At 50.9% G+C, this 62500-nt stretch overlaps 2 protein-coding genes across 2 annotated transcripts; both read right to left on the bottom strand.

Moving 5' to 3' along the window:
• Positions 1-25183: 25183 nt before the first annotated feature.
• On the bottom strand, positions 25184-31475 carry LOC135538754 (mucin-2-like; the record flags this gene model as incomplete). Its single annotated transcript, XM_064964661.1, has 5 exons — positions 25184-25418; positions 25538-25747; positions 27255-28639; positions 28775-29096; positions 31381-31475. Coding segments are annotated over 5 exons (2247 nt in total), but the record flags the coding sequence as incomplete, so codon positions are not given.
• A 32-nt stretch (positions 31476-31507) lies between these two features.
• LOC135538753 (protein FAM83G-like) lies at positions 31508-46565 on the bottom strand. Its single transcript, XM_064964660.1, has 3 exons — positions 45756-46565; positions 43514-43681; positions 31508-31648 (listed from the first exon to the last, which is right to left on the bottom strand). Exons 1-3 carry the CDS (start codon positions 46206-46208, stop codon positions 31508-31510), a joined length of 762 nt encoding a protein of 253 aa, XP_064820732.1. The 5' UTR covers positions 46209-46565.
• Between the last annotated feature and the right edge of the window lie 15935 nt (positions 46566-62500).

The following is a 62500-nucleotide window of genomic DNA, read 5'->3' as shown; positions in this document are numbered from 1 at the left end:
GTTACAATAATAACATAATGTTGCAATAATAACATAATGTAACAATAATAACATAATGTTACAATAATAATGTTACAATAATAACATAATGTTGCACTAATAACATAATGTTACAATAATAATGTTACAATAATAACATAATGTTACAATAATAATGTTACAATAATAACATACTGTTACAATAATAACATAATGTAACAATAATAACATACTGTTACAATAATAACATAATGTAACAATAATAATGTTACAATAATAACATAATGTTACAATAATAATGTTACAATAATAACATAATGTTACAATAATAATGTTACAATAATAACATACTGTTACAATAATAACATAATGTAACAATAATAATGTTACAATAATAACATAATGTAACAATAATAATGTTACAATAATAACATAATGTTACAATAATAATGTTACAATAATAACATAATGTTACTGTAACGACGTTCTTCGTTTGTCGCAAGAAAGTCGGACCGAAATGCAGCGTGTTGGTTACTCATGTTTATTAGTGAAACAAACAACGGAACTATACATGAAATAACTAATAAATACAAAACAACAAACGGAACATGAAACCTATTACAGCCTATCTGGTGAACACTACACAGAGACAGGAACAATCACCCACGAAATACAAAGTGAAACCCTGGCTACCTAAATACGGTTCCCAATCAGAGACAACGAGAATCACCTGACTCTGATTGAGAACCGCCTCAGGCAGCCAAACACACACCCCTAATCAGCTACAACCCCAATAACTAAAAAACCCCACTAAGAATACAACAAACAATAAACCCATGTCACACCATGGCCTGACCAACTAATTAACTAAAACACAAAATACTAAGACCAAGGCATGACAGTTACAATAATAACAATGTTACAATAATAATGTTACAATAATAACATAATGTTACAATAATAATGGTACAATAATAATGTTACAATAATAACATAATGTTACAATAATAACATAATGTTACAATAATAACATAATGTTACAATAATAATGTTACAATAATAATGTAACAATAATAACATAATGTTACAATAATAATGTTACAATAATAATGTTACAATAATAACATAATGTTACAATAATAATGTTACAATAATAATGTTACAATAATAACATAATGTTACAATAATAATATAATGTTACAATAATAACATAATGTTACAATAATAATGGTACAATAATAATGTTACAATAATAACATAATGTTACAATAATAACATAATGTTACAATAATAACATAATGTTACAATAATAATGTTACAATAATAATGTTACAATAATAACATAATGTTACAATAATAATATAATGTTACAATAATAACATAATGTTACAATAATAATGGTACAATAATAATGTTACAATAATAACATAATGTTACAATAATAACATAATGTTACAATAATAACATAATGTTACAATAATAATGTTACAATAATAACATAATGTTACAATAATAATGTTACAAGCTTTTGTATTTATTGTTTTTTCTGCTCTGAATTCAAAATAAAAAGTAACAGAAATGGAAAGTAATCTTGTTGTGATTGGACGAGGAGGAGGAGGAGAGGGAGGGGGAGGAGGAGGAGGAGGAGGAGAGGGAGGGGGAGGAGGAGGAGGAGGAGGAGGAGGAGAGGGAGGGGGAGGAGGAGGAGGAGGAGGAGAGGGAGGGGGAGGAGGAGGAGGAGGAGGAGAGGGAGGGGGAGGAGGAGGAAGACTTTATCAACATGCGAACCTACAGCAACGTCCTGATCTGTCTCTGCTACTCTGACATTGTGTTGTTGTGATTTGAGGAAGAAGAGGAGGGTCGTATGAGAACCTACAGCAACGTCCTGATCTGTCTCTGCTACTCTGACATTGTTTTTACAAAATGTTCACATTGCTGAACAACTTTTAGATGTCTGTACCTTAAATCTATCAGTAGCTGCATTGCTGTGTGGAAGTCTATGTAGTGATGAAGTTTTTAATTTAATTTGATCTTGCAACATTTCGGTTACAAATCCACCGCTCTAACCGCTAGGCTACCTGGCTCTAACCACTAGGCTACGTGGCTCTAACCACTAGGCTACCTGGCTCTAACCACTAGGCTACCTGCTCTAACCACTAGGCTACCTGCTCTAACCACTAGGCTACCTGCTCTAAACACTAGGCTACCTGTCTCCAACCACTAGGCTATCTGCTCTAACCACTAGGCTACCTGGCTCTAAACACTAGGCTACTTGCCTCCCAATGCTTAGCCTTACATGATTAGTGCATGAATATGCATAATAATACCTACCATGTGCATCAACATCATAACATTGTTTCTCTGTTATTCTAGAATATTCACACAGGTTGTCATAACAACCTTATTGGAGTATGAAGTTGTGCACTGTTAGTGGAACCTGACCTGGCCTAGACAGAGACAGACCTGACCTGGCCTAGACAGAGACGAACCTGACCTGGCCTAGACAGAGACAGTCCTGACCTGACCTAGACAAACCTGACCTGGCCTATACAGAGACACACCTGACCTGACCTAGACAGAGACAGGCCCCATCTGCAGCCTTAGTGTACCTGGCCTAGACAGAGACAAACCTGACCTGGCCTAGACAGAGACAGACCTGACCTAGACAGAGACAGAACTGACCTGACCTAGACAGAGACAGACCTGACCTGACCTAGACAGAGACAAACCTGACCTGGCCTAGACAGAGACAGACCTGACCTAGACAGAGACAGAACTGACCTGACCTAGACAGAGACAGACCTGACCTGGCCTAGACAAAGACAGACCTGACCTAGACAGAGACAGACCTGACCTGACCTAGACAGAGACAGACCCCATCTCCAGCCTTAGTGTACCTGGCCTAGACAGAGACAAATCTGACCTGGCCTAGACAAAGACAGACCTGACCTGGCCTAGACAGAGACAGACCCCATCTCCAGCCTTAGTGTACCTGGCCTAGACAGAGACAAACCTGACCTGGCCTAGACAGAGACAGACCTGACCTAGACAGAGACAGAACTGACCTGACCTAGACAGAGACAGACCTGACCTGGCCTAGACAGAGACAGACCTGACCTGGCCTAGACAGAGACAGACCTGACCTGGCCTAGACAGAGACAGACCTGACCTGGCCTAGACAGAGACAGACCTGACCTGACCTAGACAGAGACATACCTGACCTGACCTAGACAGAGACAGACCTGACCTGACCTAGACAGAGACAGACCTGACCTGACCTAGACAGAGACAGACCTGACCTGACCTAGACAGAGACAGACCTGACCTGACCTAGACAGAGACAGACCTGACCTGACCTAGACAGAGACAGACCTGACCTGACCTAGACAGAGACAGACCTGACCTGACCTAGGCAGAGACAAACCTGACCTGGCCTAGACAGAGACAGACCTGACCTGGCCTAGACAGAGACAGACCTGACCTGGCCTAGACAGAGACAGACCTGACCTAGACAGAGACAGACCTGACCTAGACAGAGACAGACCTGACCTAGACAGAGACAGACCTGACCTAGACAGAGACAAACCTGACCTGGCCTAGAGAGAGACAGACCTGACCTGGCCTAGACAGAGACAGACCTGGCCTAGACAGAGACAGACCTGACCTGGCCTAGAGAGAGACAGACCTGACCTAGACAGAGACAGACCTGACCTAGACAGAGACAGACCTGACCTGACCTAGACAGATACAAACCTGACCTGGCCTAGACAGAGACAGACCTGACCTGGCCTAGTGTACCTGGCCTAGGCAGAGACAGCCCTGACCTGGCCTAGACAGAGACAGACCTGACCTGACCTAGACAGATACAAACCTGACCTGGCCTAGACAGAGACAGACCTGACCTGGCCTAGTGTACCTGGCCTAGGCAGAGACAGCCCTGACCTGGCCTAGACAGAGACAGACCTGACCTGGCCTAGACAGAGACAGACCTGACCTGGCCTAGACAGAGACAGACCTGACCTAGACAGAGACAGACCTGACCTAGACAGAGACAGACCTGACCTAGACAGAGACAGACCTGACCTAGACAGAGACAAACCTGACCTGGCCTAGAGAGAGACAGACCTGACCTGGCCTAGACAGAGACAGACCTGGCCTAGACAGAGACAGACCTGACCTGGCCTAGACAGAGACAGACCTGACCTAGACAGAGACAGACCTGACCTAGACAGAGACAGACCTGACCTAGACAGAGACAGACCTGACCTGGCCTAGACAGAGACAGACCTGACCTGGCCTAGACAGAGACAGACCTGACCTGGCCTAGACAGAGACAGACCTGACCTGGCCTAGACAGAGACAGACCTGACCTGGCCTAGACAGAGACAGACCTGACCTGGCCTAGACAGAGACAGTCCTGACCTGACCTAGACAGAGACAGACCTGGCCTAGACAGAGACAGACCTGACCTGGCCTAGACAGAGACAGACCTGACCTGGCCTAGACAGAGACAGACCTGGCCTAGACAGAGACAGACCTGACCTGGCCTAGACAGAGACAGACCTGGCCTAGACAGACACAGACCTGACCTGGCCTAGACAGAGACAGCCCTGACTATGGCCTAGACAGAGACAGACCCCATCTGCAGCCTTAGTGTACCTGGCCTAGACAGAGACAGACCTGGCCTGGCCTCGGCAGAGACAGACCTGACCTGGCCTAGTTTACCTGGCCTAGGCAGAGACAGACCTGACCTGGCCTAGACAGAGACAGCCCTGACCTGACCTAGACAGAGACAGACCTGACCTGGCCTAGACAGAGACAGACCTGACCTGGCCTAGACAGAGACAGACCTGACCTGACCTCGACAGGGACAGACCTGACCTGGCCTAGACAGAGACAGACCTGACCTGGCCTAGACAGACACAGACCTGGCCTGGCCTAGACAGAGACAGCCCTGACCTGGCCTAGACAGAGACAGGCCCCATCTCCAGCCTTATTTTACCTGGCCTAGGCAGAGACAGACCTGACCTGACCTAGACAGACACAGACCTGGCCTGGCCTAGACAGAGACAGCCCTGACCTGGCCTAGACAGAGACAGGCCCCATCTCCAGCCTTAGTGTACCTGGCCTAGACAGGCACAGGCCTGGCCTGGCCTAGACAGAGACAGACCTGACCTGGCCCGAGACAGAGACAGACCCCATCTCCAGCCTTAGTGTACCTGGCCTAGACAGGCACAGGCCTGGCCTGGCCTAGACAGGCACAGGCCTGGCCTGGCCTAGACAGAGACAGACCTGACCTGGCCCGAGACAGAGACAAACCCCATCTCCAGCCTTAGTGTACCTGACCTAGACAGAGACAGACCTGACCTGGCCTAGACAGAGACAGACCTGACCTGGCCTAGACAGAGACAGACCTGACCTGAGCTAGGCAGAGACAGCCCTGACTATGGCCTAGACAGCGACAGACCTGACCTGACCTAGACAGAGACAAACCTGACCTGGCCTAGACAGAGACAGACCTGACCTGGCCTAGTGTACCTGGCCTAGGCAGAGACAGCCCTGACCTGGCCTAGACAGAGACAGACCTGACCCGGCCTAGTGTACCTGGCCTAGGCAGAGACAGCCCTGACCTGGCCTAGACAGAGACAGACCTGACCTGACCTAGACAGAGACAGACCTGACCTGAGCTAGGCAGAGACAGCCCTGACCTGGCCTAGACAGAGACAGACCTGACCTGACCTAGACAGAGACAGACCTGACCTGGCCTAGACAGAGACAGACCCCATCTCCAGCCTTAGTGTACCTGGCCTAGACAGAGACAGATCTGACCTGACCTAGACAGAGACAGACCTGACCTGGCCTAGACAGAGACAAACCTGACCTGGCCTAGACAGAGACAGACCTGACCTAGCCTAGTGTACCTGGCCTAGGCAGAGACAGACCTGACCTGGCCTAGACAGAGGCAGACCTGACCTGGCCTAGTTTACCTGGCCTAGACAGAGACAGACCTGACCTGGCCTAGACAGAGACAGACCTGACCTGACCTAGACAGAGACAGACCTGACCTGGCCTAGACAGAGACAGACCCCATCTCCAGCCTTAGTGTACCTGACCTAGACAGAGACAGACCTGACCTGGCCTAGACAGAGACAGACCTGACCTGACCTAGACAGAGACAGACCTGACCTGGCCTAGACAGAGACAGACCTGACCTGACCTAGACAGAGACAGCCCTGACCTGGCCTAGACAGAGACAGACCTGACCTGGCCTAGACAGAGACAAACCTGACCTGACCTAGACAGAGACAGACCTGACCTGACCTAGACAGAGACAGACCTGACCTGACCTAGACAGAGACAAACCTGACCTGGCCTAGACAGAGACAGACCTGACCTGGCCTAGACAGAGACAAACCTGACCTGGCCTAGACAGAGACAGACCTGACCTGACCTAGACAGAGACATACCTGACCTGGCCTAGACAGGCCCCATCTCCAGTCTTAATTCACCTGGCCAAGACATAGACAGACCTGGCAGGGACAGAGACAGGCCCCATCTCCAGCCTTAGTGTACCTGGCCTAGACAGAGACAGACCTGACCTGGCCTAGACAGAGACAGACCTGACCTAGACAGAGACAGACCCCATCTGCAGCCTTAGTGTACCTGGCCAAGACAGAGACAGACCTGGCCTAGACAGAGACAGACCTGACCTGGCCTAGACAGAGACAGACCTGACCTGGCCTAGACAGAGACAGACCTGACCTGGCCTAGACAGAGACAAACCTGACCTGGCCTAGACAGAGACAGACCTGACCTGGCCTAGACAGAGACAAACCTGACCTGGCCTAGACAGAGACAGACCTGACCTAGACAGAGACAGACCCCATCTCCAGCCTTAGTGTACCTGACCTAGACAGAGACAGACCTGGCCTAGACAGAGACAGACCTGACCTGGCCTAGACAGAGACAGACCCATCTCCAGCCTTAGTGTACCTGACCTAGACAGAGACAAACCTGACCTGGCCTAGACAGAGACAGACCTGACCTGACCTAGACAGAGACATACCTGACCTGGCCTAGACAGAGACAGACCCCCATCTCCTGCCTTAGTGTACCTGACCTAGACAGAGACAAACCTGACCTGGCCTAGACAGAGACAGACCTGACCCGGCCTAGTGTACCTGGCCTAGGCAGAGACAGCCCTGACCTGGCCTAGACAGAGACAGACCTGGCCTGGCCTAGACAGAGACAGACCTGGCCTAGACAGAGACAGGCCCCATCTCCAGCCTTAGTGTACCTGGCCTAGACAGAGACAGACCTGACCTGGCCTAGACAGAGACAGACCTGACCTAGACAGAGACAGACCTGACCTAGACAGAGACAGGCCCCATCTCCAGCCTTAGTGTACCTGGCCTAGACAGAGACAGACCTGGCCTAGACAGAGACAGGCCCCATCTCCAGCCTTAGTGTACCTGGCCTAGACAGAGACAGACCTGACCTGGCCTAGACAGAGACAGACCTGGCCTAGACAGAGACAGGCCCCATCTCCAGCCTTAGTGTACCTGGCCTAGACAGAGACAGACCTGACCTGGCCTAGACAGAGACAGACCTGACCTGGCCTAGTGTACCTGGCCTAGGCAGAGACAAACCTGACCTGGCCTAGACAGAGACAGACCTGACCTGGCCTAGACAGAGACAGACCTGACCTGGCCTAGTGTACCTGGCCTAGGCAGAGACAGACCTGACCTGGCCTAGACAGAGACAGACCTGACCTGGCCTAGACAGAGACAGACCTGACCTGGCCTAGACAGAGACAGACCTGACCTGGCCTAGACAGAGACAGACCTGACCTGACCTAGACAGAGACAGACCTGACCTGGCCTAGACAGAGACAGACCTGACCTGGCCTAGACAGAGACAGACCTGACCTGACCTAGACAGAGACAGACCTGACCTGACCTAGACAGAGACAGACCTGACCTGACCTAGACAGAGACAGACCTGGCCTAGACAGAGACAGACCTGACCTGGCCTAGACAGAGACAGACCTGACCTGGCCTAGACAGAGACAGACCTGGCCTAGACAGAGACAGACCTGACCTGGCCTAGACAGAGACAGACCCCATCTCCAGCCTTAGTGTGCCTGACCTAGACAGAGACAAACCTGACCTGGCCTAGACAGAGACAGACCTGACCTGGCCTAGTGTACCTGGCCTAGGCAGAGACAGACCCCATCTCCAGCCTTAGTGTACCTGACCTAGACAGAGACAAACCTGACCTGGCCTAGACAGAGACAGACCTGACCTGGCCTAGTGTACCTGGCCTAGGCAGAGACAGCCCTGACCTGGCCTAGACAGAGACAGACCCCATCTCCAGCCTTAGTGTACCTGACCTAGACAGAGACAGACCTGACCTGGCCTTGTTTACCTGGCCTAGACAGAGACAGACCTGGCCTGGTCTAGACAGAGACAGACCTGACCTGGCCTAGACAGAGACAGACCCCATCTCAAGCCTTAGTGTACCTGACCTAGACAGAGACAGACCTGACCTGGCCTAGACAGATACAGACCTGACCTAGACAGAGACAGACCTGACCTGGCCTAGACAGAGACAAACCTGACCTGGCCTAGAGAGAGACAGACCTGACCTGGCCTAGACAGAGACAGACCTGACCTGGCCTAGAGAGAGACAGACCTGACCTGGCCTAGACAGAGACAAACCTGACCTGGCCTAGAGAGAGACAGCCCTGACCTGGCCTAGACAGAGACAGACCCCATCTCCAGCCTTAGTGTACCTGGCCTAGGCAGAGACAGACCTGACCTGACCTAGACAGAGACAGACCTGACCTGGCCTAGAGAGAGACAGCCCTGACCTGGCCTAGACAGAGACAGACCTGACCTGACAGAGACAGACCTGACCTGGCCTAGACCGAGGCAGACCCCATCTCCAGCCTTAGTGTACCTGGCCTAGACAGAGACAAACCTGGCCTGGTCTAGACAGAGACAGACCTGACCTGACCTAGTGTACCTGGCCTAGGCAGAGACAGACCTGACCTGGCCTAGACAGAGACATACCTGACCTGGCCTAGACAGATACAGACCCCATCTCAAGCCTTAGTGTACCTGACCTAGACAGAGACAGACCTGACCTGGCCTAGACAGATACAGACCTGACCTAGACAGAGACATACCTGACCTGGCCTAGACAGATACAGACCTGACCTGGCCTAGTGTACCTGGCCTAGGCAGAGACAGCCCTGACCTGGCCTAGACAGAGACAGCCCTGACCTGGCCTAGACAGAGACAGACCTGACCTGACCTAGACAGAGACAGACCTGACCTGGCCTAGACAGAGACAGCCCTGACCTGGCCTAGACAGAGACAGACCTGACCTGACCTAGACAGAGACAGCCCTGACCTGGCCTAGACAGAGACAGCCCTGACCTGGCCTAGACAGAGACAGACCTGACCTGACCTAGACAGAGACAGACCTGACCTGGCCTAGACAGAGACAGACCTGACCTGACCTAGACAGAGGCAGACCTGACCTGGCCTAGACAGAGACAGACCTGATCTGGCCTAGACAGAGACAGACCTGATCTGACCTAGACAGAGACAGATCTGACCTGGCCTAGACAGAGACAGACCCCATCTCCAGCCTTAGTGTACCTGGCCTAGGCAGAGACAGACCTGACCTGGCCTAGACAGAGACAAACCTGACCTGGCCTAGACAGAGACAGACCTGACCTGACCTAGACAGAGACATACCTGACCTGGCCTAGACAGATACAGACCTGACCTGGCCAAGACAGAGACATACCTGACCTGGCCTAGACAGATACAGACCTGACCTGGCCTAGTGTACCTGGCCTAGGCAGAGACAGCCCTGACCTGGCCTAGACAGAGACAGCCCTGACCTGGCCTAGACAGAGACAGACCTGACCTGACCTAGACAGAGACAGACCTGACCTGGCCTAGACAGAGACAGCCCTGACCTGGCCTAGACAGAGACAGACCTGACCTGACCTAGACAGAGACAGACCTGACCTGACCTAGACAGAGACAGACCCCATCTCCAGCCTTAGTGTACCTGACCTAGACAGAGACAGACCTGACCTGGCCTAGACAGAGACAGACCTGACCTGGCCTAGTGTACCTGGCCTAGGCAGAGACAGACCCCATCTCCAGCCTTAGTGTACCTGACCTAGACAGAGACAAACCTGACCTGGCCTAGACAGAGACAGACCTGACCTGGCCTAGACAGAGACAGACCTGACCTGGCCTAGACAGAGACAGGCCCCATCTCCAGCCTTAGTGTACCTGGCCTAGACAGAGACAGGCCCCATCTCCAGCCTTCGTGTTCCTGTCTAAGACAGAGACAGGCCCCATCTCCAGCCTTCGTGTTCCTGTCTAAGACAGAGACAGGCCCCATCTCCAGCCTTCGTGTTCCTGTCTAAGACAGAGACACAGTCAGTACCACTGATATCCAGCAGGTGGCAGCAGATCTCCGGTCAACATAATTCCTAACATAGTAACACAATTTTTGTATTTTTTTCACCTTTATTTAACTAGGCAAGTCAGTTAAGAACATATTCTTATATTCAATGATGGCCTAAGAACAGTGGGTTAATTTCCTTGTTCAGAGGCAGAATGACAGATTTGTACTGTAAAGCCCAGTCAAAACTGTTCGCTGCTCTGGCCCCCAATGGTGGAACAAACTCCCTCACGACGCCAGGACAGCGGAGTCAATCACCACCTTCCGGAGACACCTGAAACCCCACCTCTTCAAGGAATACCTAGGATAGGATAAGTAATCCTTCTCACCCCCCCCCTTAAATGATTTAGATGCACTATTGTAAAGTGGCTGTTCCACTGGATGTCAGTAGGTGAATTCACCAATTTGTAAGTCGCTCTGGATAAGAGCGCCTGCTAAATGACTTGTAAATGAAATGTAAATGTAAATGTCAGCTTGAGGATTTGAACTTGCAATCTTTCGGTTACTAGCCCAACGCTCTAACCACCAGGCTACCCATGATGATGATGGTGATGATGGTGATGGTGATGATGGTGATGATGATGATGGTGATGATGATGTTGATGTTGATGGTGGTGGTGATGATGATGATGATGATGGTGATGGTGATGATGATGATGATGATGATGATGATGATGATGATGGTGATGATGGTGATGGTGATGATGGTGATGATGATGATGGTGATGATGGTGGTGATGATGATGGTGATGATGATGATGATGGTGATGATGATGATGGTGATGATGGTGGTGATGATGATGGTGATGGTGATGATGATGGTGGTGATGATGATGGTGGTGATGATGATGATGGTGATGATGATGGTGGTGATGATGATGGTGATGATGATGATGATGGTGATGATGGTGATGATGATGGTGATGATGGTGATGATGGTGATGGTGATGATGGTGATGATGGTGATGATGATGGTGATGGTGATGATGGTGATGATGATAGTGGTGATGATGATGGTGATGATGATGGTGATGGTGATGATGGTGATGGTGATGATGATGGTGGTGATGATGATGATGATGATGGTGATGATGGTGATGATGGTGATGATGGTGATGATGATGGTGGTGATGATGATGGTGATGATGATAGTGGTGATGATGATGGTGATGATGATGGTGATGGTGATGATGGTGATGGTGATGATGATGGTGGTGATGATGATGATGATGATGGTGATGATGGTGATGATGGTGGTGATGATGATGATGATGATTCACTACATGGCCAGCAGTATGTGGACACGCCTTCAAATGAGTGGATTAAGATATTTCAGCCACTCCCCTTGCTGACGGGTGTCGGACACACAGCCATGCAATCTCCATAGACAAACATTAGCAGTAGAATGGCCTAAACTGAACAGCTTGGTGACTTTCAACATGCCACCTTTCCAACAAAACAGTTCGGAAACATTTCTGCCCTGCTAAAGCTGCCCCCCCAACCCCGGTCAAAATGTGTGCTGTTATTGTGGAAAGTGGAAACGTCTAAGAGAAACAACGGCTCAGCCGTGGAATGGTAGGCCACACAAGCTCACAGAACGGGACCGTGGAATGGTAGGCCACACAAGCTCACAGAACGGGACCGTGGAATGGTAGGCCACACAAGCTCACAGAACGGGACCGTGGAATGGTAGGCCACACAAGCTCACAGAACGGGACCGTGGAATGGTAGGCCGCACAAGCTCACAGAACGGGACCGTGGAATGGTAGGCCACACAAGCTCACAGAACGGGACCGTGGAATGGTAGGCCACACAAGCTCACAGAACGGGACCGTGGAATGGTAGGTCACACAAGCTCACAGAACGGGACCGTGGAATGGTAGGCCACACAAGCTCACAGAACGGGACCGTGGAATGGTAGGCCACACAAGCTCACAGAACGGGACCGTGGAATGGTAGGCCACACAAGCTCACAGAACGGGACCGCCGAGTGTGCTGAAGATCCACTGTCCTCGGGTTGCAACACTCAGTACCGAGTTCCAACCTGGAAACAACGTCAGCACATGAACTTGTTTGTTCAACAGGAGCAAACCAAGCGTGGGCTGGAGTGGTGTAAACCAAGTGTGGGCTGGAGTGGTGTAAACCAAGCGTGGGCTGGAGTGGTGTAAACCAAGCTGGAGTGGTGTAAACCAAGCGTGGGCTGGAGTGGTGTATACCAAGCTGGAGTGGTGTAAACCAAGTGTGGGCTGGAGTGGTGTAAACCAAGCGTGGGCTGGAGTGGCGTAAACCAAGCGTGGGCTGGAGTGGTGTAAACCAAGCGTGGGCTGGAGTGGTGTAAACCAAGCGTGGGCTGGAGTGGTGTAAACCAAGCATGGGCTGGAGTGGTGTAAACCAAGCGTGGGCTGGAGTGGTGTATACTAAGCGTGGGCTGGAGTGGTGTATACTAAGCTGGAGTGGTGTATACCAAGTGTGGGCTGGAGTGGTGTAAACCAAGCATGGGCTGGAGTGGTGTAAACCAAGCTGGAGTGGTGTAAACCAAGCGTGGGCTGGAGTGGTGTAAACCAAGCGTGGGCTGGAGTGGTGTATACCAAGCTGGAGTGGTGTAGACCAAGCTGGAGTGGTGTAGACCAAGCTGGAGTGGTGTATACCAAGCGTGGGCTGGAGTGGTGTAAACCAAGCGTGGGCTGGAGTGGTGTAAACCAAGCGTGGGCTGGAGTGGTGTAAACCAAGTGGTGTTATAGCTTTCCACTAGATGTTATAGTAGCAATGTTCCAACATCTAATGGAAAGCCTTCCCAGAAGAGTGGAGGTTGTTATAGCAGCAATATTCCAACATCTAGTGGAAAGCCTTCCCAGAAGAGTGGAGGTTGTTATAGCAGCAATGTTCCAACATCTAGTGGAAAGCCTTCCCAGAAGAGTGGAGGTTGTTATAGCAGCAATGTTCCAACATCTAGTGGAAAGCCTTCCCAGAAGAGTGGAGGCTGTTATAGCAGCAATGTTCCAAAATCTAGTGGAAAGCCTTCCCAGAAGAGTGGAGGCTGTTATTGCAGCAATATTCCAACATCTAGTGGAAAGCCTTCCCAGAAGAGTGGAGGCTGTTATAGCAGCAATGTTCCAAAATCTAGTGGAAAGCCTTCCCAGAAGAGTGGAGGCTGTTATAGCAGCAATGTTCCAAAATCTAGTGGAAAGCCTTCCCAGAAGAGTGGAAGCTGTAATAGCAGCAAAGGGGGACCGACTCCATATTAAAGCCTTCCCAGAAGAGTCCACATACTGTTGGTCATGTAGTGTATATAGGTTATGTAGTGTATATATGTTATGTAGTGTATATAAGTTGTGTAGTGTATATAGGCTATGTAGTGTATATAGGTTATGTCGTGTATAGAGGTTATGTAGTGTATAGTGGTTATGTAGTTTTTTATTTTTTTTTTATTTTATTTAATAGGCAAGTCAGTTAAGAACACATTCTTATTTTCAATGACGGCCTAGGAACAGTGGGTTAACTGCCTGTTCAGGGGCAGAACGACAGATTTGTACCTTGTCAGCTCGGGGATTCGAACTTGCAACCTTTCGGTTACTAGTCCAACGCTCTAACCACTAGACTACCCTGCCGCCCCAAGTGTATATAGGTTATGTAGTGTATATAGGTTATGTAGTGTATAGAGGTTATGCAGTGTATATAGGTTATGTATTGTATATAGGTTATGTAGTGTATATAGGTTATGTATTGTATATAGGTTATGTAGTCTATATAGGCTATGTAGTGTATATAGGTAATGTCGTGTATATAGGTTATGTAGTGTATATAGGTTATGTAGTGTATATAGGTTATGTAGTGTATAGAGGTTATGTAGTGTATATAAGTTATGTAGTGTATATAGGTTATGTACTGTATATAGGTTATGTAGTGTATATAGGTTATGTAGTGTATAGAGGTTATGTAGTGTATATAGGTTATGTAGTGTACACAGGTTATGTAGTGTATATATGTTATGTAGTGTACACAGGTTATGTAGTGTATATATGTTATGTAGTGTATATAGGTTATGTAGTGTATATAGGTTTTGTAGTGTATATAGGCTATGCAGTGTATATAGGTTATGTAGTGTATATAGGTTATGTGGTGTATATAGGTTATGTAGTGTATATAGGTTATGTAGTGTATATAGGTTATGTAGTGTATATAGGTTATGTAGTGTATATAGGCTATGTAGTGTATATAGGTTATGTAGTGTATAGAGGCTATGTACTGTATATAGGTTATGTACTGTATATAGGTTATGTAGTGTATACAGGCCTACCCATATACCCTTTCAATTACTCTCTCTATCTCTCATCTCTCTCTCTCTCTCTCTCTCATATCTCTCTCTCTCAGGAAAGTATTTGTGAGTACTCTCTCTCTCTCATGAAATGGTTGGTGAATACTCTCTCTCTCATATCTCTCTCAGGAAAGGGTTTGTGAGTACTCTCTCTCATATCTCTCTCGGGAAAGGGTTTGTGAGTACTCTCTCTCTCTCTCTCATATCTCTCCCTCACAGGAAAGGATTTGTGAGTACTCTCTCTTTCTCTCTCAGGAAAGGGTTTGTGAGTACTCTCTCTCTCATATCTCTCTCAGGAAAGGGTTTGTGAGTACTCTCTCTCTCTCATATCTCTCTCAGGAAAGGGTTTGTGAGTATCTCTCTCATCTCTCTCAGGAAAGGGTTTGTGAGTACTCTCTCTCTCTCTCATATCTCTCTCAGGAAAGGGTTTGTGAGTACTCTCTCTCTCTCTCATATCTCTCTCAGGAAAGGGTTTGTGAGTACTCTCTCTCTCTCTCTCTCTCATATCTCTCTCAGGAAAGGGTTTGTGAGTACTCTCTCTCATATCTCTCCCTCACAGGAAAGGATTTGTGAATACTCTCTCTCTCTCTCTCTCACTCTCTCAGGAAAGGATTTGTGAGTACTCTCTCTCTCTCTCTCTCTCAGGAAAGTATTTGTGAGTACTCTCTCTCTCTCTCTCTCATGAAAAGGATTTGGTGAATACTCTCTCTCTCTCTCATCCCTTTCTCTCTCAGGAAAGGGAGTACTCTCTCTCTCTCTCTCATGTGAGTACTCTCTCTCTCATATCTCTCTCAGGAAAGGGTTTGTGAGTACTCTCTCTCTCATATCTCTCTCAGGAAAGGGTTTGTGAGTACTCTCTCTCTCTCTCTCATATCTCTCCCTCACAGGAAAGGATTTGTGAGTACTCTCTCTCTTTCTCTCTCAGGAAAGGGTTTGTCTACTCTCTCTCTCTCTCTCTCTCTCTCAGGAAAGGGTTTGTGAGTACTCTCTGGCTCTCCGTCTCTCTCTCTCTCTCTCTCTCTCTCTCTCTCTCTCTCTCTCTCTCTCTCAGGAAAGGGTTTGTGAGTACTCTCCCTCTCTCTCTATCTCTCTCTCTCTCTCTCTCTCTCTCTCTCTCTCAGGAAAGGGTTTGTGAGTACTCTCACTCTCTCTCTCTCTCTCTCTCTCTCTCTCAGGAAAGTGTTTGTGAGTACTCTCTGGCTCTCCTCTCCTATCTCTCTCTCTCTCTCTCTCTCTCTCTCAGGAAAGGGTTTGTGAGTACTCTCTCTCTCTCTCTCTCTCTCTCTCTCTCAGGAAAGTGTTTGTGAGTACTTTGGAGTATCTCTCTCTCTCTCTCTCTCTCTCTCTCTCTCTCTCTCTTCTCTCTCAGGAAAGGATTTGTGAGTACTCTCTCTCTCTCCCTTTCTCTCTCAGGAAATGGTTTGTGAGTACTCTCTCTCTATCTCTCTCATGAAATGGTTTGTGAATACTCTCTCTCATATCTCTCTCAGGAAAGGGTTTGTGAGTACTCTCTCTCTCATATCTCTCTCGGGGAAAGGGTTTGTGAGTACTCTCTCTCTCTCTCTCATATCTCTCCCTCACAGGAAAGGATTTGTGAGTACTCTCTCTTTCTCTCTCAGGAAAGGGTTTGTGAGTACTCTCTCTCTCTCTCTCTCTCTCAGGAAAGGGTTTGTGAGTACTCTCTCTCTCTCTCTCTCTCTCTCTCTCTCTCTCTCTCTCTCTCTCTCTCAGGAAAGGGTTTGTGAGTACTCTCTCTCTCTCTCTCTCTCTCTCTCTCTCTCTCTCTCTCTCTCTCTCTCTCTCTCTCTCTCTCAGGAAAGGGTTTGTGAGTACTCTCTCTCTCTCTCTCTCTCTCTCTCTCTCTCTCTCTCAGGAAAGTGTTTGTGAGTACTCTCTGGCTCTCCGTCTCTCTCTCTCTCTCTCTCTCTCAGGAAAGGGTTTGTGAGTACTCTCACTCTCTCTCACTCTCTCTCTCTCTCAGGAAAGTGTTTGTGAGTACTCTCTCTCTCTATCTCTCTCTCTCCCCCCGTCTCTCTATCTCTCTCTCTCTCTCTCTCTCTCTCTCTCTCTCTCTCTCTCAGGAAAGGGTTTGAGAGTACTCTCCCTCTCTCTCTCTCTCTCTCTCTCTCTCTCTCTCTCAGGAAAGGGTTTGTGAGTACTCTCTCTCTCTCTCTCTCAGGAAAGTGTTTGTGAGTACTCTCTGGCTCTCCGTCTCTCTCTCTCTCTCTCTCTCTCTCTCTCTCTCTCTCTCTCTCTCTCTCTCTCTCTCTCTCTCAGGAAAGGGTTTGTGAGTACCCTGGCTCTCGTTTCCTGTGATGCAGGTGGCTGTACAGCAGAGGAAATAACACTGTGTGTGTGGGTCATTGTTAAGCTTCCTGTCTTTGTCTACATTATCTATACTATCTTCCTAGCTTCCTGTCTTTGTCAATACATTTCTCTCATCAACATTATGACCAGAACTACATGATCTATACTGAACAACTACATTATCTATACTGAACAGCTACATTATCTATACTGAACAACTACATGATCTATACTGAACAACGACATTGTATATACTGAACAACTACATTATCTATACTGCATAACTACATTATCAATACTGAACAACTACATGATCTATACTGAACAACGACATTGTATATACTGAACAACTACATTATCTATACTGCATAACTACATTATCAATACTGAACAACTACATTATCTATACTGCATAACTACATTATCAATACTGAACAACTACATTATCTATACTGAACAACTACATGATCTATACTGAACAGCTACATGATCTATACTGAACAACGACATTGTATATACTGAACAACTACATTATCTATACTGCATAACTACATTATCAATACTGAACAACTACATTATCTATACTGCATAACTACATTGTCTGTACTGCCAGACTACAGTATCTATACTGAACAGCTACATTATCTATAATGGACAACTACATTATCTATACTGAACAGCTACATTATCTATACTAAACAACTACATTATACAAACGTTTTTCTTTATTTTTACTATTTTCTACATTGTAGAATAATAGTGAAGACATCAAAACAATGAAATAACACAGACTCATTTAGTAAACAAAAAAGTTAAACAAATTAAAATATATTTAATATTTGAGATTCTTCAAATAGCCAACTTTTGCCTTGATGACAGATTTGCACACTCTTGGCATTCCCTCAACCAGCTTCATGAGGTAGTCACCTGGAATGCATTTAATTCAACTGAGTGTGCAACTGGGTATTCAAGACTGGGGGGGATGTCTCTATGGGCTGGTGATGGTGATGGGGTAACTGTAGACTGGGGGGTCTCTATGGGCTGGTGGTGGTGATGGGTAACTGTAGACTGGGGGGTCTCTATGGGCTGGTGGTGGTGATGGGTAACTGGGGGGTCTCTATGGGCTGGTGGTGGTGATGGGTAACTGTAGACTGGGGGGGGTCTCTATGGGCTGGTGGTGGTGATGGGGTAACTGTAGACTGGGGGGTCTCTATGGGCTGGTGGTGGTGATGGGTAACTGGGGGGTCTCTATGGGCTGGTGGTGGTGATGTGTAACTGTAGACTGGGGGGGTCTCTATGGGCTGGTGGTGGTGATGGGGTAACTGTAGACTGGGGGGGTCTCTATGGGCTGGTGGTGGTGATGGGGTAACTGGGGGGTCTCTATGGGCTGGTGGTGGTGATGGGGTAACTGTAGACTGGGGGGTCTCTATGGGCTGGTGGTGGTGATGGGGTAACTGTAGACTGGGGGGAGTCTCTATGGGCTGGTGGTGGTGATGGGGTAACTGGGGGGTCTCTATGGGCTGGTGGTGGTGATGGGGTAACTGTAGACTGGGGGGTCTCTATGGGCTGGTGGTGGTGATGGGTAACTGTAGACTGGGGGGTCTCTATGGGCTGGTGGTGGTGATGGGGTAACTGTAGACTGGGGGGTCTCTATGGGCTGGTGGTGGTGATGGGGTAACTGTAGACTGGGGGGTCTCTATGGGCTGGTGGTGGTGATGGGGTAACTGTAGACTGGGGGGTCTCTATGGGCTGGTGGTGGTGATGGGGTAACTGTAGACTGGGGGGTCTCTATGGGCTGGTGGTGGTGATGGGGTAACTGTAGACTGGGGGGTCTCTATGGGCTGGTGGTGGTGATGGGGTAACTGTAGACTGGGGGGGGTCTCTATGGGCTGGTGGTGGTGATGGGGTAACTGTAGACTGGGGGGTCTCTATGGGCTGGTGGTGGTGATGGGTAACTGTAGACTGGGGGGTCTCTATGGGCTGGTGGTGGTGATGGGGTAACTGTAGACTGGGGGGTCTCTATGGGCTGGTGGTGGTGATGGGTAACTGTAGACTGGGGGTGGTCTCTATGGGCTGGTGGTGGTGATGGGTAACTGGGGGGTCTCTATGGGCTGGTGGTGGTGATGGGGTAACTGTAGACTGGGGGGGTCTCTATGGGCTGGTGGTGGTGATGGGGTAACTGTAGACTGGGGGTCTCTATGGGCTGGTGGTGGTGATGGGTAACTGTAGACTGGGGGGGTCTCTATGGGCTGGTGGTGGTGATGGGTAACTGTAGACTGGGGGGGGTCTCTATGGGCTGGTGGTGGTGATGGGGTAACTGTAGACTGGGGGGTCTCTATGGGCTGGTGGTGGTGATGGGTAACTGTAGACTGGGGGGTCTCTATGGGCTGGTGGTGGTGATGGGTAACTGTAGACTGGGGGGTCTCTATGGGCTGGTGGTGGTGATGGGTAACTGTAGACTGGGGGGTCTCTATGGGCTGGTGGTGGTGATGGGTAACTGTAGACTGGGGGGTCTCTATGGGCTGGTGATGGTGATGGGGTAACTGTAGACTGGGGGGGGTCTCTATGGGCTGGTGGTGGTGATGGGTAACTGTAGACTGGGGGGGTCTCTATGGGCTGGTGGTGGTGATGGGTAACTGTAGACTGGGGGGTCTCTATGGGCTGGTGGTGGTGATGGGTAACTGTAGACTGGGGGGTCTCTATGGGCTGGTGGTGGTGATGGGGTAACTGTAGACTGGGGGGGGTCTCTATGGGCTGGTGGTGGTGATGGGGTAACTGTAGACTGGGGGGTCTCTATGGGCTGGTGGTGGTGATGGGTAACTGTAGACTGGGGGGGGGTCTCTATGGGCTGGTGGTGGTGATGGGGTAACTGTAGACTGGGGGGTCTCTATGGGCTGGTGGTGGTGATGGGTAACTGTAGACTGGGGGGGGTCTCTATGGGCTGGTGGTGGTGATGGGGTAACTGTAGACTGGGGGGTCTCTATGGGCTGGTGGTGGTGATGGGTAACTGTAGACTGGGGGGTCTCTATGGGCTGGTGGTGGTGATGGGTAACTGTAGACTGGGGGGTCACTATGGGCTGGTGGTGGTGATGGGGTAACTGTAGACTGGGGGGTCTCTATGGGCTGGTGGTGGTGATGGGTAACTGTAGACTGGGGGGTCTCTATGGGCTGGTGGTGGTGATGGGTAACTGTAGACTGGGGGGTCTCTATGGGCTGGTGGTGGTGATGGGGTAACTGTAGACTGGGGGGTTCTATGGGCTGGTGGTGGTGATGGGGTAACTGTAGACTGGGGGGTTCTCTATGGGCTGGTGGTGGTGATGGGGTAACTGTAGACTGGGGGGGTCTCTATGGGCTGGTGGTGGTGATGGGGGTCTCTATGGGCTGGTGGTGGTGATGGGGTAACTGTAGACTGGGGGGTCTCTATGGGCTGGTGGTGGTGATGGGGTAACTGTAGACTGGGGGGTCTCTATGGGCTGGTGGTGGTGATGGGTAACTGTAGACTGGGGGGTCTCTATGGGCTGGTGGTGGTGATGGGGTAACTGTAGACTGGGGGGTCTCTATGGGCTGGTGGTGGTGATGGGTAACTGTAGACTGGGGGGTCTCTATGGGCTGGTGGTGGTGATGGGGTAACTGTAGACTGGGGGGTCTCTATGGGCTGGTGGTGGTGATGGGGTAACTGTAGACTGGGGGGGGTCTCTATGGGCTGGTGGTGGTGATGGGGTAACTGTAGACTGGGGGGTTCTATGGGCTGGTGGTGGTGATGGGGTAACTGTAGACTGGGGGGTTCTCTATGGGCTGGTGGTGGTGATGGGGTAACTGTAGACTGGGGGGGTCTCTATGGGCTGGTGGTGGTGATGGGGGGTCTCTATGGGCTGGTGGTGGTGATGGGGTAACTGTAGACTGGGGGGGTCTCTATGGGCTGGTGGTGGTGATGGGGTAACTGTAGACTGGGGGGGGTCTCTATGGGCTGGTGGTGGTGATGGGGTAACTGTAGACTGGGGGGGGTCTCTATGGGCTGGTGGTGGTGATGGGGTAACTGTAGACTGGGGGGTCTCTATGGGCTGGTGGTGGTGATGGGGTAACTGTAGACTGGGGGGTCTCTATGGGCTGGTGGTGGTGATGGGTAACTGTAGACTGGGGGGGGGTCTCTATGGGCTGGTGGTGGTGATGGGGTAACTGTAGACTGGTGGGGGGGGGGTCTCTATGGGCTGGTGGTGGTGATGGGGTAACTGTAGACTGGGGGTCTCTATGGGCTGGTGGTGGTGATGGGGTAACTGTAGACTGGGGGGTCTCTATGGGCTGGTGGTGGTGATGGGGTAACTGTAGACTGGGGGGTCTCTATGGGCTGGTGGTGGTGATGGGGTAACTGTAGACTGGGGGGTTCTATGGGCTGGTGGTGGTGATGGGGTAACTGTAGACTGGGGGGTTCTCTATGGGCTGGTGGTGGTGATGGGGTAACTGTAGACTGGGGGGTCTCTATGGGCTGGTGGTGGTGATGGGTAACTGTAGACTGGGGGGGGGTCTCTATGGGCTGGTGGTGGTGATGGGGTAACTGTAGACTGGGGGGTCTCTATGGGCTGGTGGTGGTGATGGGGTAACTGTAGACTGGGGGGTCTCTATGGGCTGGTGGTGGTGATGGGGTAACTGTAGACTGGGAGGGGTCTCTATGGGCTGGTGGTGGTGATGGGGTAACTGTAGACTGGGGGGGTCTCTATGGGCTGGTGGTGGTGATGGGGTAACTGTAGACTGGGGGGTCTCTATGGGCTGGTGGTGGTGATGGGGTAACTGTAGACTGGGGGGGTCTCTATGGGCTGGTGGTGGTGATGGGGTAACTGTAGACTGGGGGGTCTCTATGGGCTGGTGGTGGTGATGGGTAACTGTAGACTGGGGGGTCTCTATGGGCTGGTGGTGGTGATGGGTAACTGTAGACTGGGGGGTCTCTATGGGCTGGTGGTGGTGATGGGGTAACTGTAGACTGGGGGGTCTCTATGGGCTGGTGGTGGTGATGGGTAACTGTAGACTGGGGGGTCTCTATGGGCTGGTGGTGGTGATGGGTAACTGGGGGGTCTCTATGGGCTGGTGGTGGTGATGGGTAACTGTAGACTGGGGGGGTTCTATGGGCTGGTGGTGGTGATGGGGTAACTGTAGACTGGGGGGGGTCTCTATGGGCTGGTGGTGGTGATGGGTAACTGTAGACTGGGGGGTTCTATGGGCTGGTGGTGGTGATGGGTAACTGTAGACTGGGGGGTCTCTATGGGCTGGTGGTGGTGATGGGGTAACTGTAGACTGGGGGGTCTCTATGGGCTGGTGGTGGTGATGGGGTAACTGTAGACTGGGGGGTCTCTATGGGCTGGTGGTGGTGATGGGTAACCGTAGACTGGGGGGGGTCTCTATGGGCTGGTGGTGGTGATGGGGTAACTGTAGACTGGGGGGGGGGGTCTCTATGGGCTGGTGGTGGTGATGGGGTAACTGTAGACTGGGGGGGGGTCTCTATGGGCTGGTGGTGGTGATGGGGTAACTGTAGACTGGGGGGTCTCTATGGGCTGGTGGTGGTGATGGGGTAACTGTAGACTGGGGGGTCTCTATGGGCTGGTGGTGGTGATGGGGTAACTGTAGACTGGGGGGGTCTCTATGGGCTGGTGGTGGTGATGGGGTAACTGTAGACTGGGGGGGTCTCTATGGGCTGGTGGTGGTGATGGGTAACTGTAGACTGGGGGGTCTCTATGGGCTGGTGGTGGTGATGGGGTAACTGTAGACTGGGGGGTCTCTATGGGCTGGTGGTGGTGATGGGTAACTGTAGACTGGGGGGTCTCTATGGGCTGGTGGTGGTGATGGGTAACTGTAGACTGGGGGGGTCTCTATGGGCTGGTGGTGGTGATGGGTAACTGTAGACTGGGGGGGGTCTCTATGGGCTGGTGGTGGTGATGGGGTAACTGTAGACTGGGGGGTCTCTATGGGCTGGTGGTGGTGATGGGGTAACTGTAGACTGGGGGGGTCTCTATGGGCTGGTGGTGGTGATGGGTAACTGTAGACTGGGGGGGGGTCTCTATGGGCTGGTGGTGGTGATGGGTAACTGTAGACTGGGGGGTCTCTATGGGCTGGTGGTGGTGATGGGTAACTGTAGACTGGGGGGTCTCTATGGGCTGGTGGTGGTGATGGGGTAACTGGGGGGTCTCTATGGGCTGGTGGTGGTGATGGGGTGACTGTAGACTGGGGGGTCTCTATGGGCTGGTGGTGGTGATGGGTAACTGTAGACTGGGGGGTCTCTATGGGCTGGTGGTGGTGATGGGTAACTGTAGACTGGGGGGTCTCTATGGGCTGGTGGTGGTGATGGGTAACTGTAGACTGGGGGGTCTCTATGGGCTGGTGGTGGTGATGGGGTAACTGGGGGGTCTCTATGGGCTGGTGGTGGTGATGGGGTAACTGTAGACTGGGGGGGGTCTCTATGGGCTGGTGGTGGTGATGGGTAACTGTAGACTGGGGGGTCTCTATAGGCTGGTGGTGGTGATGGGGTAACTGGGGGGGGTCTCTATGGGCTGGTGGTGGTGATGGGGTAACTGTAGACTGGGGGGTCTCTATGGGCTGGTGGTGGTGATGGGTAACCGTAGACTGGGGGGGGTCTCTATGGGCTGGTGGTGGTGATGGGGTAACTGTAGACTGGGGGGTCTCTATGGGCTGGTGGTGGTGATGGGGTAACTGTAGACTGGGGGGTCTCTATGGGCTGGTGGTGGTGATGGGTAACCGTAGACTGGGGGGTCTCTATGGGCTGGTGGTGGTGATGGGGTAACTGTAGACTGGGGGGTCTCTATGGGCTGGTGGTGGTGATGGGTAACTGTAGACTGGGGGGGTCTCTATGGGCTGGTGGTGGTGATGGGTAACTGTAGACTGGGGGGGGTCTCTATGGGCTGGTGGTGGTGATGGGTAACTGTAGACTGGGGGGTCTCTATGGGCTGGTGGTGGTGATGGGTAACTGTAGACTGGGGGGTCTCTATGGGCTGGTGGTGGTGATGGGTAACTGTAGACTGGGGGGGGTCTCTATGGGCTGGTGGTGGTGATGGGTAACTGTAGACTGGGGGGTCTCTATGGGCTGGTGTTGGTGATGGGTAACTGTAGACTGGGGGGGGTCTCTATGGGCTGGTGGTGGTGATGGGTAACTGGGGGGTCTCTATGGGCTGGTGATGGTGATGGGTAACTGGGGGGTCTCTATGGGCTGGTGGTGGTGATGGGGTAACTGTAGACTGGGGGGGGTCTCTATGGGCTGGTGATGGTGATGGGGTAACTGTAGACTGGGGGGTCTCTATGGGCTGGTGGTGGTGATGGGTAACTGTAGACTGGGGGGTCTCTATGGGCTGGTGGTGGTGATGGGGTAACTGTAGACTGGGGGGTCTCTATGGGCTGGTGGTGGTGATGGGGTAACTGTAGACTGGGGGGGTCTCTATGGGCTGGTGGTGGTGATGGGTAACTGTAGACTGGGGGGTCTCTATGGGCTGGTGGTGGTGATGGGTAACTGTAGACTGGGGGGTCTCTATGGGCTGGTGGTGGTGATGGGTAACTGTAGACTGGGGGGTCTCTATGGGCTGGTGGTGGTGATGGGTAACTGTAGACTGGGGGGGGGTCTCTATGGGCTGGTGGTGGTGATGGGTAACTGTAGACTGGGGGGTCTCTATGGGCTGGTGTTGGTGATGGGTAACTGTAGACTGGGGGGGGTCTCTATGGGCTGGTGGTGGTGATGGGTAACTGGGGGTCTCTATGGGCTGGTGATGGTGATGGGGTAACTGTAGACTGGGGGGGGGGGGGGGTCTCTATGGGCTGGTGGTGGTGATGGGGTAACTGGGGGGAGCTCCAGTAGAGCTCGTTGGCCAGTAGATCACGTGTGTGTGTACGGAGGTCAGGAGCGTGTGTGAGCAGGTCGCGTGTGTGTGTACGGAGGGCAGGAGCGTGTGTGTGTACGGAGGTCAGGAGCGTGTGTGTGTGTACGGAGGTCAGGCGTGTGTGTGTGTACGGAGGGCAGGAGCGTGTGTGTGTACGGAGGGCAGGAGCGTGTGTGTGCTGACACAGTCCTTTTATGGTTTCGCAGTCACTCTGGGGTCATACTTCGGTCTCGCAGGCACTCTGTGGTCGTAGTGGGGTCTCACAGTCACTCTGTGTTCGCAGTGCGGTCTCACAGTCACTCTGGGGTCGTACTGTGATCTCACAGTCACTCTGTGTTCGCAGTGCGGTCTCACAGTCACTCTGGGATCGTAGTGTTGTCTCACAGTCACTCTGTGGTCGTAGTGAGGTCTCACAGTCACTCTGGGGTCGTAGTGCGGGTCTCACAGCCACTCTGGGGTCGTAGTGAGGTCTCACGGTCACTCTGTGTTCGCACTGCGGTCTCACAGTCACTCTGGGGTCGTAGTGTTGTCTCACAGTCACTCTGGGGTCGTAGTGAGGTCTCACAGTCACTCTGGGGTCGTAGTGCGGGTCTCACAGTCACTCTGGGGTCGTAGTCCAGTTCCATTCAGACAGTCTCTTTGTGGTCCTGTTAGCTCCAGACTGTCTGTCTTCTTGACCCCTCTGACTCCACATGGGTCCTGACCACTCCCGTTCCTCATGACCAACTGCACCGTCCGGGGCTTGGGGACGGGGGTAAAGGTAAGGGAAGGGTATACGGGACTGGGGAGAGTGGAGGAGATGGGGTAGGGAATAGAGTTAGGGGTAGGATTAGGGGTAGAGTTAGGGGTAGAGTTAGTGGTAGAGTTAGGGAAAGGTGTAGAGATAGGGGTAGTGGTAGAGATAGGGGTAGAGATAGTGGTAGTGGTAGAGATAGGGAAAGGAATAGAGATAGGGGTAGTGGTAGAGTTAGGGGTAGAGATAGTGGTAGTGGTAGAGATAGGGAAAGGAATAGAGATAGGGGTAGTGGTAGAGTTAGGGGTAGAGATAGGGGTAGTGATAGGGGTAGAGATAGGGGTAGTGGTAGAGATAGGGGTAGTGGTAGAGATAGGGGTAGAGATAGGGGTAGTGGTAGGGGTAGAGATAGGGGTAGTGGTAGAGATAGGGGTAGTGGTAGAGATAGGGGTAGAGATAGGGGTAGTGGTAGGGGTAGTGGTAGGGGTAGAGATAGTGGTAGAGTTAGGGGTAGAGATAGGGGTAGTGGTAGAGATAGGGGTAGTGGTAGGGGTAGAGATAGGGGTAGGGGTAGAGATAGGGGTAGGGGTAGAGATAGGGGTAGTGGTAGGGGTAGAGATAGGGGTAGTGGTAGAGATAGGGGTAGTGGTAGAGATAGGGGTAGAGATAGGGGTAGTGGTAGGGGTAGTGGTAGGGGTAGAGATAGTGGTAGAGTTAGGGGTAGAGATAGGGGTAGTGGTAGAGATAGGGGTAGTGGTAGGGGTAGAGATAGGGGTAGGGGTAGAGATAGGGGTAGGGGTAGAGATAGGGGTAGTGGTAGGGGTAGAGATAGTGGTAGAATTAGGGGTAGAGATAGGGGTAGTGGTAGAGATAGGGGTAGTGGTAGGGGTAGAGATAGGGGTAGTGGTAGGGGTAGAGATAGGGGTAGGGGTAGAGATAGGGGTAGGGGTAGAGATAGGGGTAGGGGTAGAGATAGGGGTAGTGGTAGGGGCAGAGATAGTGGTAGAACTAGGGGTAGAGATAGGGGGTAGGGGTAGGGGCAGAGATAGGGTAGTGGTAGGGGTAGAGATAGGGGTAGGGGTAGTGGTAGAGATAGGGGTAGTGGTAGGGGTAGGGGTAGGGGTAGAGATAGGGGTAGTGGTAGAGATAGGGGTAGTGGTAAAGATAGGGGTAGAGATAGGGGTAGGGGTAGAGATAGGGGTAGAGATAGGGGTAGTGGTATGGGTAGGGGTAGAGATAGGGGTAGTGGTAGAGATAGGGGTAGTGGTAAAGATAGGGGTAGTGGTAGAGATAGGGGTAGTGGTAGAGATAGGGGTAGTGGTAGAGTTAGGGGTAGAGATCGGGGTAGGGGGTAGAGATAGGGGTAGAGATAGGGGTAGAGATAGGGGTAGTGGTAGAGTTAGGGGTAGAGATAGGGGTAGAGATAGGGGGAGTGGTAGAGTTAGGGGTAGTGGTAGAGATAGGGGTAGAGATGGGGGTAGGGGTAGAGATAGGGGTAGTGGTAGGGGTAGAGATAGGGGTAGGGGTAGTGGTAGAGATAGGGGTAGTGGTAGGGGTAGGGGTAGAGATAGGGGTAGTGGTAGAGATAGGGGTAGTGGTAAAGATAGGGGTAGAGATAGGGGTAGGGGTAGAGATAGGGGTAGAGATAGGGGTAGTGGTATGGGTAGGGGTAGAGATAGGGGTAGTGGTAGAGATAGGGGTAGTGGTAAAGATAGGGGTAGTGGTAGAGATAGGGGTAGTGGTAGAGATAGGGGTAGTGGTAGAGTTAGGGGTAGAGATCGGGGTAGGGGTAGAGATAGGGGTAGAGATAGGGGTAGTGGTAGAGTTAGGGGTAGAGATAGGGGTAGAGATAGGGGGAGTGGTAGAGTTAGGGGTAGTGGTAGAGATAGGGGTAGAGATGGGGGTAGGGATAGAGATAGTGGTAGAGTTAGGGATAGAGATAGGGGTAGGGGTAGAGATAGGGGTAGTGGTAGAGATAGGGTTAGAGATAGGGGTAGTGGTAGAGATAGGGGTAGAGATGGGGGTAGAGATAGAGGTAGAGATAGGGGTAGTGGTAGAGTTAGGGATAGAGATAGGGGTAGAGATAGGGGTAGGGGTAGAGATAGGGGTAGTGGTAGGGGTAGGGGTAGAGATAGCGGTAGACATAGGGGTAGTGGTAGAGTTAGGGATAGAGATAGGGGTAGAGATAGGGGTAGTGGTAGAGGTAGAGATAGGGGTAGTGGAAGAGTTAGGGATAGAGATAGCGGTAGAGATAGGGGTAGAGATAGGGGTAGTGGTAGGGGTAGAGATAGCGGTAGAGATAGGGGTAGTGGTAGAGTTAGGGGTAGAGATCGGGGTAGTGGTAGAGATAGGGGTAGAGATAGGGGTAGTGGTAGAGTTAGGGGTAGAGATAGGGGTAGAGATAGGGGGAGTGGTAGAGTTAGGGGTAGTGGTAGAGATAGGGGTAGAGATGGGGGTAGGGATAGAGATAGGGGTAGAGTTAGGGATAGAGATAGGGGTAGAGATAGGGGTAGGGGTAGGGGTAGAGGTAGAGATAGGGGTAGTGGTAGGGGTAGGGGTAGAGATGGAGGTAGAGATAGGGATAGAGATAGGGGTAGTGGTAGAGGTAGAGATAGGGGTAGTGGTAGAGGTAGAGATAGGGGTAGTGGTAGGGGTAGGGGTAGGGGTAGGGGTTGGTCTAGCCCTGTCAGGAAGTGTCTCCTCATTGGGCAGGGTAAAGGGACTGCTGAACCGAATAGCCTGGCTCGTTTCAAACCTCTCGGAACGTTGCAGGTGCACCTGGGTCGACCGTGACGCGTCCCGCACGTTGATGAACCCGATGACATCTCTGGGGGGGTCGGGTTCGGGCCAGGTGGGCAGGTACGGAATCAGGTACGCTTTCTCCAGACAGGCCAATCCCGGGTGGAGGGGCGGAGCTTCCACTGGCTCCCGGACACGCACCTAGATTGATTGAAACGATTGATCACAATATTGAGGACACTTTTTTTGTTAAAGAATACAAATAAACAAATCTACAGCTGCTTTTAAAAGAGCACGGTACATTAAGGTAAAGTACGGAGCAATGCATTCTGATACCTTTGTTTTCAGGGGGTTCTGGGAGTTGGAGTTCTGGGTTCCGGAGGAGACGGGGCCGGCGCTGCTAGCGTTAGCGTTGCCGATCACCACGGCGTATTTAGGGCTGAACAGCTTCCTGGCGTTAGCTGCGGAGAGAGAAGCGACGGGGGTGGCCCGGGGGAGGGGCTCTGGCTCCGGTTCCGTCTCCGTGGTGAACCTGCGGAGGTCGACCCCGCTGGATGTCAGGTAGAGGTCCCGGAACAGCTGGTCAAAGGAGTCAACCGCCTGGCCCGTTACCAAGGTGACCAGGTGTCTGTCCAAACGAGACGCCGTCCAGGTGAAACTGGAGGGGAGGAGCACACACACAGACACAGACAGGGGTCGGGGGTCAGAGGTCGTCACTACAAAGATCCTTCCATTGAGGACGTTTGAAAAGGTCACGAGGACGTTGATATATGCCTTCCTCTGCGATCACAAAAAAAAATGAAATGGCACAAGTGACATTCGGAGGCGATGGATGCTGCTTCGACCACATGAAGTGATAGCAAGCCGGGAGAATACTTGATGATACTTGTTGTTTTTAATTATTAAGCCTTCCCCAAGCCTTCTAGTCCTCAGAATGAAAACCTAAACTTAACCCTTTGTGTTGTTTCTGTTTAAACCCTGTAACCATGGAGAATTAACCCTGTAACCATAGAGAATTAACCCTGTAACCATGGAGAATTAACCCTGTAACCATGGAGAAATAACCCTGTAACCATGGAGAATTAACCCTGTAACCACGCGGAATTAACCCTGTAACCACGCGAAATTAACCCTGTAACCATGCAGAATTAACCCTGTAACCACGCGGAATTAACCTGTAACCATGCGGAATTAGCCCTGTAACCATGCGGAATTAGCCCTGTAACCATGCAGAATTAACCCTGTAACCACGCGGAATTAACCCTGTAACCACGCGGAATTAACCCTGCAACCATGCAGAATTAACCTTGTAACCATGCGGAATTTACCGTGTAACCATGGAGAATTAACCATGTAACCATGTAGAATTGACTCTATACCCACACGGAATTAACTCTGTAACCATGCGGAATTAACCCTGTAACCATGCAGAATTAACCTGTAACCATGCAGAATTAACCTGTAACCATGCAGAATTAACCATGTAACCATGGAGAATTAACCCCGTAACCACGCGGAATTAACCCTGTAACCATGAAGAATTAAACCTGTAACCACGCAGAAGTAACCCTGTAACCATGTGGAAGTAACCCTGTACCCATGCGGAATTATACCCTGTAACTATGCGGAATTAACCCTGTAACCATGCAGAATTAACTGTAACCATGGAGAATTAACCCTGTAACCACGCAGAAGTAACCCTGTAACCACGTGGAATTAACCCTGTAACCCTGCAGAATTAACCCTGTAACCATGCAGAAGTAACCCTGTAACCATGCAGAATTAACCTGTAACCATGCAGAATTAACCATGTAACCATGGAGAATTAACCCCGTAACCACGCGGAATTAACCCTGTAACCATGAAGAATTAAACCTGTAACCACGCAGAAGTAACCCTGTAACCATGTGGAAGTAACCCTGTACCCATGCGGAATTATACCCTGTAACTATGCGGAATTAACCCTGTAACCATGCAGAATTAACTGTAACCATGGAGAATTAACCCTGTAACCACGCAGAAGTAACCCTGTAACCACGTGGAATTAACCCTGTAACCCTGCAGAATTAACCCTGTAACCATGCAGAAGTAACCCTGTAACCACATGGAATTAACCCTGTAACCATGGAGAATTAACCCTGTAACCATGCGGAATAAACCCTGTAACCACGCGGAATAAACCCTGTAACCACGCGGAATAAACCCTGTAACCACGCGGAATTAACCCTGTAACCATGGAGAATTAACCCTGTAACCATGCGGAATTAATTGGCAACTTTAAAAGGAAAATTATGATATCAGGTCAGAGGTTAGGGGTCAGAGGGTTAGGAGTCATAGGGTTAGGAGTCAGAGGGTTAGGAGTCAGAGGGTTAGGGGTCAGAGGGTTAGGGATCAGAGGTTAGGGGTCAGAGGGTTAGGGGTCAGAGGGTTAGGGATCAGAGGGTTAGGGGTCAGAGGGTTAGGGATCAGAGGTTAGGGGTCAGAGGGTTAGGAGTCATAGGGTTAGGAGTCAGAGGGTTAGGAGTCAGAGGGTTAGGGGTCAGAGGGTTAGGGGTCAGAGGGTTAGGGGTCAGAGGGTTAGGGATCAGAGGTTAGGGGTCAGAGGGTTAGGAGTCATAGGGTTAGGAGTCAGAGGGTTAGGAGTCAGAGGGTTAGGGGTCAGAGGGTTAGGGGTCAGAGGGTTAGGGATCAGAGGTTAGGGGTCATAGGGTTAGGAGTCAGAGGGTTAGGAGTCAGAGGGTTAGGGGTCAGAGGGTTAGGGATCAGAGGTTAGGGGTCAGAGGGTTAGGAGTCATAGGGTTAGGAGTCATAGGGTTAGGGGTCAGAGGTTTAGGGGTCATAGGGTTAGGGGTCAGAAGGTTAGGGATCAGAGGGTAAGGAGTCAGAGGGTTAGGAGTCAGAGGGTTAGGAGTCAGAGGGTTAGGGGTCAGAGGTCAGGTTACCTGTACGATCCAGAAACAGCCTTGTCTCCATCTATCAACAGGAACCTGTGACCCAGAGGGTTAGGGGTCAGAGGGTTAGGGGTCAGAGGGTGAGGGGTCAGAGGGTTAGGGGTCAGACGGTTAGGGGTCAGAGGTCAGGGTACCTGTACGATCCAGAAACAGCCTTGTCTCCATCTATCAACAGGAACCTGTGACCCAGCCGTCCTCTCACCCTGGTACACGACCTGCTGAAGAACTCTGCTCCCCCTGACACACGCACACGCAGGCTCTGCAGGACAGAGTGGTGTTGAGAGGACAGTGGACAGCAGGACATAATGACTGGTGTGTTGAGAGGACAGTGGACAGCAGGACAGAGTGGTGTTGAGAGGACAGTGGACAGCAGGACAGAGTGGTGTTGAGAGGACAGTGGACAGCAGGACATAATGACTGGTGTGTTGAGAGGACAGTGGACAGCAGGACAGAGTGGTGTTGAGAGGACAGTGGACAGCAGGACAGAGTGGTGTTGAGAGGACAGTGGACAGCAGGACAGAGTGGTGTTGAGAGGTCAGTGGACAGCAGGACATAATGACTGGTGTGTTCAGAGGACAGCAGGACATAATGACTGGTGTGTTGAGAGGACAGTGGACAGCAGGACAGAGTGGTGTTGAGAGGACAGTGGACAGCAGGACAGAGTGGTGTTGAGAGGACAGTGGACAGCAGGACAGAGTGGTGTGTTGAGAGGACAGTGGACAGCAGGACAGAGTGGTGTTGAGAGGACAGTGGACAGCAGGACATAATGACTGGTGTGTTCAGAGGACAGCAGGACATAATGACTGGTGTGTTGAGAGGACAGTGGACAGCAGGACAGAGTGGTGTTGAGAGGACAGTGGACAGCAGGACAGAGTGGTGTTGAGAGGACAGTGGACAGCAGGACAGAGTGGTGTTGAGAGGACAGTGGACAGCAGGACATAATGACTGGTGTGTTCAGAGGACAGCAGGACATAATGACTAGTGTGTTGAGAGGACAGTGGACAGCAGGACAGAGTGGTGTTGAGAGGACAGTGGACAGCAGGACATCATGACTTGTGTGTTGAGAGGACAGTAGACAGCAGGACAGAGTGGTGTTGAGAGGACAGTGGACAGCAGGACAGAGTGGTGTGTTGAGAGGACAGTGGACAGCAGGACAGAGTGGTGTTGAGAGGACAGTGGACAGCAGGACAGAGTGGTGTTGAGAGGACAGTGGACAGCAGGACATAATGACTGGTGTGTTGAGAGGGCAGTGGACAGCAGGACAGAGTGGTGTTGAGAAGACAGTGGACAGCGGGACATCATGACTGGTGTGTTGAGAGGACAGTGGACAGCAGGACAGAGTGGTGTTGAGAGGACAGTGGACAGCAGGACAGAGTGGTGTGTTGAGAGGACAGTGGACAGCAGGACATAATGGCTGGTGTGCTGAGAGGACAGTGGACAGCAGGACAGAGTGGTGTTGAGAGGACAGTGGACAGCAGGACATGACTGGTGTTGAGAGGACAGTGGACAGCAGGACAGAGTGGTGTTGAGAGGACAGTGGACAGCAGGACAGAGTGGTGTTGAGAGGACAGTGGACAGCAGGACAGAGTGGTGTTGAGAGGACAGTGGACAGCAGGACAGAGTGGTGTTGAGAGGACACTGGACAGCAGGACTTAATGACTGGTGTGTTGAGAGGACAGTGGACAGCAGGACATAATGACTGGTGTGTTGAGAGGACAATGGACAGCAGGACAGACTGGTGTTGAGAGGACAGTGGACAGCAGGACATAATGACTGGTTTGTTCAGAGGACAGCAGGACATAATGACTGGTGTGTTGAGAGGACAGTGGACAGCAGGACAGAGTGGTGTTGAGAGGACAGTGGACAGCAGGACAGAGTGGTGTGTTGAGAGGACAGTGGACAGCAGGACATAATGACTGGTGTGTTCAGAGGACAGCAGGACATAATGACTGGTGTGTTGAGAGGACAGTGGACAGCAGGACAGAGTGGTGTTGAAAGGACAGTGGACAGCAGGACAGAGTGGTGTTGAGAGGACAGTGGACAGCAGGACAGAGTGGTGTTGAGAGGACAGCAGGACAGAGTGGTGTGTTGAGAGGACAGTGGACAGCAGGACAGAGTGGTGTTGAGAGGACAGTGGAGAGCAGGACATAATGACTAGTGTGTTGAGAGGACAGCAGGACATAATTACTAGTGTGTTGAGAGGACAGTGGACAGCAGGACAGAGTGGTGTTGAGAGGACAGTGGAGAGCAGGACATAATGACTAGTGTGTTGAGAGAACAGTGGACAGCAGGACAGAGTGGTGTGTTGAGAGAACAGTGGACAGCAGGACAGAGTGGTGTTGAGAGGACAGTTGAGAGCAGGACATAATGACTAGTGTGTTGAGAGGACAGTGGACAGCAGGACAGAGTGGTGTTGAGAGGACAGTGGACAGCAGGACAGAGTGGTGTGTTGAGAGGACAGTGGACAGCAGGACAGAGTGGTGTTGAGAGGACAGTGGACAGCAGGACAGAATGACTGGTGTTTACAGTAAGTGGTTCAACAGGTAGACATGTCTGTCTGTCTGTCTGTTCTGTGGGTGTGACCCGGTGTCTGTCTGTTCTGTGGGTGTGGCCCGGTGTCTGTCTGTCTGTTCTGTGGGTGTGACCCAACTGCCAGATAACATATGGAAAGTAGCACACAGCCATAACACTGGGGCTCTATAAAATACTCTCCCTCTGTCTGTCTGTCTGTCTGTCTGTCTGTCTGTCTGTCTGTCTGTCTGTCTGTCTGTCTGTCTGTCTGCCTGCCTGCCTGCCAGCCTGCCAGCCGGTCTGTCTGTCTGTCTGTCAGCCTGCCGGTCAGCCTGTCTGTCTGTCTGCCTGCTGGTCAGCCTGTCTGTCTGTCAGTCTGCCTGTCTGCCTGTCTGTCTGCCTGCCGGTCTGTCTGTCTGTCTGTCTGTCTGTCAGCCTGCCGGTCAGCCTGTCTGTCTGTCTGTCTGGGACACATGAGAGTGGTAACAAATGGGATTTCGGTTGCCATAGTGACAGCTACAGTATTTCCTAGAGTCTTCTGCCCAGTCTGTGACTAAGGTTGGTGCTGCTCAACCAGTCTGTGACCCCGGTCGGTGCTGTTCAACCAGTCTGTGACCCCGGTCGGTGCTGCTCAACCAGTCTGTGACTAAGGTCGGTGCTGCTCAACCAGTCTGTGACCCCGGTCGGTGCTGCTCAACCAGTCTGTGACTAAGGTCGGTGCTGCTCAACCAGTCTGTGACCCCGGTCGGTGCTGCTCAACCAGTCTGTGACTAAGGTCGGTGCTGCTCAACCAGTCTGTGACCCCGGTCGGTGCTGCTCAACCAGTCTGTGACTATGGTCGGTGCTGCTCAACCAGTCTGTGACCCCGGTCGGTGCTGCTCAACCAGTCTGTGACTAAGGTCGGTGCTGCTCAACCAGTCTGTGACCCCGGTCGGTGCTGTTCAACCAGTCTGTGACTAAGGTCAGTGCTGCTCAACCAGTCTGTGACCCGGTCGGTGCTGCTCAACAAGTCTGTGACTAAGGTCGGTGCTGCTCAACCAGTCTGTGACCCCGGTCGGTGCTGTTCAACCAGTCTGTGACTAAGGTCGGTGCTGCTCAACCAGTCTGTGACTAAGGTCGGTGCTGCTCAACCAGTCTGTGACTAAGGTCGGTGCTGTTCAACCAGTCTGTGACTAAGGTCGGTGCTGTTCAACCAGTCTGTGACTAAGGTCGGTGCTGTTCAACCAGTCTGTGACTAAGGTCGGTGCTGCTCAACCAGTCTGTGACTAAGGTCGGTGCTGTTCAACCAGTCTGTGACTAAGGTCGGTGCTGTTCAACCAGTCTGTGACCCCGGTCGGTGCTGCTCAACCAGTCTGTGACTAAGGTCGGTGCTGTTCAACCAGTCTGTGACCCCGGTCGGTGCTGCTCAACCAGTCTGTGACTAAGGTCGGTGCTGCTCAACCAGTCTGTGACTAAGGTCGGTGCTGCTCAACCAGTCTGTGACCCTGGTCGGTGCTGCTCAACCAGTCTGTGACCCCGGTCGGTGCTGCTCAACCAGTCTGTGACTAAGGTCGGTGCTGCTCAACCAGTCTGTGACCCTGGTCGGTGCTGCTCAACCAGTCTGTGACTAAGGTCGGTGCTGCTCAACCAGTCTGTGACCCCGGTCGGTGCTGCTCAACCAGTCTGTGACCCCGGTCGGTGCTGCTCAACCAGTCTGTGACTAAGGTCGGTGCTGCTCAACCAGTCTGTGACTAAGGTCGGTGCTGCTCAACCAGTCTGTGATCCCGGTCGGTGCTGCTCAACCAGTCTGTGACTAAGGTCGGTGCTGCTCAACCAGTCTGTGACTAAGGTCGGTGCTGCTCAACCAGTCTGTGAATAAGGTCGGTGCTGTTCAACCAGTCTGTGACTAAGGTCGGTGCTACTCAACCAGTCTGTGACTAAGGTCGGTGCTGCTCAACCAGTCTGTGACTAAGGTCGGTGCTGTTCAACCAGTCTGTGACTAAGGCCGGTGCTGCTCAACCAGTCTGTGACCCCGGTCGGTGCTGCTCAACCAGTTTGTGACTAAGGTCAGTGCTGCTCAACCAGTCTGTGAATAAGGTCGGTGCTGCTCAACCAGTCTGTGACTAAGGTCGGTGCAGCTCAACCAGTCTGTGACTAAGGTCGGTGCTGCTCAACCAGTCTGTGAATAAGGTCGGTGCTGCTCAACCAGTCTGTGACTAAGGTCGGTGCTGCTCAACCAGTCTGTGACTAAGGTCGGTGCTGTTCAACCAGTCTGTGAATAAGGTCGGTGCTGTTCAACCAGTCTGTGACTAAGGTCGGTGCTGCTCAACCAGTCTGTGACCCCGGTCGGTGCTGCTCAACCAGTCTGTGACTAAGGTCGGTGCTGTTCAACCAGTCTGTGACCCTGGTCGGTGCTACTCAACCAGTCTGTGACTAAGGTCGGTGCTGCTCAACCAGTCTGTGACCCCGGTCGGTGCTGCTCAACCAGTCTGTGACTAAGGTCGGTGCTGTTCAACCAGTCTGTGACTAAGGTCGGTGCTGCTCAACCAGTCTGTGACTAAGGTCGGTGCTTCTCAACCAGTCTGTGACTAAGGTCGGTGCTGCTCAACCAGTCTGTGACTAAGGTCGGTGCTGCTCAACCAGTCTGTGACTAAGGTCGGTGCTGTTCAACCAGTCTGTGACCCTGGTCGGTGCTACTCAACCAGTCTGTGACTAAGGTCGGTGCTGCTCAACCAGTCTGTGACTAAGGTCGGTGCTGCTCAACCAGTCTGTGACTAAGGTCGGTGCTGCTCAACCAGTCTGTGACTAAGGTCGGTGCTGTTCAACCAGTCTGTGACCCTGGTCGGTGCTGCTCAACCAGTCTGTGACTAAGGTCGGTGCTGCTCAACCAGTCTGTGACCCGGTCGGTGCTGTTCAACCAGTCTGTGACTAAGGTCGGTGCTGTTCAACCAGTCTGTGACCCTGGTCGGTGCTGCTCAACCAGTCTGTGACCCCGGTCGGTGCTGCTCAACCAGTCTGTGACTAAGGTCGGTGCTGCTCAACCAGTCTGTGACTAAGGTTGGTGCTGCTCAACCAGTCTGTGACCCCGGTCGGTGCTGCTCAACCAGTCTGTGACTAAGGTCGGTGCAGCTCAACCAGTCTGTGACTAAGGTCGGTGCTGCTCAACCAGTCTGTGAATAAGGTCGGTGCTGCTCAACCAGTCTGTGACTAAGGTCGGTGCTGCTCAACCAGTCTGTGACTAAGGTCGGTGCTGTTCAACCAGTCTGTGAATAAGGTCGGTGCTGTTCAACCAGTCTGTGACTAAGGTCGGTGCTGCTCAACCAGTCTGTGACCCCGGTCGGTGCTGCTCAACCAGTCTGTGACTAAGGTCGGTGCTGTTCAACCAGTCTGTGACCCTGGTCGGTGCTACTCAACCAGTCTGTGACTAAGGTCGGTGCTGCTCAACCAGTCTGTGACCCCGGTCGGTGCTGCTCAACCAGTCTGTGACTAAGGTCGGTGCTGTTCAACCAGTCTGTGACTAAGGTCGGTGCTGCTCAACCAGTCTGTGACTAAGGTCGGTGCTTCTCAACCAGTCTGTGACTAAGGTCGGTGCTGCTCAACCAGTCTGTGACCCCGGTCGGTGCTGCTCAACCAGTCTGTGACTAAGGTCGGTGCTGTTCAACCAGTCTGTGACCCTGGTCGGTGCTACTCAACCAGTCTGTGACTAAGGTCGGTGCTGCTCAACCAGTCTGTGACTAAGGTCGGTGCTGCTCAACCAGTCTGTGACTAAGGTCGGTGCTGCTCAACCAGTCTGTGACTAAGGTCGGTGCTGTTCAACCAGTCTGTGACCCTGGTCGGTGCTGCTCAACCAGTCTGTGACTAAGGTCGGTGCTGCTCAACCAGTCTGTGACCCCGGTCGGTGCTGTTCAACCAGTCTGTGACTAAGGTCGGTGCTGTTCAACCAGTCTGTGACCCTGGTCGGTGCTGCTCAACCAGTCTGTGACCCCGGTCGGTGCTGCTCAACCAGTCTGTGACTAAGGTCGGTGCTGCTCAACCAGTCTGTGACTAAGGTTGGTGCTGCTCAACCAGTCTGTGACCCCGGTCGGTGCTGTTCAACCAGTCTGTGACCCCGGTCGGTGCTGTTCAACCAGTCTGTGACCCCGGTCGGTGCTGCTCAACCAGTCTGTGACTAAGGTCGGTGCTGCTCAACCAGTCTGTGACTAAGGTCGGTGCTGCTCAACCAGTCTGTGACTAAGGTCGGTGCTGCTCAACCAGTCTGTGACTAAGGTCGGTGCTGCTCAACCAGTCTGTGACTAAGGTCGGTGCTGCTCAACCAGTCTGTGACTAAGGTCGGTGCTGTTCAACCAGTCTGTGACCCTGGTCGGTGCTACTCAACCAGTCTGTGACTAAGGTCGGTGCTGCTCAACCAGTCTGTGACTAAGGTCGGTGCTGCTCAACCAGTCTGTGACTAAGGTCGGTGCTGCTCAACCAGTCTGTGACCCTGGTCGGTGCTGCTCAACCAGTCTGTGACCCCGGTCGGTGCTGCTCAACCAGTCTGTGACTAAGGTCGGTGCTGCTCAACCAGTCTGTGACTAAGGTTGGTGCTGCTCAACCAGTCTGTGACCCCGGTCGGTGCTGTTCAACCAGTCTGTGACCCCGGTCGGTGCTGTTCAACCAGTCTGTGACCCCGGTCGGTGCTGCTCAACCAGTCTGTGACTAAGGTCGGTGCTGCTCAACCAGTCTGTGACTAAGGTCGGTGCTGCTCAACCAGTCTGTGACTAAGGTCGGTGCTGCTCAACCAGTCTGTGACTAAGGTCGGTGCTGCTCAACCAGTCTGTGACTAAGGTCGGTGCTGCTCAACCAGTCTGTGACTAAGGTCGGTGCTGTTCAACCAGTCTGTGACCCTGGTCGGTGCTACTCAACCAGTCTGTGACTAAGGTCGGTGCTGCTCAACCAGTCTGTGACTAAGGTCGGTGCTGCTCAACCAGTCTGTGACTAAGGTCGGTGCTGCTCAACCAGTCTGTGACCCTGGTCGGTGCTGTTCAACCAGTCTGTGACTAAGGTCGGTGCTGCTCAACCAGTCTGTGACCCCGGTCGGTGCTGTTCAACCAGTCTGTGACCCCGGTCGGTGCTGTTCAACCAGTCTGTGACCCCGGTCGGTGCTGCTCAACCAGTCTGTGACTAAGGTCGGTGCTGCTCAACCAGTCTGTGACTAAGGTCGGTGCTGCTCAACCAGTCTGTGACTAAGGTCGGTGCTGCTCAACCAGTCTGTGACTAAGGTCGGTGCTGTTCAACCAGTCTGTGACCCTGGTCGGTGCTGCTCAACCAGTCTGTGACTAAGGTCGGTGCTGCTCAACCAGTCTGTGACCCCGGTCGGTGCTGTTCAACCAGTCTGTGACTAAGGTCGGTGCTGTTCAACCAGTCTGTGACCCTGGTCGGTGCTGCTCAACCAGTCTGTGACCCCGGTCGGTGCTGCTCAACCAGTCTGTGACTAAGGTCGGTGCTGCTCAACCAGTCTGTGACTAAGGTTGGTGCTGCTCAACCAGTCTGTGACCCGGTCGGTGCTGTTCAACCAGTCTGTGACCCCGGTCGGTGCTGTTCAACCAGTCTGTGACCCGGTCGGTGCTGCTCAACCAGTCTGTGACTAAGGTCGGTGCTGCTCAACCAGTCTGTGACTAAGGTCGGTGCTGCTCAACCAGTCTGTGACTAAGGTCGGTGCTGCTCAACCAGTCTGTGACTAAGGTCGGTGCTGCTCAACCAGTCTGTGACTAAGGTCGGTGCTGCTCAACCAGTCTGTGACTAAGGTCGGTGCTGTTCAACCAGTCTGTGACCCTGGTCGGTGCTACTCAACCAGTCTGTGACTAAGGTCGGTGCTGCTCAACCAGTCTGTGACTAAGGTCGGTGCTGCTCAACCAGTCTGTGACTAAGGTCGGTGCTGCTCAAGCAGTCTGTGACCCTGGTCGGTGCTGTTCAACCAGTCTGTGACTAAGGTCGGTGCTGCTCAACCAGTCTGTGACCCCGGTCGGTGCTGTTCAACCAGTCTGTGACCCGGTCGGTGCTGTTCAACCAGTCTGTGACCCGGTCGGTGCTGCTCAACCAGTCTGTGACTAAGGTCGGTGCTGCTCAACCAGTCTGTGACTAAGGTCGGTGCTGCTCAACCAGTCTGTGACTAAGGTCGGTGCTGCTCAACCAGTCTGTGACTAAGGTCGGTGCTGCTCAACCAGTCTGTGACTAAGGTCGGTGCTGCTCAACCAGTCTGTGACTAAGGTCGGTGCTGCTCAACCAGTCTGTGACTAAGGTCGGTGCTGCTCAACCAGTCTGTGACCCTGGTCGGTGCTGTTCAACCAGTCTGTGACTAAGGTCGGTGCTGCTCAACCAGTCTGTGACCCCGGTCGGTGCTGTTCAACCAGTCTGTGACCCCGGTCGGTGCTGTTCAACCAGTCTGTGACCCCGGTCGGTGCTGCTCAACCAGTCTGTGACTAAGGTCGGTGCTGCTCAACCAGTCTGTGACTAAGGTCGGTGCTGCTCAACCAGTCTGTGACTAAGGTCGGTGCTGCTCAACCAGTCTGTGACTAAGGTCGGTGCTGTTCAACCAGTCTGTGACCCTGGTCGGTGCTGCTCAACCAGTCTGTGACTAAGGTCGGTGCTGCTCAACCAGTCTGTGACCCCGGTCGGTGCTGTTCAACCAGTCTGTGACTAAGGTCGGTGCTGTTCAACCAGTCTGTGACCCTGGTCGGTGCTGCTCAACCAGTCTGTGACCCCGGTCGGTGCTGCTCAACCAGTCTGTGACTAAGGTCGGTGCTGCTCAACCAGTCTGTGACTAAGGTTGGTGCTGCTCAACCAGTCTGTGACCCCGGTCGGTTCTGTTCAACCAGTCTGTGACCCCGGTCGGTGCTGTTCAACCAGTCTGTGACCCGGTCGGTGCTGCTCAACCAGTCTGTGACTAAGGTCGGTGCTGCTCAACCAGTCTGTGACTAAGGTCGGTGCTGCTCAACCAGTCTGTGACTAAGGTCGGTGCTGCTCAACCAGTCTGTGACTAAGGTCGGTGCTGCTCAACCAGTCTGTGACTAAGGTCGGTGCTGCTCAACCAGTCTGTGACTAAGGTCGGTGCTGTTCAACCAGTCTGTGACCCTGGTCGGTGCTACTCAACCAGTCTGTGACTAAGGTCGGTGCTGCTCAACCAGTCTGTGACGAAGGTCGGTGCTGCTCAACCAGTCTGTGACTAAGGTCGGTGCTGCTCAACCAGTCTGTGACCCTGGTCGGTGCTGTTCAACCAGTCTGTGACTAAGGTCGGTGCTGCTCAACCAGTCTGTGACCCCGGTCGGTGCTGTTCAACCAGTCTGTGACCCCGGTCGGTGCTGTTCAACCAGTCTGTGACCCCGGTCGGTGCTGCTCAACCAGTCTGTGACTAAGGTCGGTGCTGCTCAACCAGTCTGTGACTAAGGTCGGTGCTGCTCAACCAGTCTGTGACTAAGGTCGGTGCTGCTCAACCAGTCTGTGACTAAGGTCGGTGCTGCTCAACCAGTCTGTGACCCCGGTCGGTGCTATTCAACCAGTCTGTGACTAAGGTCGGTGCTGCTCAACCAGTCTGTGACCCTGGTCGGTGCTGCTCAACCAGTCTGTGACTAAGGTCGGTGCTGTTCAACCAGTCTGTGACTAAGGTCGGTGCTGCTCAACCAGTCTGTGACTAAGGTCGGTGCTGCTCAACCAGTCTGTGACCCCGGTCGGTGCTGTTCAACCAGTCTGTGACTAAGGTCGGTGCTGCTCAACCAGTCTGTGACTAAGGTCGGTGCTGTTCAACCAGTCTGTGACTAAGGTCGGTGCTGCTCAACCAGTCTGTGACCCCGGTCGGTGCTGCTCAACCAGTCTGTGACTAAGTTCGGTGCTGCTCAACCAGTCTGTGACCCCGGTCGGTGCTGCTCAACCAGTCTGTGACTAAGGTCGGTGCTGCTCAACCAGTCTGTGACTAAGGTCGGTGCTGCTCAACCAGTCTGTGACCCTGGTCGGTGCTGCTCAACCAGTCTGTGACCCCGGTCGGTGCTGCTCAACCAGTCTGTGACTAAGGTCGGTGCTGCTCAACCAGTCTGTGACTAAGGTCGGTGCTGCTCAACCAGTCTGTGACTCCGGTCGGTGCTGCTCAACCAGTCTGTGACCCCGGTCGGTGCTGCTCAACCAGTCTGTGACCCCGGTCGGTGCTGCTCAACCAGTCTGTGACCCTGGTCGGTGCTGCTCAACCAGTCTGTGACTAAGGTCGGTGCTGCTCAACCAGTCTGTGACTAAGGTCGGTGCTGCTCAACCAGTCTGTGACTAAGGTCGGTGCTGCTCAACCAGTCTGTGACTAAGGTTGGTGCTGTTCAACCAGTCTGTGACCCCGGTCGGTGCTGCTCAACCAGTCTGTGACTAAGGTCGGTGCTGCTCAACCAGTCTGTGACCCCGGTCGGTGCTGCTCAACCAGTCTGTGACTAAGGTCGGTGCTACTCAACCAGTCTGTGACCCCGGTCGGTGCTGCTCAACCAGTCTGTGACCCCGGTCGGTGCTGCTCAACCAGTCTGTGACTAAGGTCGGTGCTGCTCAACCAGTCTGTGACTAAGGTCGGTGCTGCTCAACCACTCTGTGACTAAGGTCGGTGCTGCTCAACCAGTCTGTGACTAAGGTCGGTGCTGCTCAACCAGTCTGTGACCCCGGTCGGTGCTGCTCAACCAGTCTGTGACTAAGGTCGGTGCTGCTCAACCAGTCTGTGACCCCGGTCGGTGCTGCTCAACCAGTCTGTGACCCTGGTCGGTGCTGCTCAACCAGTCTGTGACCTTGGTCGGTGCTGCTCAACCAGTCTGTGACTAAGGTCGGTGCTGCTCAACCAGTCTGTGACTAAGGTCGGTGCTGTTCAACCAGTCTGTGACCCCGGTCGGTGCTGCTCAACCAGTCTGTGACTAAGGTCGGTGCAGCTCAACCAGTCTGTGACTAAGGTCGGTGCTGCTCAACCAGTCTGTGACCCTGGTCGGTGCTGCTCAACCAGTCTGTGACCCCGGTCGGTGCTGCTCAACCAGTCTGTGACCCTGGTCGGTGCTGCTCAACCAGTCTGTGACTAAGGTCGGTGCTGCTCAACCAGTCTGTGACCCCGGTCGGTGCTGCTCAACCAGTCTGTGACTAAGGTCGGTGCTGCTCAACCAGTCTGTGACTAAGGTCGGTGCTGCTCAACCAGTCTGTGACTAAGGTCGGTGCTGCTCAACCAGTCTGTGACTAAGGTCGGTGCTGCTCAACCAGTCTGTGACTAAGGTCGGTGCTGCTCAACCAGTCTGTGACCCCGGTCGGTGCTGCTCAACCAGTTTGTGACTAAGGTCGGTGCTGCTCAACCAGTCTGTGACCCTGGTCGGTGCTGCTCAACCAGTCTGTGACCCCGGTCGGTGCTGCTCAACCAGTCTGTGACTAAGGTCGGTGCTGCTCAACCAGTCTGTGACTAAGGTCGGTGCTGCTCAACCAGTCTGTGACCCCGGTCGGTGCTGCTCAACCAGTCTGTGACCCCGGTCGGTGCTGCTCAACCAGTCTGTGACTAAGGTCGGTGCTGCTCAACCAGTCTGTGACCCCGGTCGGTGCTGTTCATAGTCTCCTGACAGTCTTAGACCAGGCACCAGGCGCGCGAGTGTGTTACCATAGTTACCTTCAGGTGTCCCGGGTGCATGGCGGCCCTCTCGGCCATAGACAGGAAGTGAGGTAACGCTGCTCTTTCCAACAGGATGTAGACAGACACTTTCCTCTTAAAGCAGACCTCCAGGAGGTCTCTGAAGATATCTACGTCTGTAAACTGGTCCATAACCACCGCAATCACCTACACACACACACACACACACACACACACACACACACACACACACACACACACACACACAGGTCAAGACACATGTTAGAATACATGATAGGGTGGTAGGTTGTCTACCGGTTAGATCTTTGGGCCAGTAACCTTCGGGTAGCCTAGTGGTTAGATCTTTGGGCCAGTAACCAGCAGGTAGCCTAGTGGTTAGATCTTTGGGCCAGTAACCAGCAGGTAGCCTAGTGGTTAGATCTTTGGGCCAGTAACCAGCAGGTAGCCTAGAGGTTAGATCTTTGGGCCAGTAACTGGCAGGTAGCCTAGTGGTTAGATCTTTGGGCCAGTAACCGGCAGGTAGCCTAGAGGTTAGATCTTTGGGCCAGTAACCAGCAGGTAGCCTAGAGGTTAGATCTTTGGGCCAGTAACCAGCAAGTAGCCTAGTGGTTAGAGCAGGTAGCCTAGTGGTTAGAGCGTTGGGCCAGTAACCAGCAGGTAGCCTAGTGGTTAGAGCAGGTAGCCTAGTGGTTAGATCTTTGGGCCAGTAACCAGCAGGTAGCCTAGTGGTTAGAGCAGGTAGCCTAGTGGTTAGATCTTTGGGCCAGTAACCAGCAGGTAGCCTAGTGGTTAGAGCAGGTAGCCTAGTGGTTAGATCTTTGGGCCAGTAACCAGCAGGTAGCCTAGTGGTTAGAGCAGGTAGCCTAGAGGTTAGATCTTTGGGCCAGTAACCAGCAGGTAGCTTAGCAGTTAAGCCGTTAGGGCCAGTAACCAGCAGGTAGCCTAGTGGTTAGAGCAGGTAGCCTAGTGGTTAGAGCGTTAGGCAGGTAACCTGCAGGTAGCCTAGTGGTTAGAGCTTTGGGCCAGAAACTGGCAGGTATTCTAGAGGTTAGATCTTTGGGCCAGTAACTAGCAGGTAGCCTAGTGGTTAGTGATGTGGGCCAGTAACCATTAGGTAGCCTAGTGGTTAGTGCTGTGGGTCAGTAACCAGCAGGTAGCCTAGTGGTTAGAGCTTTGGGCCAGTAACCTGCAGGTAGCCTAGTGGTTAGAGCGTTGGGCCAGTAACCAGCAGGTAGCCTAGTGGTTAGAGCGTTGGGCCAGTAACTAGCAGGTAGCCTAGTGGTTAGAGCGTTAGGCCAGTAACCAGCAGGTAGCCTAGTGGTTAGAGCTTTGGGCCAGTAACCTGCAGGTAGCCTAGTGGTTAGAGCGTTAGGCCAGTAACCAGCAGGTAGCCTAGTGGTTAGAGCGTTGGGCCAGTAACCAGCAGGTAGCCTAGTGGTTAGAGCTTTGGGCCAGTATCTTAAAGTTCACTAGTTTGAATCCAGGAGCCGACAGATTTTTGACAAGGTGAAATTCTGTCGATGCTCCCTAGAGCAAGGCACTAAATGGCTCCAGAGTCGCTGTTGATATGGCAGACCCTGGTCGCGATCACACTTCCTGAGGGTCTCTGACCCTGGTCGTGATCACACTTCCTGAGGGTCTCTGACCCTGGTCGCGATCACACTTCCTGAGGGTCTCTGACCCTGGTCGTGATCACACTTCCTGAGGGTCTCTGACCCTGGTCGTGATCACACTTCCTGAGGGTCTCTGACCCTGGTCGTGATCACACTTCCTGAGGGTCTCTGACCCTGGTCGCGATCACACTTCCTGAGGGTCTCTGACCCTGGTCGTGATCACACTTCCTGAGGGTCTCAGACCCTGGTCGCGATCACACTTCCTGAGGGTCTCTGACCCTGGTCGTGATCACACTTCCTGAGGGTCTCTGACCCTGGTCGCGATCACACTTCCTGAGGGTCTCAGACCCTGGTCGCGATCACACTTCCTGAGGGTCTCAGACCCTGGTCGCGATCACACTTCCTGAGGGTCTCTGACCCTGGTCGCGATCACACTTCCTGAGGGTCTCAGACCCTGTAACCACGTGGAATCAACGCCGCAAAAATGCTATTTAAGAATGTCGAGGGGGGGGGAATCACGACCTAGTGAAAGTTCCCCTCCTATAGCAGGTTAAAATTTATGGGGGGGTCATGACCTAGTGAAAGTTCCCCCCCTGTAGCTGGTTATAATGTATGGGGTGGTCACGACCTTAATAAACTCGCCTTACCTTCTGCGCTTGCGCGATGGTTTTCCTGACCATCTCTTTGATGTGCGTGTGGCCGTCCAGTGGCGGTTGCGCGTACACGGTGACGCGAGTGACTCCTCTGTAGGACGCGCAGTCCGGCCAGCCCAGATCCAGCCGCGGGAGCGAGCAGTCAGACAGCTCCGGCCAGTACTGGAGAGACAGCGGGAGTTCATCAATGTCTGAGTCACCTTGACGGAGCTCTGATGCCGGGTCATACACCTCCACTGCCCCGGTCAACTGGTCCACCTCCTGGTCCGACAGGAAACACCGGAGACTGGTCGCGTGGAGGAACTTATTAAAGGCATCGCGTCCATCCCGGAGAAGCGTCTCGAGCGCTAATCGTTGCTCCTCGGAATAAAAAAAGTCAGGTTTGGATTCATGCGTCCGGAGGTTCACGTTATTCTCATCCAAACACTGGATCTGCGATAACGCCATGGCTCTAGACCCACCGGTGCAGTAACCGATAAAAAAAAAAAATCGGAACACTAGTTAAATAGACAACAGCATTCCACAATAATCATAAAGATGTCCCAACTCTCTCTGGAATGAAAAGTTACCGGGTAGACTTGGAACTTTCCCCTTCTCGTTCTCTTCGGTAAAGTCAGACAGACTCACGGGACTCCAACCTGAAGCAAATATCCGTTGCTGATGACTGACCGGTCCCGCCATGTCCATTATTATTTCCGGTTACCGGTCCGGTTGTTCACGCACTTTCTCACCCGTCTCTCTCTCTCTCCGGGGAGCGCAAAGTGACACAGAGCACGCACAGCACAACCCGTCTCTCTCTCTCTCTCTCTCCGGGGAGCGCAAAGTGACACAGAGCACGCACAGCACAACCCGTCTCTCTCTCTCTCTCTCCGGGGAGCGCAAAGTGACACAGAGCACGCACAGCACAACCCGTCTCTCTCTCTCTCTCTCTCTCTCTCTCTCTCTCTCTCTCTCTCCCCCCCCACTCTCTCTCCTCTCTCTCCCCCCCACTCTCTCTCTCTCTCTCTCTCTCTCTCTCTCTCTCTCTCTCTCTCTCTCTCTCTCTCTCTCTCCGGGGAGCGCAAAGTGACACACACCACGCACAGCACAACCCGTCAAAAGCTTCACCGACAGGTGTGAACAAGAACTCACACGGTCGCTCTATCACGTGATCCAGAATTCCCCTTTTATTCATTACCGACATAACTGCCCCGCGGGACAAAAGACAGGATTAGAGCCGATCCCGTATCTCTTCAGCCCGCCAGGCAGTTATGTCGGTAACGACCTGATATGAATGACAGTTAAATGTTAAATGACAGATGGATTTAGTGTCAATCAAAATACTAAACCCAACCCATGGGAATAAATGTCAACTATGCAGTCTGAAATGTCATCTTTAAAAACACACACACCAGTCTAGATGATTTACAGCCAATCACAATGGATTAAAAACATATATTCCTTAGTTTAGATCAGGGACGGGCAGCATCTCCAGTCTTTGAGGGGCCTAATTGTTGTCACCCTTTTATCTCATTCATCATTCATCTTTTAATCAGATTGTTTTCTAAACTGAAGATCCTGGTTTGGGTGATTATCAGAGTCAGGTGTGTTAGCTGGGGGGGGGGGGGGTAAACACTGCTACAATACCCATCACTGAGCCAACTACAGGACCAGCAACAATGGTACAAATAGAAACATGTCTGTCTGTCTGTCTGTCTGTCTGTCTGTCTGTCTGTCTGTCTGTCTGTCTGTCTGTCTGTCTGTCTGTATAGGTATATGTATATTCCCGTTCTCCAGGGTTACAGTACAGAACAGTGTATCCCAGACTATACTGGTCAGAACAGAACAGTGTATCCCAGACTATACTGGTCAGAACAGAACAGTGTATCCCAGACTATACTGGTCAGTACAGGACAGTGTATCCCAGACTATACTGGTCAGAACAGTGTATCCCAGACTATACTGGTCAGAACAGAACAGTGTATCCCAGACTATACTGGTCAGTACAGAACAGTGTATCCCAGACTATACTGGTCAGTACAGAACAGTGTATCCCAGACTATACTGGTCAGTACAGAACAGTGTATCCCAGACTATACTGGCCAGTACAGAACAGTGTATCCCAGACTATACTGGTCAGTACAGAACAGTGTATCCCAGACTATACTGGTCAGTACAGGACAGTGTATCCCAGACTATACTGGTCAGTACAGAACAGTGTATCCCAGACTATACTGGTCAGTACAGAACAGTGTATCCCAGACTATACTGGTCAGTACAGAACAGTGTATCCCAGACTATACTGGTCAGTACAGAACAGTGTATCCCAGACTATACTGGTCAGTACAGGACAGTGTATCCCAGACTATACTGGTCAGTACAGAACAGTGTATCCCAGACTATACTGGTCAGTACAGGACAGTGTATCCCAGACTATACTGGTCAGTACAGAACAGTGTATCCCAGACTATACTGGTCAGTACAGAACAGAACAGTGTATCCCAGACTATACTGGTCAGTACAGGACAGTGTATCCCAGACTATACTGGTCAGTACAGAACAGTGTATCCCAGACTATACTGGTCAGTACAGAACAGTGTATCCCAGACTATACTGGTCAGTACAGAACAGTGTATCCCAGACTATACTGGTCAGTACAGAACAGAACAGTGTATCCCAGACTATACTGGGCAGTACAGAACAGTGTATCCCAGACTATACTGGTCAGAACAGAACAGTGTATCCCAGACTATACTGGTCAGTACAGAACAGTGTATCCCAGACTATACTGGTCAGTACAGGACAGTGTATCCCAGACTATACTGGTCAGTACAGAACAGTGTATCCCAGACTATACTGGTCAGTACAGAACAGTGTATCCCAGACTATACTGGTCAGTACAGGACAGTGTATCCCAGACTATACTGGTCAGTACAGAACAGTGTATCCCAGACTATACTGGTCAGTACAGAACAGTGTATCCCAGACTATACTGGTCAGAACAGAACAGTGTATCCCAGACTATACTGGTCAGTACAGAACAGTGTATCCCAGACTATACTGGTCAGTACAGGACAGTGTATCCCAGACTATACTGGTCAGAACAGAACAGTGTATCCCAGACTATACTGGTCAGAACAGAACAGTGTATCCCAGACTATACTGGTCAGAACAGAACAGTGTATCCCAGACTATACTGGTCAGTACAGAACAGTGTATCCCAGACTATACTGGTCAGTACAGGACAGTGTATCCCAGACTATACTGGTCAGTACAGGACAGTGTATCCCAGACTATACTGGTCAGAACAGTGTATCCCAGACTATACTGGTCAGTACAGGACAGTGTATCCCAGACTATACTGGTCAGTACAGGACAGTGTATCCCAGACTATACTGGTCAGAACAGAACAGTGTATCCCAGACTATACTGGTCAGAACAGAACAGTGTATCCCAGACTATACTGGTCAGAACAGAACAGTGTATCCCAGACTATACTGGTCAGTACAGAACAGTGTATCCCAGACTATACTGGTCAGTACAGAACAGTGTATCCCAGACTATACTGGTCAGTACAGAACAGTGTATCCCAGACTATACTGGTCAGTACAGAACAGTGTATCCCAGACTATACTGGTCAGTACAGAACAGTGTATCCCAGACTATACTGGTCAGAACAGAACAGTGTATCCCAGACTATACTGGTCAGAACAGAACAGTGTATCCCAGACTATACTGGTCAGTACAGAACAGTGTATCCCAGACTATACTGGTCAGTACAGAACAGTGTATCCCAGACTATACTGGTCAGTACAGAACAGTGTATCCCAGACTATACTGGTCAGAACAGAACAGTGTATCCCAGACTATACTGGTCAGAACAGAACAGTGTATCCCAGACTATACTGGTCAGTACAGAACAGTGTATCCCAGACTATACTGGTCAGTACAGAACAGTGTATCCCAGACTATACTGGTCAGAACAGAACAGTGTATCCCAGACTATACTGGTCAGTACAGAACAGTGTATCCCAGACTATACTGGTCAGTACAGAACAGTGTATCCCAGACTATACTGGTCAGTACAGGACAGTGTATCCCAGACTATACTGGTCAGTACAGAACAGTGTATCCCAGACTATACTGGTCAGTACAGAACAGTGTATCCCAGACTATACTGGTCAGAACAGAACAGTGTATCCCAGACTATACTGGTCAGTACAGAACAGTGTATCCCAGACTATACTGGTCAGTACAGGACAGTGTATCCCAGACTATACTGGTCAGTACAGAACAGTGTATCCCAGACTATACTGGTCAGAACAGTGTATCCCAGACTATACTGGTCAGTACAGAACAGTGTATCCCAGACTATACTGGTCAGTACAGAACAGTGTATCCCAGACTATACTGGTCAGAACAGTGTATCCCAGACTATACTGGTCAGTACAGAACAGTGTATCCCAGACTATACTGGTCAGTACAGGACAGTGTATCCCAGACTATACTGGTCAGTACAGAACAGTGTATCCCAGACTATACTGGTCAGTACAGAACAGTGTATCCCAGACTATACTGGTCAGTACAGAACAGTGTATCCCAGACTATACTGGTCAGTACAGAACAGTGTATCCCAGACTATACTGGTCAGAACAGAACAGTGTATCCCAGACTATACTGGTCAGTACAGAACAGTGTATCCCAGACTATACTGGTCAGTACAGAACAGTGTATCCCAGACTATACTGGTCAGTACAGAACAGTGTATCCCAGACTATACTGGTCAGAACAGAACAGTGTATCCCAGACTATACTGGTCAGTACAGGACAGTGTATCCCAGACTATACTGGTCAGAACAGAACAGTGTATCCCAGACTATACTGGTCAGTACAGGACAGTGTATCCCAGACTATACTGGTCAGAACAGAACAGTGTATCCCAGACTATACTGGTCAGTACAGAACAGTGTATCCCAGACTATACTGGTCAGAACAGGACAGTGTATCCCAGACTATACTGGTCAGTACAGGACAGTGTATCCCAGACTATACTGGTCAGTACAGGACAGTGTATCCCAGACTATACTGGTCAGTACAGAACAGTGTATCCCAGACTATACTGGTCAGTACAGAACAGTGTATCCCAGACTATACTGGTCAGTACAGAACAGTGTATCCCAGACTATACTGGTCAGTACAGAACAGTGTATCCCAGACTATACTGGTCAGTACAGGACAGTGTTTCCCAGACTATACTGGTCAGAACAGAACAGTGTATCCCAGACTATACTGGTCAGTACAGGACAGTGTATCCCAGACTATACTGGTCAGAACAGAACAGTGTATCCCAGACTATACTGGTCAGAACAGAACAGTGTATCCCAGACTATACTGGTCAGTACAGAACAGTGTATCCCAGACTATACTGGTCAGAACAGAACAGTGTATCCCAGACTATACTGGTCAGTACAGAACAGTGTATCCCAGACTATACTGGTCAGAACAGAACAGTGTATCCCAGACTATACTGGTCAGTACAGGACAGTGTATCCCAGACTATACTGGTCAGTACAGAACAGTGTATCCCAGACTATACTGGTCAGTACAGAACAGTGTATCCCAGACTATACTGGTCAGTACAGGACAGTGTATCCCAGACTATACTGGTCAGTACAGGACAGTGTATCCCAGACTATACTGGTCAGTACAGGACAGTGTATCCCAGACTATACTGGTCAGTACAGGACAGTGTATCCCAGACTATACTGGTCAGTACAGGACAGTGTATCCCAGACTATACTGGTCAGTACAGAACAGTGTATCCCAGACTATACTGGTCAGAACAGAACAGTGTATCCCAGACTATACTGGTCAGTACAGAACAGTGTATCCCAGACTATACTGGTCAGTACAGGACAGTGTATCCCAGACTATACTGGTCAGTACAGAACAGTGTATCCCAGACTATACTGGTCAGAACAGAACAGTGTATCCCAGACTATACTGGTCAGTACAGAACAGAACAGTGTATCCCAAACTATACTGGTCAGAACAGAACAGTGTATCCCAGACTATACTGGTCAGTACAGAACAGAACAGTGTATCCCAGACTATACTGGTCAGTACAGAACAGTGTATCCCAGACTATACTGGTCAGTACAGAACAGTGTATCCCAGACTATACTGGTCAGAACAGAACAGTGTATCCCAGACTATACTGGTCAGAACAGAACAGTGTATCCCAGACTATACTGGTCAGAACAGAACAGTGTATCCCAGACTATACTGGTCAGAACAGAACAGTGTATCCCAGACTATACTGGTCAGAACAGAACAGTGTATCCCAGACTATACTGGTCAGAACAGAACAGTGTATCCCAGACTATACTGGTCAGAACAGAACAGTGTATCCCAGACTATACTGGTCAGTACAGAACAGTGTATCCCAGACTATACTGGTCAGTACAGAACAGTGTATCCCAGACTATACTGGTCAGTACAGAACAGTGTATCCCAGACTATACTGGTCAGTACAGAACAGTGTATCCCAGACTATACTGGTCAGTACAGAACAGTGTATCCCAGACTATACTGGTCAGTACAGGACAGTGTATCCCAGACTATACTGGTCAGTACAGAACAGTGTATCCCAGACTATACTGGTCAGAACAGGACAGTGTATCCCAGACTATACTGGTCAGTACAGGACAGTGTATCCCAGACTATACTGGTCAGTACAGAACAGTGTATCCCAGACTATACTGGTCAGAACAGAACAGTGTATCCCAGACTATACTGGTCAGTACAGAACAGTGTATCCCAGACTATACTGGTCAGTACAGGACAGTGTATCCCAGACTATACTGGGCAGTACAGAACAGTGTACCCCAGACTATACTGGTCAGTACAGAACAGTGTATCCCAGACTATACTGGTCAGTACAGAACAGTGTATCCCAGACTATACTGGTCAGTACAGAACAGTGTATCCCAGACTATACTGGTCAGAACAGAACAGTGTATCCCAGACTATACTGGTCAGAACAGAACAGTGTATCCCAGACTATACTGGTCAGAACAGAACAGTGTATCCCAGACTATACTGGTCAGTACAGAACAGTGTATCCCAGACTATACTGGTCAGAACAGAACAGTGTATCCCAGACTATACTGGTCAGAACAGAACAGTGTATCCCAGACTATACTGGTCAGAACAGAACAGTGTATCCCAGACTATACTGGTCAGTACAGAACAGTGTATCCCAGACTATACTGGTCAGAACAGAACAGTGTATCCCAGACTATACTGGTCAGTACAGAACAGTGTATCCCAGACTATACTGGTCAGTACAGAACAGTGTATCCCAGACTATACTGGCCAGTACAGAACAGTGTATCCCAGACTATACTGGTCAGTACAGAACAGTGTATCCCAGACTATACTGGTCAGTACAGAACAGTGTATCCCAGACTATACTGGTCAGTACAGGACAGTGTATCCCAGACTATACTGGTCAGAACAGAACAGTGTATCCCAGACTATACTGGTCAGAACAGAACAGTGTATCCCAGACTATACTGGTCAGAACAGAACAGTGTATCCCAGACTATACTGGTCAGTACAGAACAGTGTATCCCAGACTATACTGGTCAGTACAGGACAGTGTATCCCAGACTATACTGGTCAGTACAGAACAGTGTATCCCAGACTATACTGGTCAGTACAGAACAGTGTATCCCAGAGTATACTGGTCAGTACAGGACAGTGTATCCCAGACTATACTGGTCAGTACAGAACAGTGTATCCCAGACTATACTGGTCAGTACAGAACAGTGTATCCCAGACTATACTGGTCAGTACAGAACAGTGTATCCCAGACTATACTGGTCAGTACAGAACAGTGTATCCCAGACTATACTGGTCAATACAGAACAGAACAGTGTATCCCAGACTATACTGGTCAGTACAGAACAGTGTATCCCAGACTATACTGGTCAGTACAGAACAGTGTATCCCAGACTATACTGGTCAGTACAGAACAGTGTATCCCAGACTATACTGGTCAGTACAGGACAGTGTATCCCAGACTATACTGGTCAGTACAGGACAGTGTATCCCAGACTATACTGGTCAGTACAGAACAGTGTATCCCAGACTATACTGGTCAGTACAGAACAGTGTATCCCAGACTATACTGGTCAGTACAGGACAGTGTATCCCAGACTATACTGGTCAGAACAGAACAGTGTATCCCAGACTATACTGGTCAGTACAGGACAGTGTATCCCAGACTATACTGGTCAATACAGAACAGAACAGTGTATCCCAGACTATACTGGTCAGTACAGAACAGTGTATCCCAGACTATACTGGTCAGTACAGAACAGTGTATCCCAGACTATACTGGTCAGAACAGAACAGTGTATCCCAGACTATACTGGTCAGTACAGAACAGAACAGTGTATCCCAGACTATACTGGTCAGTACAGAACAGTGTATCCCAGACTATACTGGTCAATACAGAACAGTGTATCCCAGACTATACTGGTCAGTACAGGACAGTGTATCCCAGACTATACTGGTCAGTACAGAACAGTGTATCCCAGACTATACTGGTCAGTACAGAACAGTGTATCCCAGACTATACTGGTCAGTACAGGACAGTGTATCCCAGACTATACTGGTCAGAACAGAACAGTGTATCCCAGACTATACTGGTCAGAACAGAACAGTGTATCCCAGACTATACTGGTCAGTACAGAACAGTGTATCCCAGACTATACTGGTCAGAACAGTGTATCCCAGACTATACTGGTCAGAACAGAACAGTGTATCCCAGACTATACTGGTCAGTACAGAACAGTGTATCCCAGACTATACTGGTCAGTACAGAACAGTGTATCCCAGACTATACTGGTCAGTACAGAACAGTGTATCCCAGACTATACTGGTCAGTACAGAACAGTGTATCCCAGACTATACTGGTCAGTACAGAACAGTGTATCCCAGACTATACTGGTCAGTACAGAACAGTGTATCCCAGACTATACTGGTCAGTACAGGACAGTGTATCCCAGACTATACTGGTCAGTACAGAACAGTGTATCCCAGACTATACTGGTCAGTACAGAACAGTGTATCCCAGACTATACTGGTCAGTACAGAACAGTGTATCCCAGACTATACTGGTCAGTACAGAACAGTGTATCCCAGACTATACTGGTCAGAACAGAACAGTGTATCCCAGACTATACTGGTCAGTACAGAACAGTGTATCCCAGACTATACTGGTCAGAACAGAACAGTGTATCCCAGACTATACTGGTCAGTACAGAACAGAACAGTGTATCCCAGACTATACTGGTCAGTACAGAACAGTGTATCCCAGACTATACTGGTCAGAACAGAACAGTGTATCCCAGACTATACTGGTCAGTACAGAACAGTGTATCCCAGACTATACTGGTCAGAACAGAACAGTGTATCCCAGACTATACTGGTCAGTACAGAACAGAACAGTGTATCCCAGACTATACTGGTCAGTACAGAACAGTGTATCCCAGACTATACTGGTCAGAACAGAACAGTGTATCCCAGACTATACTGGTCAGTACAGAACAGTGTATCCCAGACTATACTGGTCAGTACAGAACAGAACAGTGTATCCCAGACTATACTGGTCAGTACAGAACAGTGTATCCCAGACTATACTGGTCAGTACAGGACAGTGTATCCCAGACTATACTGGTCAGTACAGAACAGTGTATCCCAGACTATACTGGTCAGAACAGAACAGTGTATCCCAGACTATACTGGTCAGTACAGAACAGTGTATCCCAGACTATACTGGTCAGTACAGAACAGTGTATCCCAGACTATACTGGTCAGAACAGAACAGTGTATCCCAGACTATACTGGTCAGTACAGTATAGTCCCCCCCCCCCCATACATTATTAACAGCTACAGGGGAGGACCTTCACTAGGTCGTGACCCCCCCATTATAACCTGCTACAGGAGGGCAACTTTCACTAGGTCGTGACCCCCCCCCATACATGATAACCAGTTTCAGGGGGGAACTTTCACTAGGTCGTGACCCCCCCATACATTATTAACAGCTACAGGGGAGGACCTTCACTAGGTCGTGACCCCCATTATAACCTGCTACAGGAGGGCAACTTTCACTAGGTCGTGACCCCCCATACATGATAACCAGTTTCAGGGGGGGACTTTCACTAGGTCGTGACCCCCCCCATACATGATAACCAGCTACAGGGGGAGGGGACTTTCACTAGGTCATGACCCCCGCCATTCTTAATTCCGCGTGGTTACAGGGTTAATTCTCCATGGTTACAGGGTTAATTCTGCATGGTTACAGGGTTAATTCTCCATGGTTACAGGGTTAATTCTGCATGGTTACAGGGTTAATTCTGCATGGTTACAGGGTTAATTCTGCATGGTTACAGGGTTAATTCTGCATGGTTACAGGGTTAATTCTGCATGGTTACAGGGTTAATTCTGCATGGTTACATGGTTAATTCAACGTGGTTACAAGGTTAATTCTCCATGGTTACAGGGTAAATTCCACGTAGTTACAGGGTTAATTCTCCATGGTTACAGGGTTAATTCTCCATGGTTACATGGTTAATTCAACGTGGTTACAAGGTTAATTCTCCATGGTTACAGGGTTAATTCCACGTAGTTACATGGTTAATTCTGCATGGTTACAGGGTTCATTCTGCATGGTTACAGGGTAAATTCCACGTAGTTACAGGGTTAATTCTCCATGGTTACAGGGTTAATTCTCCTTGGTTACATGGTTAATTCTGCATGGTTACAGGGTTAATTCTGCATGGTTACAGGGTTAAACCCACGTGGTTACAGGGTTAATTCTCCATGGTTACAGGGTTAATTCTCCATTGTTACAGGGTTAATTCTCCATGGTTACAGGGTTAATTCTCCATTGTTACAGGGTTAATTCTCCATTGTTACAGGGTTAATTCTCCATTGTTACAGGGTTAATTCTCCATTGTTACAGGGTTAATTCTCCATTGTTACAGGGTTAATTCTCCATGGTTACAGGGTTAATTCTCCATGGTTACAGGGTTAATTCTCCATTGTTACAGGGTTAATTCTCCATTGTTACAGGGTTAATTCTCCATGGTTACAGGGTTAATTCTCCATGGTTACAGGGTTAATTCTCCATTGTTACAGGGTTAATTCTCCATGGTTACAGGGTTAATTCTCCATGGTTACAGGGTTAATTCTCCTTGGTTACATCGTTAATTCTGCATGGTTACAGGGTTAATTCTGCATGGTTACAGGGTTAAACCCGCGTGGTTACAGGGTTAATTCTCCATGGTTACAGGGTTAATTCTCCATTGGTACAGGGTTTATTCTCCATTGTTACAGGGTTAATTCTCCATTGTTACAGGGTTAATTCTCCATTGTTACAGGGTTGATTCTTCATGGTTACAGGGTTAATTCTCCATGGTTACAGGGTTAATCCCGCGTGGTTACAGGGTTAATTTGGCGTCTGCTGTGTTCTCCGTTGTTGATAATTTTGTAGTTGGCCCCCACTCTCTCGGGATGTTCTGCTTTAAAGGACAATCAGTGCACAGGTCTGACCTGTTCTGTTCTGTCGTCAACTTCACCACGTCGTTAAAATAGGATCCCAATGGTAATAATATCTTTGTTATTTCACCTCTGCAGCAAAAGCACCTTGACAAACGTCGGTTTAATGGAACATCATAAATCATCACAGGTCGTCGTTGCTGGTGACGATGAGAGAATGATTCTCTAACAATGACAGGGGTTTACTGGTGTTGATTACGGTTAACGGACACTCTTATCCAGAGCCACTTATGAGTGGCTCCCCCCCCCCCTTGTGCCCCCCCCCGTACTGGTCATGAGAAACATATGTTAACTTTGCCAAAGTCTCTGTCTGTCTCTCAATTTCAATTCAAAGGGGCTTTATTGACATGGTAAACATATGTTACCGTTGCCAAAGCAAAGTGATAATAATGGGGATGAGGTAGGTAGAAAGACGTTTACAGATGGGCTGTGTACAGGTGCAGTGATCTGTGAGCTTAAAGCTGAAAGCTGGTGAGGAGATGTGAGTCTCCCTTACACAGACGTTCTGAAAGGAATAGAGACGTTTCAAATATCCCTTATCACACCCTGATCTGGTTCGTTGTTGAATGTCTCCACCCCCCTATCCCCTCCTCCCTCCTCCAGGTGTCACTCATCTTCCCCATGATCCCCCGGGTATTTATACCTGTGTTCTCTGTCTGTTGGCAGTTCGTCTCGTTTGTCAGGATTACCAGTGTAATGTCAGCTGCTGTCTTTTTCCCTCCCTTTTTCTCACCTTCCTGGTTGTTGACCCTTGACCCCGACCCCGCCCGCCTGACCACTCTGCCTGCTCCTGCCCCTATCTGGATTTCTGACCTCTGTCTGACCCTGAGCCAAACTAAGGTCAGGACGTGACAGTACCTCTGTTTGGGTCTTACCTGATCCCTGATAGTCATATTATGTCTGTATACAGTGTCAGTGGTCACAGTCACTGTGGTCAGGTATTCTGTGTCCTCTCTGTTTAGGGACAAATAACATTCTAGTTTGCTCTGGTTTAAAAAAAATGTCTTTCCAATGTGTATTGCTGCTCTCTCTCTCTCTTTGTCTCTCTCTATGTCTCTCTCTCTGTCTCTCTCTCTCTCTCTCTCTCTCTCACACACACACACACACACACACACACACACACACACACACACGCTGGTCTCCAGAGGTAAAGTAACCTGGAATGTCTTCCATTGCGCTGTGAATGAGAGGACGAAACACATTGAAGTATTTACATGAAAACGTTATCTGTTCTCAACACCAGTGTTTTTCCAGCCAGCCAGCCTACAGAGGTACTGTAGTGAGGAGTTGAGGCCTGGGGCGGTCCGGGATCAGTTTTGGTTCTCTGTTGTTGATGCCAGTGTTTCTCAACTTCCTCCACCCCCCCCTCTCTCTCTCTCTCTCCCTCCCTCCCTCTCTCCACGTCTTTCTCTCAGTCATCAGAGTGAGTTCTGGCAGCCAGGTGACATGTCATTAATCAGTAGGACTGCTAGTATTAACCCGCTTCTAATTCTGCTAACCCTCCAAGCACCATGCTAACTACTGCTAACCCTCCCAGCACCATGCTAACTACTGCTAACCCTCCCAGCACCATGCTAACTACTGCTAACCCTCCCAGCACCCAGATAACTACTGTTAACCCTCCCAGCACCATGCTAACTACTGCTAACTCTCCCAGCACCATGCTAACTACTGCTAACCCTCCAAGCACCATGCTAACTACTGCTAACTCTCCCAGTACCCAGCTAACTACTGCTAACCCTCCCAGCACCATGTTAACTACTGCTAACCCTCCCAGCACCATGTTAACTACTGCTAACCCTCCCAGCACCATGCTAACTACTGCTAACTCTCCCAGCACCCAGCCATCTACTGCTAACTCTCCCAGCACCCAGCTATCTACTGCTAACCCTCCCAGAACCATGTTAACTACTGCTAACCCTCCCAGCACCATGTTAACTACTGCTAACCCTCCAAGCACCATGCTAACTACTGCTAACTCTCCCAGCACCCAGCTATCTACTGCTAACTCTCCCAGCACCATGCTAACTACTGCTAACCCTCCCAGCACCATGTTAACTACTGCTAACCCTCCCAGCACCATGTTAACTACTGCTAACCCTCCCAGCACCATGCTAACTACTGCTAACTCTCCCAGCACCCAGCCATCTACTGCTAACTCTCCCAGCTCCCAGCTATCTACTGCTAACCCTCCCAGCACCATGTTAACTACTGCTAACCCTCCCAGCACCATGTTAACTACTGCTAATCCTCCCAGCACCCAGGTATCTACTGCTAATGCTCCCAGCACCATGCTAACTACTGCTAACCCTCCCAGCACCCAGATAACTACTGTTAACCCTCCCAGCACCATGCTAACTACTGCTAAGCCTCCCAGCACCATGTTAACTACTGCTAACCCTCCCAGCACCATGCTAACTACTGCTAACCCACCCAGCACCCAGATAACTACTGTTAACCGGAACAGGGCTCCGGGCAGCCGAGCGGAAATGGAGGAAAACTCGCCTCCCTGCGGACCTGGCATCCTTTCACTACCTCCTCTCTACATTTTCCTCCTCTGTCTCTGCTGTTAAAGCCACTTTCTACCACTCTAAATTCCAAGCATCTGCCTCTAACCCTAGGAAGCTCTTTGCCACCTTCTCCTCCCTCCTGAATCCTCCTCCCCCTCCCCCCCTCCTCCCTCTCTGCAGATGACTTCGTCAACCATTTTGAAAAGAAGGTCGACGACATCCGATCCTCGTTTGCTAAGTCAAACGACACCGCTGGTTCTGCTCACACTGCCCTACCCTGTGCTCTGACCTCTTTCTCCCCTCTCTCTCCAGATGAAATCTCGCTTCTTGTGACGGCCGGCCGCCCAACAACCTGCCCGCTTGACCCTATCCCCTCCTCTCTTCTCCAGACCATTTCCGGAGACCTTCTCCCTTACCTCACATCGCTCATCAACTCATCCCTGACCGCTGGCTACGTCCCTTCCGTCTTCAAGAGAGCGAGAGTTGCACCCCTTCTGAAAAAACCTACACTCGATCCCTCCGATGTCAACAACTACAGACCAGTATCCCTTCTTTCTTTTCTCTCCAAAACTCTTGAACGTGCCGTCCTTGGCCAGCTCTCCCGCTATCTCTCTCAGAATGACCTTCTTGATCCAAATCAGTCAGGTTTCAAGACTAGTCATTCAACTGAGACTGCTCTTCTCTGTATCACGGAGGCGCTCCGCACTGCTAAAGCTAACTCTCTCTCCTCTGCTCTCATCCTTCTAGACCTATCGGCTGCCTTCGATACTGTGAACCATCAGATCCTCCTCTCCACCCTCTCCGAGTTGGGCATCTCCGGCGCGGCCCACGCTTGATTGCGTCCTACCTGACAGGTCGCTCCTACCAGGTGGCGTGGTGAGAATCTGTCTCCTCGCCACGCGCTCTCACCACTGGTGTCCCCCAGGGCTCTGTTCTAGGCCCTCTCCTATTCTCGCTATACACCAAGTCACTTGGCTCTGTCATAACCTCACATGGTCTCTCCTATCATTGTTATGCAGACGACACACAATTAATCTTCTCCTTTCCCCTTCTGATGACCAGGTGGCGAATCGCATCTCTGCATGTCTGGCAGACATATCAGTGTGGATGACGGATCACCACCTCAAGCTGAACCTCGGCAAGACGGAGCTGCTCTTCCTCCCGGGGAAGGACTGCCCGTTCCATGATCTCGCCATCACGGTTGACAACTCCATTGTGTCCTCCTCCCAGAGCGCTAAGAACCTTGGCGTGATCCTGGACAACACCCTGTCGTTCTCAACTAACATCAAGGCGGTGGCCCGTACCTGTAGGTTCATGCTCTACAACATCCGCAGAGTACGACCCTGCCTCACACAGGAAGCGGCGCAGGTCCTAATCCAGGCACTTGTCATCTCCCATCTGGATTACTGCAACTCGCTGTTGGCTGGGCTCCCTGCCTGTGCCATTAAACCCCCTACAACTCATCCAGAACGCCGCAGCCCGTCTGGTGTTCAACCTTCCCAAGTTCTCTCACGTCACCCCGCTCCTCCGCTCTCTCCACTGGCTTCCAGTTGAAGCTCGCATCCGCTACAAGACCATGGTGCTTGCCTACGGAGCTGTGAGGGGAACGGCACCGCAGTACCTCCAGGCTCTGATCAGGCCCTACACCCAAACAAGGGCACTGCGTTCATCCACCTCTGGCCTGCTCGCCTCCCTACCACTGAGGAAGTACAGTTCCCGCTCAGCCCAGTCAAAACTGTTCGCTGCTCTGGCCCCCCAATGGTGGAACAAACTCCCTCACGATGCCAGGACAGCGGAGTCAATCACCACCTTTCGGAGACATCTGAAACCCCACCTCTTTAAGGAATACCTAGGATAGGATAAAGTAATCCTTCTCACCCCCCCCCCCCCTTAAATGATTTAGATGCACTATTGTAAAGTGGCTGTTCCACTGGATGTCATAAGGTGAATTCACCAATTTGTAAGTCGCTCTGGATAAGAGCATCTGCCAAATGACTTAAATGTAATGTAATGCTAACCCTCCAAGCACCATGCTAACTACTGCTAACTCTCCCAGCACCCAGCTATCTACTGCTAACTCTCCCAGCACCATGCTAACTACTGCTAACCCTCCCAGCACCATGTTAACTACTGCTAACCCTCCCAGCACCATGTTAACTACTGCTAACCCTCCCAGCACCATGCTAACTACTGCTAACTCTCCCAGCACCCAGCTATCTACTGCTAACTCTCCCAGCACCCAGCTATCTACTGCTAACCCTCCCAGCACCATGTTAACTACTGCTAACCCTCCCAGCACCATGTTAACTACTGCTAACCCTCCAAGCACCATGCTAACTACTGCTAACTCTCCCAGCACCCAGCTATCTACTGCTAACTCTCCCAGCACCATGCTAACTACTGCTAACCCTCCCAGCACCATGTTAACTACTGCTAACCCTCCCAGCACCATGTTAACTACTGCTAACCCTCCAAGCACCATGCTAACTACTGCTAACTCTCCCAGCACCCAGCCATCTACTGCTAACTCTCCCAGCACCCAGCTAACTACTGCTACTGCTAACCCTCCCAGCACCATGTTAACTACTGCTAACCCTCCCAGCACCATGCTAACTACTG

This window comes from Oncorhynchus masou, unplaced genomic scaffold (genome assembly GCF_036934945.1).
Source record: "Oncorhynchus masou masou isolate Uvic2021 unplaced genomic scaffold, UVic_Omas_1.1 unplaced_scaffold_181, whole genome shotgun sequence".
Taxonomy (NCBI): domain Eukaryota; kingdom Metazoa; phylum Chordata; class Actinopteri; order Salmoniformes; family Salmonidae; genus Oncorhynchus; species Oncorhynchus masou.
The sequence above is the reverse complement of the archived record's forward strand: the minus strand, read 5'-3'. Positions and strand labels throughout refer to the sequence as shown.

Bases quoted from the DNA above. Each gene is read 5' to 3' on its own strand.
- LOC135538753 (XM_064964660.1), bottom strand. From the start codon at position 46,208: ATGGCGTTATCGCAGATCCAGTGTTTGGATGAGAATAACGTGAACCTC. The intron at 43,682-45,755 runs GTAAGGCGAGTT...GTGTGTGTGTAG, and splicing joins CCATCGCGCAAGCGCAGAAG to GTGATTGCGGTGGTTATGGA. The intron at 31,649-43,513 runs GTAACTATGGTA...TCTGTCCTGCAG, and splicing joins TGCACCCGGGACACCTGAAG to AGCCTGCGTGTGCGTGTGTC.